This window comes from Oryzias latipes, chromosome 5 (assembly GCF_053564925.1).
Source record: "Oryzias latipes strain Hd-rR chromosome 5, Olatipes_Hd-rR_3.1".
Classification (NCBI taxonomy): Eukaryota; Metazoa; Chordata; class Actinopteri; order Beloniformes; family Adrianichthyidae; genus Oryzias; species Oryzias latipes.
In genome coordinates this window covers 4,813,279-4,885,367 of record NC_136241.1, presented here as the reverse complement: position 1 = coordinate 4,885,367, position 72,089 = coordinate 4,813,279, and the positions used below count along the sequence as shown (strand labels likewise).

Genomic DNA, 72,089 nt, shown 5'->3' with positions numbered 1-72,089 from the left:
GACAAAGACATATTTGCAAGTGTTTTTGCCAATGCCATGCTTTCAATAAACGCAGATTCAGCAAACAGCTGAACACAAAATGAAACAAGCTTCCCATATTAGAAAGAGGAAGAAGCAAACAAGGCAGAAAGGATTGTTTTTCTGAACACAACAAGCTGATTTAAAGGGCCCATATCATGCTATTCTTACGCCTTTCAGAGTCAACAATATCCATATGTACGATAACATTTTGGCACACTAAAGCAGTGTTTTTCAACCTTTTTAGAGCCACGGCACACTTTAACCTTGACAAAAATCCAGCGGCACACCAGCATCCAAAAATTCAAAAAAAAAGGAGAAACTCCAGGGGCCTCATTTATAAACGTTGCGTACGCACAAAAGAAGGCGTACGCCACTCTCTACGCAATAGTTGAGATTTATAAAAAGCAAACTTGACGGGAAAATGTGCGGTCCTCCACGCAAGCTCTGACCCAGGCGTACGCACAAAAACGGTTGAAATGAGAAACGGCGACGCCGTCGGCAGATGGAAGAAACACGTGAAAGTGACAATGACAATCCTGCCTCTCAGAAATAACATGAAGACTTCACAAAGCAAGTCTTACAATTAACAGCTACACAAACACCCGTTTGATCGATCAGCAGTGACACAAATAAAAAAAATCAAACGAAAATTACAACAGAAATTCAAATGAACACTTATTTGCAAAAAGAAAAGTGAAAAATGTTCTGCAATGTTGGCATGTTGTGCAATTCATCCTCATAAATAATATAGTTAACAGAACGAAATAATGTACAAAACTGATATTCTCGTTAATGTGTCCGTCTGGCGGAGCAGATATAGGTGCAATTAGACAGACAGACAGATGAATAGATAGAGAGACAGACAGACAGATGAATAGATAGAGAGACAGACAGACAGACAGACAGACAGACAGACAGACAGACAGACAGACAGACAGACAGACAGACAGATGGATAGATAGAGAGAGATGCATTAATTGTCCACTGGGGAAAGTTGTTTTCATAGTAAAATATTTCTTCATAAGCTATGGAATTATGGTATTCATGCATGTGCCTTTAGTTTGTTTTATTTTTGATAAAACAATCTATGGCGTATGTCTCACCATTCAGAAAGCAACAAGAAATTACATTTGCGCTGATCAATTTCCCATTTCCACGTCGATTATTACCGACATCTGTAGCTTGTCAGATGCAATTAAATGGATGGAAATAAAATGCCCCATCACAATGCGTAATGACGCACAATGGCTGATCTTGGGCTCTTATAAGATGTGGCAAATGGAAGAATTCGGAGTGACGCATCTTTAGACAAGAAGACTTGCTGGCAAACGAGGACGAGTGGCTTATGAGCCGGTTCCAACTTCCTCTGCGGGCTTTTGGGGGGGTGTCCCCCGGTGCATCTGGCGCATCGGCGCCCCCCTGCGCCTCAGTCACCACTCCACTAAGGGATTCCCCAATTATTGCCGCCAGTCTGTCATCAAGAGGGGTCAGCTCCGGTGTCCCCCCCCCGTGGCAGGCACACTCTGGCTATGCAGCACCAGACGTTTTTTTGCCTCGACTTTGATGTCCGACCATTTCTTTTTTATTTAACCACGGTCCGAGGTTGTGAGGCTACAGCATTAATGGCGTCTGCCGCCGTTTGCCACTCACGTGCCTTTTTGGCATTAGTAATGCCCACACTGTGCCCTCCAAACAACACTTTTCTCCTCTTTTCCACCTCACCAACGATAACTTCTACTTCACATTGAGTGAAGTTACTTTTTTTTGATTTCCTCTCGGTGTGTGCCATGGTTCAATGAATCAATGAATATTCATTTGTGGGCGTTTCACGGACTATTTATGGGCAACTATGGGCGTGTCATAAAGCCGCAAAAGCTGCGCTGCATTTAGAATTGGTTGTGATTTATTAAGGGAAAGATGCGTAGGACGTGCGTGCGCACAGTTTTATAAATCCGAATATTTCTGTGCGTACGCACGTCCTATGTTTCATCCATACGCCACTTCTGACGCAAATCCTACGCAAAGTTTTATAAATGAGGCCCCTGGTCTGTATTGATCTTCAGCCCCTCTGCAGTCTCACATGCATTTTTGTGATAATTGTGGCAGAAAAAGCTGGAAGCTGCAGCTGTTTTTTTATAAAAGATTTAATAAAAGTTAAGTTAAAAGATTTAAAAACTGTTTGATGTGTGTTTGTTGTGGTTTCAAGACGTTTAACAAAGAAGACTAATTGTGCGCTGAGATCCTCGCACTTTAACCCAATGCATCATGGGATATATAGTGCAAACAGACGCCGAACGCAGACAGACTGGCGTCTCTGAGCTTCATTGTTTTGTTCACTTGTTTCACGGTCTGATACCGGATTCTGTGGAAAGCTAAACCGCTAAAGACGAGCTTTAGCTGGTATTTTTGTTGGAACTGAGAGACTTTTTGAGCAGAATCGGAACAAGGAAGTGAAGACTTTAACCACTTCTGATTGGTCAGACTGATGACGTGTGATTAAGACTCCAAGAATGATTGGTGGAGATATTTAAAGGGGCGGGACTTTTCTTAAAACAGAGCTGAAGCTGCGGCTAAATCGCGTCATTCTTATCAAAATGTCTTTAATAGAATCCAATAAACACAAAGAAAAAAGTATTTTATGATCTTTCATATTCCTAAATATGCAGTGTTTTATCAGTGCCTGTTTGGATGAACAAAGAGCTGATATCCTGGAGATGGAAAATGTTTTTAGATCAGTTAAAATGGGTAATTTCACACGGCACACCTGACCATCTCCCACAGCGCACTAATGTGCCGCAACACATCAGTTGAAATACACTGCACTAAAGAACGATTTTTAATAAAACATAAGGTTTTTTTTGCTAGCTTATTTTCCTACTAAGGAGTAAGATGATTTGATCTCTGAGGCTGCGCCTTTCTCTCCATGTGGGTGCAGCTGATTTCGTGACATCAACCTAAAGTCGGCCTTGGCAGTGTGTCTGCGTTTCACCTACTTTTCGTGTCTGTGTTCAGCCGATCACCACTAGCTCCGCGTCGAGGATGCGGCGTGGACACAAATGCAGGACGCAGGATTTCCCAAAGAGATGTCCAAATTTAATCGACAGACTTGCTCAGAAGACACGAAGGCTCGTCATTCTGTGAACCGAAAACAGAAAACAATCTGGCAACAAGTGCAGGGGAGACGCAGACGGTAACCATGAGGACAGATAAAACAATTACAAACAGGTGCGCATATCAGGGAGGGCAGATGAACATGCTGTGGCAGAATTGACACTGGAGGGAAGGTCAAGACATCTGCAATGAGAGGACATATGAGAAACAGGAAGTACCAAAATAAAAGCAGAACAACAACCGCCCTGGCCCCAACACCTCACACTCCGTAGAGAAAGTGGGTGTGTGTTAGTCTGGGGGCGGAGCTGGCAGGGCAGACTCCTCCTAGAAGGGGCGGCTCCTCACTTATCTATGTCACAATGTGAGAACCCGCCTGTTTGTGGATCAGGAGGAGCTGGTGCTCAGAGGAATACTCAAAGATGCATGAAGGGATCAAAACACCACTTTGGGGTTGCTGGTTTTTTTTCGTGAGAATGAACATTAAAATACACTTAAAAGCTCAGTAAAGTAGCTTTTGCATGACATTGGTCCTTTAAGGTATTTAGGCTATGAAACATGTGACTGTTTTAAGTTGACCTGCCCTTTCGTTCCCTGTTTCAGATGCGTGAATCGCTTGTGCTGCCCAGAGTGAACATGGCCACGCCCACAGGGTACTTGAAAAGATACTGTGTGCCAAAAACTGACCAACAACACCCACTAAAATTACCCTTATTAAATAACCTTGGTTGATTTTCAATGTGAAATGGTTCAAGAGGGTGAATTTGGCACAGTCCATTTTCCAGAGACACCACAGTATGATTCAATTGCTTCTAGTTTAACAAATATCAACTGTGTTGAGTGATTTTAAATGATTTTGGCCTATGAATAGTACTTTTATGATGAAATAAAACAGACAAATATAAATGAAAGAGAACAATGAGCTTGTTAGTTTCCTGCTAAACTAACAATATTCTGTGTTTTGAAGCTTCAATAAGTATAAAATGTCAAAGGAAAAGTATGAATTATGTGTTTCATCCAAGAAAGCAACAACACAAAAACAGGTTTAAGTGAGGTACATACCTGCAGATGTCTGTCCTTTAGTGAGTCATATCTGCAGCTCTGCCTCTGCAGCAGCTGTACACAAAGTGCTGTTTTGAACTAATTTGAAAGTGCTGACTCAAAATCAAGCCCTGTTCCTTTCTGCAGCACAAAGCCGCAATTTTTTTCCTAAATAAATTAGACTTCAAACGTGAGTGAGAGGTAAGTACAACCTGGCCTCGTTAATGAGGGAATTGTCTAAAAATGTTGCACCACATCGAGTGTTGGCAGTCCACGCATCTCCAACTCACGTGGCCAGTCTCCAGCATTAAAACTGCAAGCCAGTCAAAGAACTGCTGATCAATAACACATTTGGCCTGTTTCAATCAATCTGCATGGGACACATCATTATTGACTGACCTGTTCCACTGACGCCCATCACACTGCTTTTCTAAATGTGACATTGCGGTCAAGGTTATTTTGAGTGAGATGATTGGGCTTAAGGGCACAAAAAAACTAACAACAAACAAGCAAAAAGAGTACAATCCCACAACTCTGGTAGTTATTTGAAAGGAGCAAGAAGCCAAAAGTAGAAGAGACTAACATTAGATGTGGGAGCAGAGAGATTTAAATGTTGTGAAGAATAAAGAGGTTTTAGTTCTGCACTCGTTCAGAGCCGTGTGGATCAGATCCAAGCACAAGGCTGGACTCCAAGGGGGATTTTTCTGTGGAGCACGAAACTCATGACACAAATAGTAGTTCTAGACTATGTTTTATTTCTTTGACAAATGATTTGTTTTAGTGTTTGTGTGTGTCACTAGAAGTAAATCTTGTTCAGAATAACAACTTTTAGCCTTGATACAGTTTTGTACAGTCACATTTTACAAAAATGCAAGCTTTCCTGATGTTTACCTATTGTCAGCCTCCTGTTTCATGGTATTTATGTGGTTTATAAGCAATGCGTACATTTTTTTTTTCCAGGTCGTGTGATATTTGAAGCATAATTCTGTCAAGATGACTGCAGTCATCTGGATTATTCTCCTCTGCCTCTAAATCCTCCTCCCCCTCTGTCTGTTTGATCACAGTGTTCATGCATCGCTGTCTTTCTCCAATGACATTGAAAAAAAATTCCACTCCTCTTTGGAGCTCTTTCTTTCCTCATCATCTGCATCCTTATTGCACCTGCTTCTGGCTCTCCACCGCCGCCGCCGCCACCGCCACCCGTCTGCTCGCTGCAGCATGGAATTTTCCGAGCACAGCCAGTGCTGCAGTGCTGGACCTCACAGTGATGCTGTAGAGGGGAATGAGCAGGGAGGAGGCAGGCACCGCACGGCTTAACACGCAGCTTTTTTCCCTTTTAAGAAATGATCTCTCCATCTCACCCACTCGATTCAACTGAGTGGAAAAATACCTGACAGACGAACAAAGCGGGCTGGAACACGAAGCATCCAGAAAACCCAGAAATAACTGAACTTGCTGATTTCTTTAGAAGTGATTGATCTGGAAAGAAACTGGAAGGATAAGCTATTAAATGTATGAAGCTTTGTGGTATTTATTGGTGTTACAAACAGCATTTGGGACTTAATAAAGCTTGATATGTATTATTTTTTTGATAAAGGAAAAGAAAAATTAAACATGTTAAATACAACTAATCTATATGATTCATTCAGATGTAATTAAAGCAAGAAATTAAGAGTTTTATTTTATTTATTGTTTTATCCAAACATCAAAATGTTTTGTTTCAACATTTAGAATTACTGTTTAACTAGTACCATCAATGTTTCATTCTTTATGTCATACTATGCTCTTTGCTTTCTTTAATTTAAATTGACATCTAAATATTTTCCAGAAAAATATGCTTCATTTTTTGAATTTTTTTACGAGTGACAACAGTCAATGAAGCTCTGACAGTGTTCCCAAAGGCTGTGGTCTCTCTTCTGTAACATTCCTCTGATAATGTGTGTCTGTTTGTGCAGAGTCTGTGGATCCTCAGGAACACAGAGTGGTGGTTGAGGAGCTGATGGGTGTCTGAAACAGTCGGAAGTGTCTCTGGTGTGAAAGTGGGGGAGGTGTTTCTGATGACATTCAGTGTGTGGCGTCTATGCAGGACTGAGGCTTTGTGGTTATTGCTCCTATGAGGCCGTTTGGTGGACCAGCGTTTGGGGCAGGTCGTTAGGCGGCGTGTTTCCGATCGTGACGTCAAAGGAAAAGGTGGGAAGGTGAACCGCTGTGTGTGAGTTGTTACACTTTGGGTGGTTCTCTGCGTCAACAGTGATGTGTGGAGCGGGACAGGGACTTAAGGAGGAGTGTGCTGAAAGCCAAGACAGGTGAGAACAGCGAGGTGATTAAACGCTGGTTCACAAACTAACAGAGCCATGACGGACTGAGGTTTGGTGGAAAATTTCAGTTTTCATAGTTGTGCATTCCTCATGCCTTCTGTTACGTTCACACTGGCCTCAGCAACATGCGTTCAAACGGCCACTTCCAGTGAACCTAAGCACTAATTTCCAGCTTCGGCTTTCAAACCTCTCGGGTTCGCGGATCGCTACGCAAATTTGCGCTTTACAATCGGCAATTGAAGACGCATTAAAAGTTAAAGCAGTGGAGCTTTAACCAATCAGGGTCTTACATTTGGTGGTGACGTATGGGTGGCGTTTAATTCGCAGAAGTGGTAACCATTTGGAAATTGATCATGAGGGAGAAATGAATAATAACGGTTTGCGTCGGGCCTGAATTATATGACAACAAGTCTTTCATAGATTGCAATGGAGCTGTGAAAAAAAAAGAAAAAACCTGGAGCACGATTCTCAAGATTTGCACTGCTTTCACATTTTGCACCAAGCCTCTTCCAACTGTAAATACAAGCACTAGTATCAGGTAGCGATTGTCTAGTGTGAACACCAAATGCTAATAGCGTGCGGTCTTGAAGGTGCGTCACATGCCCGGTGTGGATGTGGCAGCCGTACAGGGGTGGACCCGTAGGCTATGGGTGCTGTGGGTTTTTGGGTCGTCCAGGCCTGTGGAGGGTTGTAGAGCGCAGCGGCCGCATCTTAAAGGGAGTGCAGGTGTATCTAGCAGTTTTCTTGAAACCACCATGAGAATGGAACATACCATTGTCATGGGTGTGGTAAGTGTATCATGATGTATTTGTAAGGAAAATATAAGTTCCATGCACTTTTGACCCATGGGTGATGCTGTCATGCGATTCCCTCATGTTGCAATCTAGTCATTATTGAGGTCTCCGCACTGGCTCCTTTCTGACCACGCCCACGTTTTCTAATGTCTAACAGTCAGGCTGGAAGCAAGGGGCATGCAACGGGCCCACAAGGAGCTCAGACTTATTACTTAAACAGCACCAATGAGCTCCTTGAGCAGGTTTTGAGAGGGGCTGCAAAAGGAAAAATCTATACCACATGCCTGCGTCTCACCTATTTTAGCCTTACTTTCCTTACGTGTTCACTAGGACCTATGAAAAAATGTAGCTGAACATTTTCTCACTACGGGCTCACCAAGCGGTCTATGATCTGGATATTTTGTACGGGCTCCAAAGCGGTTAACCCGCAGACAGCCCGTATCCACCCCTAAGGACAGCTGTGACAAGGGCAATGAAGGCATTAGAGCTTGTTTGAGGTCGGCATCTTGTGTTTTCTCCTTTAAAATATCAAATCTGGCAATCAGCTTTGACATAAAGACAAGTACATGCCTCCATATCTGCTCAAAAAATCAAACACCATTCAAGCAAATCTACAGTCGGGTAGATTACAGTGGGTTGTAAGAGGAAGTTATAGTTTCAGGGTTCAGATATAACTTAATTATTACATTTGTTATCAAGGGCATGTTTAAATGAGGCCTATGACCAGGAGTTCGGGATATTATGTTCTTCTCTAATTGTTTTTTCGTTTTGAGGAAACCCTGTTTTTAACACAATCAGCAAAAAAATAAAAAATAATAATAATAAATGTCCGCACCATCAGCCTTTGAAATAAAACCAACTCAGTGATTGCTGGGTTCGGTCTAAAGCCGAAAGCCGCAGGAGCGTGTGTGTGGTGTGCGTGGCTCCAGCAACCTTATCCTGAATCATTGACTGCTCTTCTTATGTCACATTTGGATGCCAAGGGAAACTAGATCTTTCGAGAGGCTTGGGACCCGAGCCAAAGTAGGTCACCTCTGCTCATCCCAGTCATTTGTCCTGACATGAACAAAGTCTGGACACCATCAAAGCAATCAGGCAACACAATGAAAAAGAGTCCATAAAAATCAAGCTCACTAACTACAAAAAAACCTCTTCTGATGCACAATTTGCATTTGTATGCCTTGAATGTAGAAGGATATGCGATTTATTTACCTAAACAACTCCATAGCAGTCAGAACCTCTCTGTGGTTTCAGCCTGTCTGACTCGATTTGTCCTGTGGAATAATCCTAAGGTTGCATAACCCTGTCCACCGAACCCTTAACCGCAGTAAATCCCAGAGATCAAAACTGGATCAGACAAAACGGGGACAGAAGAACAAAGAAGAGAGGTAATGGAATGGAAGGAGCGGGAAATGTGAGGCCGTTTAACCGGCAGAAGCATTGGACTTTTGGCCTTCTCTGGGAACACCGGTCTTGTCAGCACATTGACACTGCACACAAAGGTCACAGCCAAAAAAAAGAGCTTTCTGCTGTGGCACCAAATCCCAACACAAACTCCATGAGCCGTCAGGAACATTGTGATGGCAGGGCTGCTGATGGTGGCCAAGACCAGCAGCACTGCTGGAATACACTGAAACGCTTCTTATGCTTTACAGAACTGGAATTCATGTCTTTTAGAAGTGAATGCTAATTCTGAAAAAGAATACAAAAAACATTTTCTTTTATCGTTCTGGTTCTCACAAATACAGACGGCATTGATTGTTAGTGTGACGGCAGCATACACTGCCACACCCACAAACAAAATGGCGGTAATCTCCTCCCAGCATTGCACATGTCTTTTTAAGTTTAGTATTTCAAATTCTCCATTCTTAAATAAATGCACACATTTCTTTGAGTTAAAATATACATTTATTCTGTTTTCAGTATTTATTTGTAGCAAATACATCTACATATGTTTAGTTTACTCATTTTGGTTTGTTTGATTCATTGAGTTGTGCTACTGGTCCCTATGGGTCTGGCTGAGGTTCTGCTCCTGGAGCTGTGCTGTGAGGCCTGGCAAAAGAGGAAGTAAAGTCTTCACAGCCTTTAAATGCTGCAGTCAGACAATTGGGCAGGCGCCATCTACAGAAACCTCCAAGGGGAGAAACCAATGGACTTATTTAATGTTTATTTGTTTTGCTTCTGTTGGTTATTATTCATTTTGTTCTACTTTTGATGTTTTTTCTTTTCCACTAGAGGCCAGGTTTTGTGTTTAGTCTTGTCTTTATATTCTATGTTAATGTCTGTGTAGTTTTTGTTAAATGTTAGTTCCCCCCATGTTTCTCAGGTGGTCTGATCAGCCACTATACACGTTCCCCTGTTGTGTCTTTGGGTAGGTCCGTTCGTTTCTGTTACTTGGTCTGTTCAGTTGGTTAAGTTGAAGTTAAGTTTGTCGTTGAGTTAATTCTGTTTCTGTTGACCTCTTTTAAGAGCCCAGTTTGTTCATCTTTTTACATTTTTTGAGAAAAATTTAAACTTTCATTTTTTGATAAATTTCTGTTTTCCTCTCTGGCTGCTCGATCCCTCACAGTTAGTTTGGTTGCTTTTTGTGCAACAAACAAAGTGTCAAAAATGGTTAAAAACAGGATCCTCCTCACCAGTGTTGAAGCCTCCTCAGAACAGTTGCAGTGGGATCTCCCAGGCTTCTTTGCCTTGATTGGGGGGGAACTCTTTTTCTCTTTCGCATCTTATACATAAATCACTGCATGCTTCATTGTGAGGATTGTGTTGCTGGATTTGTTTTTGTCAGTTATGTTTCTTCTGGTTTGAGTTGTTCCCCAGTCAGTCACACCAAGTTAAGGTTGATGATCATTCATAGGTCTCTATTTCTGTTCGAGGCCCTCAGTGCATTTTGGGTTGTGACGAAATTCCCTCACTAGTCCCTAACTAGCCTACTATAAGTTCCACAGCACAGGACTATCCAGTGCCATGGACTTTAAAAGCAATTCTCTCACATGCTCGCTATTTTTTTTGACTGCAGTGGCAAAGGAAAGAGATATATGTACGGGTTAATGGCCGACGAAGTGTGCATTATGTTGGAGTAAAACATGCAAGTGATGATTCAACAAAAATAATGAATCTGTTTTAAAGGAAATCTGACTCTGACTAAGTTGTTGCTGCCTCTGTTTCTTTTCGTATGACGGAGGTTTAGGGCAACCAAAAATATAAAAGTCATAAATTTACAACTTTATTCTCATACTTTTTTCTCATAAATTAAGGACTTTAAAGTAATCATTTAAAAAAAGAAAAAAATCGTTACACTCAGGGATTTGTTTCTGGATTTCTGACCCTTGCCTTTCTTTTTGTACTCTGCTTTTTGTCAAGGCCACACCAGTAAAGTTTTATTTTCAGACACATTCCTGTGTTTTAAATTTCTCATTTGTTTAATTTGCCTCTTTCATGAGTTTAATACCTGGCCGTGTCTTTTGTTTGGAAGTTTCTCCATTCATTTACTCAGCATGGAAGTAAATCTCTTCCCTCAAGTGTCAGTTACAATAAGTACGTTTCCAGAAAATAAGGAGGCACGATAAAGTAACACTTGTTAATTACAATGGTGGAGGGAAGACAAATAAATTACAGCCTTCAAAGACCCACTTGGCTATATGTCTAGTCAGAGAACAAAGAGATAGAAGATAGAGTTAAAATTTTGCAATAGCTTTGTCTCCCTGAACCATTTTTCCAACCCTCACAAATGCTTTAAAGTCCTCCAATGAAAATCCAATTTTTTTGAGTTTTTGACATGTATGTGTGGCATTTTTCTTATGAAAGAGAACAAATGTGACAAAAAATAATTTCATTTTTGCATTTCTGAGTTTGTCCTTTTAAATAGCTGTCAATCACACTGTTTTAAAGATGCTCGGTTTGAATGAATGAACTTTTGTGATGTCACAACGGCCCTGGAGCGCATCCGCATTGCACAAGTTCCCTGATCTGCCCCTGTCCAGCGTGCACAGGCTCAGGTGCAGGAGAAGAGAAGATGGTACGTTGCTGTATTGCTCGTGCATATTTTAAGTGCATCCAAGGCTGGATTTCATCGTTGGCCGCACGTTTTTAAGATTAAAGGTAATGTCCCAAATGTGTTTTCCGCATTTGTGTTCTTGCTCTGACCAAGTTTGAAGGCTTACTGTCCCGCCTTAACCAGAGAGGGTAAAGATAAAAAACAAGAATAACATCAGGGGATCTTTTTTATTATTGCCTGGATGAAAATAAGAAATATATCAGTGTATAATATATAAGTGTAGGATGCCCAAACAGGCTGGCCTTCATGTTGTCAGTCTGCACATTGTTCAAAAAGGTTTGATTTGGAACCACAAACATGTCACTTTTCACCGTTTCTTTAACTCTAAAGAGAAACTTTGGAGAATAGAGACTGTCAGTCGGTATAGTTTGTGCCCCCCACTTGTGTCAAGCTCTACACTAATGCAAGACACAGCTATCGTCATCAGAAAGGGGCAAATAAGGTTGGGGCTACTCAGATTTTGGAAACAGAGGCTTCAGATAAACATGAACTTTTTAAAACGTGCAGGTTGTGGGATTTTGGTAAAAACTATATAATCATAATTAAAACACCACTGGGAAAATTGAAAAAAAAATTGCTATCGGAGTAAGTAAGTTAGCCTTAAACATGCAGAACATTCTGGTGGAAATTATCATTGCAGGACAATAAAACCACTTAATAAAGCAAATAATCTTGTCAAATATAAACTGATAAAATCATGTGTAACAAAATGTGTCATTTGTATCTATGCAGGCAAACCTGACAGGCACAAAACCACAGAAAATGTTACTTCTTGTAAACATGTTGACCTCAACCAAACAAATGGGTCTTCCTCATCGACATACTCTTCCTCTCTGTTTGTATAATTCAAAACTCATTTGTTTAATTTTTTTAGTAGTAATTAACAGAAAAACTTATTGCTGAAACATTTTAGATTCTTAGCCAAAGGACTGTGTAGGAGTGAATGACAGTTGGTCATTGCTCCTCCACGTCCGGTGTGTCAGCAGAACTAAGCAGACTCGGGCTGAAACAGAAGGAAGCTCCACCAAACGGTGTCAATGTGAGCAGAAGGCAAGGGTCAGTGACTGTTCTAACATGTGGGACCCAGAGATCATTGGCTTACGTGTGTTTGAGGAAGTATCAGGGGTTTACCCAGAAAAAACGCTGATTGTTCAGAGACTTGGAAAAGAAAGAGCTTAGTGGAAGTGGATCAGTTATATTTATTCATTTTTTCTCTTGAGGATTGTAACGGGTTTGGAGAAAAGACTGTGTCTTAAACGAACAAATGAAGCCCAATTTACAAAAGGTTGTTAAACAAAAAAAAAACAACAAAAAATCATAATGATGGGATTTGTTTTAAATTTTTATTTGGTTGTATATTTAAGAGGCTTATCTCATCTCATCTCATCTCATCTTACATCTCATCTCATCTCATCTTTATTTATTGTTATTTTAAGTTTGACCTGTCTAGCAAATGAAAGCTGTGTATTTTGGCTCATCTTCACTCTGTTCTCAATATTTGTTTTTTATTTTAAACTTATTTTGGGCCGCAGCCACACAAAATAAACATATTCTTTAGCATAGTGATTTTGGAAGTTTTTGGTATTTTTAAATCAAATTAAATAAACTAAGAAGTTGCGATTAAAACCCTAACTGGTGTTCTCCAAGCATTCATTTTTTTTAAAGTTGTTATTCACAGATGATGTTTTCACTGATAGTTATATTACTTTTAAAAACACCTAAGACAGGATAAACAAAATACATTAGAAATATAAAGATTAAAGTGTGATTTTTTTTAAAACATTATTGAGCAAATTATCACAAGACAAAGTCAGTAAAAGCAGTAAAAAGCTCTTAGTGAAGGGAGATTGAAGGAAGAAGATCTTGTTGGATGTGGGATTCTTCGCTCTCCTCTCGCCTTCTTTACTCAGATTAAATTTCTGATTGATTGCTGGGATCAAAACGATGCCACATCCTTCGACCATCTTTACAGAAACATGTGCACAGAGAACAAACAGACAAACAGAAGCGAGGGGGAGGTCGGACGCGTTTCACTGGCTTTGTTTTCAGGTTCAAGCACTACAATTCACAAAGATTTCTGCAGAATTCAACAAGATTTTTATACACACAGGAAAATCCATCAAAATGTTAAAACATGACAATAAAATATCAGAAAATTGTCTCAGTTTTTCCATGCATGGAAAACAATTGTATCTCTTTTTTGATCACAGTGGGCTTTTCTGAGATACAGAATAAAGGATTCGTAGGCCGGGTCTGAATACTTCCCCCATCCCTTCGGCGTCTCCGTACCCCTCCAACTGTAGGGGCATTTGGAGGGGTAGGGGTGTCCGAAGCAGCTTTTTTGAATAGGAAACCTTCGCGGCGGAGGGCTCTGTATCCCTCTACTCAATCAATCAAACTTTATTTATAGAATAGCGCTTCTCATGTAGTTGCGCAGCTTGAAGCGCTTTAACATCAAAAACAGAAAACACACAATATTACAGTAAAAACCCAACGCACCCTTCCCCCCTTCAGCGAGGGTTTTCTGCATCGCGCTGAGGAGAATCACCTTTCTTCACGTAGGTGTGCTCTACATGTAAATGTGAGTAATGACTTTTTGTTTTAGCAGGACTTTTTAAAGTTATAAAACCATCGTTGTCCTGTATTTTCCAAGCACTCGCTAAGGTGGATGATTGGCTATTATACCCCTACAAATACCTCAACAATAAGAGGGGTAGGGAGAAGCCTTAGGGGTAGAAAAGATTTTTGGATTCAGCCTCAGACATCAATCTGTTTGGTGGAGTTAACAATAACGGAGATTAGCAAGCAGCAGAAAGAAAAAGGGTCATTCTTAATGCTTCACCAGAGTAATGAAGGCAGTTGAATCAAAGCTACACATCTGATCATGTTTGACATTGTTTCTGTTTTTCTAAAAAGCCAGATCTGTTTATAATTTATCTAAAATGACAAACATTAAACATTCATTTTGGATTTTGAAGCCACACGTGCCACTGAACACAACATGTGACTGGGATTTGGACGCGTGTCTGACAGCGAGTGAAAAATAGAAAGAGTTCAGGGAAATAATTATACCGACCCAGGAGACTGTTGGGATCCTCTTGAGAGTAAGAACAGAGTAAAATGATCCGGCCCCTGTGATGTGACAGCACGTGCAGGACAGGACAAGCCCTAAAGGCTTCACTATTACGCTGCTAATTGGGACAACATTGCTGATCATTTGAAAAATACATTTTGACCTAAAATTTAAACAGCAGATCCATTTAGAAGTCACCTTTGCAAGAGCTCAAAGTTCATGTTTTTTCTTAAAACTCATTTCAGGACTTACAGTTTTATGAACTAAAGTTCTGATCAAAATGTATTTCGTCTGTTGCATCATTTCGGGTTGTGCGAGACAATCCCTCATATCCCCTTAGCAAATGAAGGCAAATGCTGTTAAGAAGAGGTGTGGAGCAGAGTTTCCCCATCGCTGCTCTTCATGTTTACCTGCTTTGTTTAACCCTTGTGCTATCTTAGATGACCCCACCCTTGCATTGACGTGTTCTCCCTACCATGACAAAGGTGGATAAAGATGGAAAGATTTCATGTAATCCATGGACACCAGTGAAGATCACAAATCATTGAAGAAAAAAGGTTCAGATGACCCAACTCCCAATGTTAACGTGCCTAGGATAGCACCAGGGTTACCACAGCTTCTTCCGATAAACGACTAGCTTTCAGGTTTCTGCAGAGCTGAAGCAAGAGTGTACACCAGAGAAAAGGCTAAAGCATTCAGGGTTAGGGCAAAACAACCAAATGTGAGGCAAATGAACATGAACTGCAGGAAGAACCTGAAACAAGGAAGACCAAAGGAGAAAAAGAAGCCAGAACCCCAAGAAAAGAAACCGAAACTGATTCTTAAATTGAAACAGCTGTGGAGGATTGACAAATGAAACCTGGTGTGACCGACTGAAGGAAAAGCAAAACCTAACTTGAACACAAAACTAACAAAGAAAACTAAAATGAAAATGCACCAACCCTCACAAAACACCTATCAGTTTGTGCTTCTTTCACTCCCTATTACTCCACTGACGACTCTGTGCTCTGCTCAGTCTGAAGTCTGTGTAAGCAGCAAGCCAAGCCTGCAAATGTGACTGACTGTAAGTCCTCCAGCAGCGGGAGGATGGTTGCTGGATTGGCAGAAAAGGTGCTGAGTTTTTCTTGAGTCCCCACAGAACCCATCTGCTAAGCTTCCTTTGACCTCAATGGAAAGGGGGATGCAAACAGCTACCCGACCCAACAGCCACACATGTTAGAAAGAAGACACGCCTTCGGTGATGAATACCTGGAGCATCACCGGGTTGTGGTTAGACCAGGTTCCCTATCATCAGGAGACTTAAACTGTTTATCTGTGTGCTGCCAGATGATAGGCAGCCCTGTGAGGGCTTTGGGTAAGGAGCTTTTTGCTGGAGTCAGGGCTGAGTAAGGCTCTTCCTGACTATGTGTCAAAGAGAACACCCTCTTTATGTGCTCTGAAAACCCTGCAAAGTTACAAAAGTCAATGCATGCCAATTATATATAGGGTCATATAACTCTGCATCTGTAATAAATGATGTAAGACAATCAGAAATACAAACAAACAAGTTCCTGTAATTCTGCTCAGTCTGAAAGGTGTGTGAAGTTCCAAAAATACTACCAACAATGATTTTTATTTTGTTCGTTTTTCTTCTAGTTTTATTTTGCCAAAATGACAAAACCATGAAGACAGGGATTTCACATCCAAGAGATCCCTAAAAGCACAACTTTTTGCTTTGTTTTTCACTGGAGACATTTGGTCAAGAATATAATCTACATCACCGCTGAGAATCTTTGTGATCCAAAAATACTAATAATATCAACCTGAATTTTAACTGCGAGATACAATTTTTTGTCAAAAACAAGATCATTATATACCCCCCCCCCCAAAAAAAAAGCTGCACTATGAAGGGTATGCAAGGTTTCGCTGGATAAAGCCTAAATGGTTTCATTTTCCTCTCTTCTTCATCATAAAAAACTGGGAAAGTGAGACTGGTGCATTTGTTCATTCCTGCTCTACTGTCCTGGCAGGAAAGGGCTTTGGGAATGTCTGCGTGATTCTCTACCGTCTCATGGAACAAAGCAGGAACTGGAAAAAAAAACCTGTTTACATCTGCATTTCAACAAAGGTCTAAATCTTACCTCTGTAGACGTTTCCCAGTGGAATCTGATCTTATGGTGTCATTGGATTTGCCTAAACAAATGTCACCAGATTTGTGTTCAAACAAGCCACATGCTGTTGGAAAAGCTGGAGACAAACCAAATATTTTTTTGCCACAAATATCAAATGTTGAAGGAGGTGAAAGGTGACTTTTCCTCAAACATCAGTGACTCAAACTCTTTGACTTTCTGGCAACATTGAAAATGTTAACAGACATTACATTATACTTAAAAAATTGTTAAAGAAACACAAGAGTATGTACGACGTTGTGTTGGTCGCACAATAATATTAAGCAAAAGTCTTTTTTAGTCTTGTCAGCTTTTATGTATCATAAATTGTAATCACATCATGTCTGAATGTTGGAGTTTAGACCAGGGGGCTGCAACCTCTACTGCTAAAACAGTCATTTGGCCCAGTTGATTTCAGAGCGAAACCCAGCCAGAGCCACAAAGTCTAATGTGTTCCTGTGACCATTAAGCCATTCACTGTTAGCACATCGCCTTTAAATATGTACAATAATTGAATTATAAGAGTGCTGTCTTTTTCAATAATAAATTTAACTTCTTTTACTTTTGAAAGCATCACGTATAGGGTCCTGTCAAAATAAAATCCAGCCGTTGTCATTTCAGATCCTATTGCTGCTGCAGATGTACTTCATATAATAATAAAAAAGGGTTTGGATTGTTGTGATGTTCTTTTCTTTTGGTTTTTGTCTTGTCATGTTTTCCCTGTCAGTCTCACCGGGTTCAGGTTGATCATCCACAGCTGTCTTCTGTGTATTTAAGGGTCTAGTTATCAGTTTGTCATTGTCCGGTCATCTGTTTTGTCACATTTTTGTGTCTCCATGGGTTTTGTCACATTTACGTTTATTTCTTAATTATTTTAGTTTCTGCCACCCAGCCTGGTCTCCTGCATATTGGGTCTTACATGCCGAGTTCCTGACACAACGTCGATCATGGCGTTTTCTGTTATTGTAACTTTGACTTTAACCTTCATCATTTTTCTCCTCTTATGATCAAACATCTAAACATGACAACATTTAGAATTTCTTTTTCTATCTAAACATGTGCGCCAACAGGCCCAAACCCATTGATGGGCAAATTCACACACTAAAAACTCAAAGATAACAGAATTTTTATAGAAAATATACCAAATAAACATAATAAAACAAAACAGAGAAATTCATTAATTCACATTTTCACAAGCCTTGGATGTGTGTTAAAAGACCAGATTTAAAAGTGCAGTAAAAAAGTAAGCTGAGGACAGGAAGAGATAAAAGTATTTGCCAAGGTACATATTTAAAAAAAATGTGGCAAATTTCACAATTAAAACACGAGCAAAAGGAGCAAAAGGAAACCCCCCCCCCCAAACCAAATCCATACATGTAAAGACAACTATACTCTGTAAGAACTCTGCTTCTCAACAGCAGAAGATAACTCAACTAACATATCATTTATTCTCATTAATTGTATTTTTCTTCATGGACAAAGAGTCATAATGAAGGGATAAAAAAGGACATAGACCGTAAAAAAGCAAAAAAAAAAAAAAAAAAATCCCCAAACTGCTCTTTTGTCAAAGAGTTTCAGTAAAGTTTTAAGTAAAATCAAATAAATTTTTCCCAAACTAAGTTCTGTTCAGCATTTAGCTTCATTATGCTTCTCTCTTTCTCATGAATTGCTGCTGTTCCTGTTCCATAAGCTGAATGTGTGGATTTTGGTTTAAAGACAGAAGAAAACAATCTAAAAACAAACATAATTGAAAGATTATAGACTCCTAAATGTTTGTGCAAACTAGGCAGAAAAAGCTCGCACCAGCCTTTTATCCCGACTGTCTGTTATGATAGTGATGATGTCTATATTTGACATCCTGCCACACCGAGAATTATTGTTTGCTGACCGAGGTTGGAGCGGAGACTAACAACATTTGAAGGGGTTATATGTTCAGAACTCCAAATTACCTTATAAATCCCCCAATATAGGTCCAAAAATGTTTTTTTTAATCAAATTTTGTTTTATCTTTTGCATCTTATCTCATCTCCGGACAGGAATCGTAGAATCCACCCATAATTATTCTTCCATTTCCCACTAATTTACTGCTGTATCTGTAATATAGAAATAGATAGGAAATGCAAAACATGCTCAAAACAGGCGCTTATTGCTCAAAACTGCAGGACTTTGCATTTAGTCTTTAGTGGTTGCTTAGTAAGCAGGTTTCATTGTGATTCCACCTCCCAGAGCTTCCTATCTTCATGAGAATCCAACATAAAAATAAAAATGCATTTAATTTGTTTCCGTATCTCTTATCAGGATTTCCCTCTGATTTGAAATATCTCCCAAGTGAGTTAAAATATGGTTCATAAAAGAAAGAAAGTTATCAAAAACTGTACCACAGCTGACTTTTTTATTATTTTTTTTACATGTCCTCATCCTTGACTTCTGTTGTGGTGTTACTTCCATCGGTTGTCTTCTTTGTCGCTCAGCTTAAGGATCGACTGTGTTCCTTTGAGATGAGCTTGTTCCTAAAAAGGAAGCCCACTTGGGAGTCGGCTGGGTAAATACAGGAAGTGGGCCTGTTCTGAGTGTCTGCCCTGAACAGACGGTGCATCCTGTCCTCTGCACAATGCTGACACGCTGCAAACTTCACCTACATGCTGATTCAAATGGTTCCCACAACACTTGACCCATATTAGAAATTTCTTTGACAGAAACACGTACCTTGAATCAGAAATCTTGACAACCAAAACTTAAACTTTTAATTTTTTAGCCCAACATTAATCGCAGATGATCAATAGGATGCAGTTTTGGCCAAACATCACATTTCCATGCAGCATTTATGACCCAAAAAAGGCCTTCTAAGACTCTATCCCCAAACTGTTTGTGGGATTTGACTGCATGTGTGGTGGCGGGTCACTCTTTAGATGCTGCTTGTGAGGTAAGTCCTGTCTTGGTAAAGAGAAATAATGTAATCCTACAATGATTCACACAATTTAACCCTTGTTCTATCCTATGACCCCACCCTTACATTGACGTGTTCTTCCTACCATGACAAAGGTGGATAAAGGTGGAAAGATTTCATGTAATCCATGGACACCAGTGAAGATCACAAATCATTGAAGAAAAAAGGTTCAGAGCACTGTCTAGTGGGTCTAGATGACCCAACTCCCAATGTTAAAGTGCCTAGAATAGCACAAGGGTTAAGTAAAAAAAATGTATTCTTCATTACCTGCAGCCATGGCCAGGAGTCACCGGGTTGAGCAATCATCTGCCAACCTCTTGGTCAGTGGTTCAAATCCCAGTCTTGATATTGTTATTATGTCAGTGGCTCAGACACTTCACCACATCGCCCTAAACGTTAAGAAACCTGTAAATTGCGTTGGATTAGAGCACCAGGTTATTGACATTTTCAAAGTAGAACTAAAACATCTAGAGATCACAGGAACCCCTGTGGGCAGAACACACCTGAAAAACACGAGACGACATGAAAAATGAGTTCATAGGTTTAAAGCAAAAGCAGGTTCAGCTACATCATATACATACAAGCCAACAAGCCAGGTGAGTGGAGTCTGAATGAACAGGTTTTTGGCACGACAGACGTGGATGTTTGAAAAACAAGCAGGACGGTTCATCCACTGAACATGAACTGCTAAGCAGCTGAAATCTGATGAAGAGAAACATTGTTCTTTATTTGCCGTAAAACAACACAGTCAAAACCCTGTTTATGCATTTGCACAATTAATACATTTTTTTAAGACAAATATAATGATGTTCGTTGATTCCAGACTTTTTGGATGTTTACTTCTTGAAATGCTTTAAAATAAACTTTTTATTTATTAAATATACAATATAATAAATATTTTGACTATTCATTAAAATAGGTCCGCTACTGTGATGGACAAGCAAGTTGTACAAACTGGTTTCATTATTATTTTAAGTCATTAATATACAAAATGAGGTGACATTCAAATGGAAAAAAAGTTGTTGTTTTTTCCAGATTTTGTTCTTACAAGCACTGACAGGAGCCAAAAATTAAAAAAAAACTGTTTCGTCTCTCCTGTTGTCTTCAGAGTGCACTGGGTTCAGTCCTCTCAGGAAGAGGTGCAGAAGTGCAAATCACAAAATCTCAACGTGCATTCAAGCCCGGGAGGTTCCAAAATAAACGGACAGGTTTTATTTCACACATGTACAAAGGTCAAAACACATGAATATGTGTGGCAGTGCGAAGGATCGGGGTCCTTGACTCTGGATTATGGGAAACCTTTTAATCGGGTTCAGGTTGCAGAATGAGAAGCAGGGGTCCCATAGCTGCTGCTGACGAATGCATCACAAAAGAAATGCAAGTCCGTTTCCAGATATGATGATGTTTATGTAACAAGGGTTCGGCTTGTTTTTATGTCAAGCTGAGCTGCAGTGGTATAAAAACACTGTTGTGCCCCTTTGCAACGCTAAAAAAAACACACCTGCAAACTGTTAATGCAAAATGAATCACTTCTAATGTACATTTTTTAAAATAAACAATTTCATTTACAAAAATTGAATTAAAGAACGTTTTTTGAACTTATCAAAGTGTTGTTGACACAAATACCTGAGCAGATAGGCGGTGATAGTACATTTATTAGATGCTAGAGGTTCATTTAAAGCTGTTCTATAAAGTAGATAAGAAATGACTGTTTACCACATCAGAAGTCTCAACAATTTTCTGTCTTTATTTAAGAAAAAACATTGTATTCTGGTTGTTTTGATAAACTGGTTCTACTTTTTTTTTTCAATTGAGTTTATATTACAGTAAACATAAAACACAGAAGATGCCTTGACTTTTATCACATGACATTAAAACACGCAAACAGCCGTTTTCACGTTGATGTCCTGGGGGGTCAGAGGAACGCATTGGTCTAACATATTTGCAGCTTTCACTCAAGTGCTCCATTGAAATTCCATCTTCATTTAATCAATTTTGTGCAAGCTTGGTTTTACTCCATATACCAGCTACCAGGATTTAGGCAATTCTCATGTTTCTAACTGCTTTTAGTGTGTCCGGTCCAGGAAGGTCAGAGACCTCTCCTGCATTTACCTCACCTCTTGTTTGGTGGGGATTGGGATGGGCGCCAACCGTTGGCTGGATATACAGTCAATGGGTCCAACTTTGAAGGTTGTATGAAGATGCATGAAACAAAAACAACTCCACTGTGAAAATGTTGTTTGTGCAAGATTGCCCTCATGTGGTCATGTGTCACAGGAGTCCTCCTCTGCGTTGACAAACAGAGTTAAATTCTTGTTTGAAGAAAATAATCTCTTAACCCTTGTGCTATCCTAGGCACTTTAACATTGGGAGTTGGGTCATCTAGACCCACTAGACAGTGCTCTGAACCTGTTTTCTTCAATGATTTGTGATCTTCACTGGTGTCCATGGATTACATGAAATCTTTCCACCTTTATCCACCTTTGTCAAGGTAGGGAGAACACGTCAATGTAAGGGGGGGGTCATCTAAGATAGCACAAGGGTTAAAGGCTTACAGGCTTGTCCCAGGAAGTGCAGGTACATGAACTACACGTTAGATGCCATTTAATTGTCTAATCTTTAATCCTTCTGCTATCTTAGATGACCCCACCCTTACATTGACGTGTTCTCCCTACCATGACAAAGGTGGATAAAGGTGGAAAGATTTCATGTAATCCATGGACACCAGTGAAGATCACAAATCATTGAAGAAAAAAGGTTCAGAGCACTGTCTAGTGGGTCTAGATGACCCAACTCCCAATGAATCGAACTGCTTAAAAGTTTTTAGTGGTAAAAATGATCAATAAATATGATATGTCAACTTACTAGCTCTAAAAAGCTTTAAAAGTCTTTGATCATTTGAGCTCAAACTATTATGACAAGTTTGTTGAAAAACAATGATTTAGAGCTTGCATTAAAAAACGACCACATCAGTTGGTCTACCAAAAGGTGGTTAGATTCATGTTGCATAAACTATGTAACAAACTCGGAAAAATGTTAATCTTTATTATGCAAAACGCAAAAAACGTAGGTGGTTCCATCTTAAGTTTTCCTTTTTTTGTTCCTTTTCGGAAGAACAAAAAACAAATGTAGGGACTGCCAAAGCCCAGAATCGACTCGGTAAAAAAACTAAAATATAAAACAACATTTTTGAATTTAATGCAAATACGGTAATTAAAAATAACATAAAACTTCTATTTATAAAGCATGATGTCTATCTTAAGTATTTGAAATAAGAAGAAAAAACATATATTGCTGCCCAGCTGACTGCCGAAACCCGGGATCGAACCAGGGACCTTTAGATCTTCAGTCTAACGCTCTCCCAACTGAGCTATTTCGGCTGCAAACAATCATCGTCGACAAACAGCTAATCTATTACCATTTCATAACACTTCTGCGTATGACGTCGGAGAAGTGCCTGACTTCAATAATTTTAAAACGTTGTGTCTACAATTGTACATTGAATTTTACCAGTCCCCCTCTTTTGTCATTATTGTTTTCTTTGCTAATCCCATTTGCCCCTACCAAGTTTGAACGGACGATGGCGCCATTGTCTGAAAAAAACAACACTACTGCGTCTTAATATGTCAGCATGTAGAAAAAAATGTTAAATGAAAAAGAAAACCTCTCTAAAAGCTTAAACTGCCATTTACGCTATTAGGTTGGGCTTTTACATCCATCATTTAAATGCAGCAAGGCATATGAAAGGGTTGCATAATACTTAAGATAATGAGAAATTATTTGCATAACAGTTTTATTTTTGTATGAGTAACTTTTGATTTTTTTCAGTTACTTCCTGGTAGGTTCAAATCAAACATGTTTGCATCTTTATTTGAATCTGTTGTTCTTTCACAGAAGAATCATGCATACATTAGCTGTCCTTTTTATAGCAAATATGTTAGTTTTTTTCAATAAAGCAGACAGTTTCTTAAAATGGCAGACACTTTTACAGGTACTCCACGTTTACTTTTACCTGTTTTCACGGTGCTCGGAATTAGAGAATTTATGGCAGAAAAATAATTTTTGGCGAGCTGCTCTTTTATTATTAGTAACAAATATTTCTTTATTGCCAGTAGCTGTGCTTTCCTCTTTTAATTTTCGTACCACTTATACAGGTTTGTTCAACTGTCATCCCCCAAGGTGACTTTCCTTCCTTCAGACACTGCAGCTGTTCACTGCTTTTGTTCTGGAAGGCCTGAGAGTGGATAAGAGATGAGAGAGATGCAGACCAACAGTTAAGAAAAAAGAGAGGGAGAACCGACTGGGGGAAAAAGGAGTGTGAGAAAAGGGAGGGAGCTGATGAGATTAACATGCCAGGATGAAGAAATCTGCAGTTCTGGCCAACCAGGCGAATGCGAGACACAGCCAGCATTCACCTCTCCAGCACAAACATGTGAGAGCATCCTTTACTTCAGGAGCTGCCAACACACGTTTACCTCATTAGCATGTTTCAATTTCATTAGGAGCACTGATGAGAACAATTGTCACATTCTAGAGAGAAAGTGAGGGGTTGCTACAGTCGGCAGCAAAATATCTGGGACAAAGTTTCTAAGTTTAGGGATCAGAGAAACGGGAAAATGGAACACAAAACATACGACAACCATGGACAGCTGTAAAAAAGAAAAGAGTTTCAACTATCAGATCCATGTCTTGAAGTTAAAACGTTTCAAGGAAGAAGTCCAGTTGCCATAACGCAACTTTAAGACAACGTCACCCGGACGATTGAGATCCGTCTCCTGATCAAAATCCTAATACCAGTTAGGAAAATGCAAGAATCAGCATTTATCACAGCTGGACCTTAACAGTGTTGTAAACTGAGCTTCAAAATGCAAAATGAAGAAAAAAGGACTAAGAGAAGAAATACTTTTACTTGGCATTTTAATAAAAATAAAGATTTAAACGAAAATGGCCTGTTCATCAGCTGATCAAAAGTTTAAACCAAAGCCCTTCTAAGCAAGAGTTTGCAGAAAGATTCAACATTCAGTGGTATTTCCTAATTAGCAATCATCCTGTCCGTGTCTCTTGATGGCAGTAAATCTCAATTTCTTTGAATGTGGTAGGATAGGTGAGCTGCATAAGCAGTGCCTCTCACAACGCGCCATCACAGTAAAACATCACTTTAGAATTTTTATAAAGATCCTGATGGTTACGGAACAAAAAAGTCAAGAGGCAGACCCTAAAAAAATGATACCAGCACTGAGCCGGAAGATCAAAAGATGAGCGTATTGGGACTGTAACCCTTGTGCTATCCTAGGCACTTTAACGTTGGGAGTTGGGTCATCTAGACCCACTAGACAGTGCTCTGAACCTTTTTTCTTCAATGATTTGTGATCTTCACTGGTGTCCATGGATTACATGAAATCTTTCCACCTTTATCCACCTTTGTCATGGTAGGGAGAACACGTCAAAGTAAGGGGGGGTCATCTAAGATAGCACAAACACTCACATCACGGATGGCAGCACAAGAATGGTGGAGTGTTTTGTTTGGACCCTTTAGTTTCAGTTTTAGGGACGTAACAGAGATTTTTTTTTGTCTTTAGCCTTTGATCAGCTGATAAACAGACCATTTCAGTGAAATTGTTGCTTTTATTAAATCGTCCGCTCACAATTTTTGGCCACCGGTTCCCGTTTATTAATTTTACATTTTGAAGCTCTACTTAGAACTTTGTTTGAATCCAGCCGTGTAAAATGCAAATTCCTGAACTTTTTAAACAGATCTTCAGATTTTGATCAGGAGTGTATGCGGTCCATAAAATAAAAAATAAAAAATGTTGGACCTACATGAAATAAAAAACTGAAAACTTGTAGGAAACAAGTATTTTAGATACATTCAAGGCATCTTTTGATCGATTAAAAACCATTTTCTTCTATTTAAAGTGTATGAACTGACACAGTGAACTGAGATATTTTAATACAGACTCTGTTCTCTTCTATACAATAACACATATTATAAATCTTGTACAATACTAATATTTTGATATTCACATGGTCATAAATGTAAGGTACAGTGTACACAGATAGAGCATTAACACACTTTAAAACACATATATGTATCTCTTCTTTACACTGTCTCTCTTCTGTAATTTTCTGTCCCTCCGGCAGATGATTGTGGCCAAAACAAAAAGGTTTCTGACAAAAACCCTAAACCCAGTCACGTAATTACAACATTTACAATCCCTGAAAAATGTACATGAACACATTAGAATTATTCTCATCTCTCTGTCTCACAAATAGTGTAAAAGGGGTGAGAGGGAAAGAAGTTCTAGCCCAAAGCCCAAGGGGCTTTCAGAGTATTGCGTCCATACAAAGTTACAAAGTGTCTGGATCTACTCGGTGACATAAACAGCAGTTTACTCTAAACCCCATAACACAACGGCTGATTGAGGGCTGGCTTCTTGATTCAGATTGATGTATTTTCTGTTGTTTTTTTTGCTTTCAGCAAGTTTAGAAATGACATGAAGCCCTGAGGAAAAAAGAAAGTCTTTGATAAGGTGGAACATGTCCGAGTCTTAGTCCAGAGGCAGGCCGTGTCTGAAAAGACTGCCAGCCGCCCAGCTTACAACAGAAGATGCAACATGTCAATAGTTTTTTATTCATGTTAAAATTCACCAAGTCTCTGAAGCTAGATAACCTGCAGTGGCTTCATAGACAGTTTTAATAAACTTTTTCTCAAATATTGCCCTTTAATTTCCTCATTAAAGCTGCAGTGATGTTGGATTACGGTGGCCCCATGATATACACATAAATACAAATGCTGGGTACTTCTGCTCCATCCTTCCTCTGTCCACAAGTCTTCCTCAGAAGCTGGACTCTCGCCCTTCTTGTCATGGAAATCGTACAACACACAGAAATCCAGCTCACATTCTCTTTCTTCACATCTTAGGGAACAATGCTTTGCTAATGATTTATTGCACATTTTCCTAGACACACAATTTTTCCTAGATAGTTTAACATTTTCTGCACACTTGTGTGCAAACACACAAACACAATCACATGTTCCTCAACAACAGGACTACTGAGGTCAACAAAAGCAACAACAAAAAAAAGAGTTTTCGCAGGACCCTGCATGGATTCTCCTCCCAAAAAATAAAGATGATGCTAAGTAGAAGTTCAAATTAAAGAGGATTCATTTTTTTCCGCCTTTCTTAATTTTTGGTGAGTTCATGTGAACCTGTAAACTTTAAATTTGAATGTTTGCAATCATCCACCACTGTCATACCGTTTACAGTAAGTGCAATTAGTTTCACTCTGTGTAAATGTTGTAAACATACATCCTGACATTCAGCACCATGAGAAGATACTAATAACTCAATTAAGGCATGGAAAATTGGGGAAAGAAAGAAAACTTTTTAATTTCTTTAGTTTTTTTTCTTCACTGAGAATATATGTGCAGGTAGATATTGGTGTGCTTTCATAGACAGTAGCTATACATGAAACATGTGTATCGAGTGATTGTGTATGCGTGCAATTGTGCACATGTGCATGCACATGCAAGTTAAAAGTGCACGCAGGAGCCGTATCGTATGTATGTGTCTGCGACTATCTATCCCGTTATGCTACATGTGGGATGCACACTAGTATTTTCAGTGGTCATGGCTAGCTTTTCATAACCTGTGGCATGTGTTGCCATGGAGACACATTGGCAGTCAGAGGTGGACCAGCCTACAGTATGTAAGAAGGGGAGAAACAGGTTTAGATAGAAGCTTAAAGCTCACCTGTTGTCCGTTCTGCTGGGAGCCAGAGGCCGTGAGATTTGTCTTGACCGTTGTAAACTAACCGCCTCTCGTTTTTTTCAACAACACACACTTATTTATCCCAGCACACACATGCGCGCGTGCACACGCACCCGTATCCATCTCTGTCAGTTTGGAGAGACAAATGCAGCTCTTCAAACTAAAACTCAAACTTTCAAGCCTTATTCCCTCACTGTATCCGTGAGGCACCGATCAGTGCCGTCACTGGCTTCTACCCGTGACTTGCGACCCTTTCTCTGGCCACCGCCCTCCACCCAAGAGTTATGAATAATGGTCCCCCCGCTGGGAGCTGGGTCTACCTGCAACAGCGACACAACTCTTTTTTTGACACGTGTTTTCAGAGCACGCCTCAGTTTCTGCCTGGTAAAAGCATAGAGTAGAGGATGGAAAATGGTCGTTCCATAGGCCATTGCTAAGAAGCACAGGCGAAGCCTCACCAGACTGTCGCTGGGGCCCATGCACAGGATCAAAACGTTGACTGCAGACAGAGGAGCCCAGCAGCCCAAGAAGGTAGATATGATGATCAGGGACATTTTTAGAACTCGGCGCTGACGCTCTCTTCGGTCCCTGTGCCTGCGCACCGCCCGCCTCAGAGCTATTATTGCAGAAACGGAGGCCTGCACACCCATGGAGGATGCAGGCAGAGGGGTGGAGGCGCGGGTCTGAGCTGAAGCTGAAGCTGGGGTTGGAGAAGCAGGGGTTGCTGGTGTAGTTGCAATGGGGGTTGTTGCAGCAGTACTGACGGTAGTCACTGTTGCCCCACTGTCAGAAATTCCTGGAGGGATAGAGGAGAGCGGTGGAGGAGATGTTGGTGTCGGAGTCGCGGAAGGAATTAGAGGAGTCTGGTTCTGGTTTGGGTTCTGGTTGGAGGACGCTGCTTCCGTTGGCAGGCTCAAGTCCTTCCTTTTCCGCCTCCTGCAGCGTATCCTGCAGGTGGAGTCCTTTGCACGTGTACTCCTCATCATGTGGGAGCCGATACGGATGTTGAGCGCCTGTAAGATCCTGGAGTAGGTGAAAAGCATCACTGCCACGGCAATGAAGAAGCAGGGCACTTGGAGTAACAAGTGATAATACATGGCCAGGCCTGTGTAATACCCCTGCCCTCCAACACACAGCAAAGTCCTGTTCTGCCATACTGGAGGCAGATGGTGCGAAAGGGAGGGTGGTTGAGTAGACGGTGAAACGGAAGGAGGGAAGGATGAATAAATGGGAGTCAGTCCGGTGGTGAGCTCTGAGTCATTGCTGTGCCTTTCCAGCTCTTCGTCCTCATCCTCTTCAGTGGCTGAAGAGAAAAAGTCGCCTTCAAGGAAGGGCAGGAAGAAGACCGCCAGAGATACGGCCCACACTGCTGCCAGGAGAAGTGCGGCACGCCTTGGGGTCAGCAGACGACTGGCCGGACGCACCGAGATGTCGTATCGGTCCAAGCTGATGACCAGCACGTTGACGGCTGTGGCCACACTGGTGAATGTGACGCAGGCCTCATGAAAGCAGCAAAGTGTGGCCAAGCTACCAACTCCATTTTCATTAGCAGGCAGCAGGATGACAGCCACCGTTAACGGTAGACACAGCAAGCAGACCAGAATGTCAAGCACATGGAGGTTGACTGTCACCAGGTTGCTGACTGAATCCACCAGGTTTGATTGAGCACAGTAGAGCACGAGCACGGTCAGGTTGCTGCTGAAGCCCAACACAAGTTCAAGCATCAGCACAGTGGTCAACGAAACCTGGAAGCTGAGAGGGTACGGCTCACTCCACCCTTCCTCCACACCCACCTCGCTCCCTCCATCCAGCAGGCCCACCCCCTGACCATCGCTGGTCTCTAGGAGGTCACGATACCCTTCAGTCTCCATTGACGCCACAGCAAATCTTTACACATAGCAACAGCCGCCTCCACACCAGACCATGGTCTTTGTTTCCTTTTCCTCTGGGTCACAAGTGATGGTGATGACGAGGGCCAGCTCTGTGGTTGTGTCTGTGAATAAAAAAACAACACACAGAAGCCCATAAAAGGGTGGTGAGAAAAAATAACAGTAAAAGGACAGAGAATGATACAGTAACAGTCAGTTGCCTCACATTTTTAAAAATACTACTACTGGTACAAGTCAAGCACATCAGTTTTCACAAGTTGACACAGAAGGTAAAAGTGATTTTGGCACTTGTTTGGAGTCATGGTGTGCAGTTCAAGCTGCTGTCATGACCTGTGATGTCTCACTAGGCTCAGCACTCAGACACAGAGACGGTGGTAATAGCTCTGAGAGGATCTGGAGCAGCAGATCTCCTGAGGGAAGCTTACAAGTGTGATCGCTTAAGCTGAGTTTGCAAGAATCCCAGACCCATCAGTTCAGCAAAAGCAAATACAAATAAAAAGGTGGATTTTAAAGTTTTTGCTCAAAGCTAAGGTGCTGTACAACATGGCCTTCATCCTTTTTCTGGCCACGTTTACTGTCAGACAATATTTTCACGGACCAGCCTGTACACAGCTAAAGTGGGTGTCTAATTTCTTTTTTGTTTGTTTGTTTCCAGTTTCCACTCAATTTCGAGGGTAAAGTTTATCGTCAGCCTCTGAAAAATATCTGAAGTTGCTTTATGCTAAAACTTTATGTGTACACTAAATTACAGTTTTCCTTTAAAGTACCTATTCCATGCTAAATCAATTCTTTGAGCTTTTAAGTGTACTGTAATGTTTCTTTCTCACTATAAATAACCCCAAAGCGGTATTTTGATCCATTCACGCATTTCTGAGTATTCCTCTTAAACCTGCTCTCTGAGCACCAGCCCCTCCCAAAAATGAACAGGTTCTCATGAGCTGACATAGACCAGTGAGGAACCGCCCCTTCCAGGAAGTGTCTGCACTGCCCCCAGGCTAACACACACACCCTCTTTCACCACAGATTTAGTGGTAATCAGCTAAAGGCTTTCATTTTATATGAACAACATGCTCATCCATCTTTGCAAAAGTGTGGATGTTTTTTGCTTTCATGGGTGAAACGCAAATACGCTGCCGAGGTCGGCTCCTGGTTGACGTCATGAAATGGGCGGCACCCACACGGAGTGAAAGGCGGAGCCTCAGAGATGGAGTTGTCTTACTTTTGGGTAGGAAAAGAGTTCACAAAAATAAATAATATTTAAAAAAAAAACATTGTTTTGTGTCAAAGGTAATATTTAAGCATATATATGGATATTATTACTACGATACTGTATTAATACTATAAAAGGCTAAAAAAAAAGCATGGAATAAGCCCTTTAACCCATAATTGACAAAGTGGAAGCTAAAAATTCAGAAACCAACTTTAACCTCATACGACTTTTAAGGTGCGACGGATAAATGGAAAAAAAAGGTCACTCAAACTGGTACTTCCTTAATATAATGGTATCCATTAATGCACTGTTAAGCAGCTTTATTAGAAGCACCCTCGGAACATTAGACAGCAAGTTGGTGAATATTACGCATTATTATTATGGTGTGGGGGAAACAACTGTAAAAACAAATCCATAATTGGAGTAAACACTCCTAGTTTTTGTCTTTTAAATGCAGCTTTCTTTTTTTTTAATCTGAGGTTCTTCTTCTTTTTGCACTCTGGGTCTCTTCTGCTAACATAAACTTTTCAAATATGTTTTTTTTTAAACTTTGCTACTTTCAATTTAATGCAGGCACTTTAAAAAAAGTAGAGGATGGATTTTTGACACGTAACCAAGTGACTTGACATGTGACAAGAATGACTTGGATGTGGTGGAGAGAATCCAGTAGTTTAAAAAAAATAAAACTTCCTTCAGAACCAGATAATAAATAAAACTGTAGGTCTGGATTATTGGATGCAGATAAAATGCTGGTCATTTCAGCACAGAGAGTAGAAAAATAGATACCAGAAGCTACAAATTTTCTCAAAAAAGACATAATGAAGACAAGCTTATCAACTGTTTACAGAAAACACCACATACACAAAGCAATAAAAGAAAATTCCTTTGCCCACTCCTCTTTCTATCTACTATGTCCTAAACAACTCGTCCTGCTCTGCTTCAGGTCTGTTTTACTGTTTGGGACATGCTGTTTGTTGGTGTAGAATTTAATACCAAAAGTCTTTATATAAGAAGTCTTTAGAAAACATCTTCTAGGTCAAATCCGAATTGCTTCCCACCCCCTCTGGCTCCTCCCTGTTGCTCCAGTTGAAGGGGCATTTGGAGCTGTAGTGGCGTCCAAAAGTTTTATTCAAAGAGGAGTCGTAGGGACTTGGGGCTGACAATCCCGCCGCTGGTAGGATGAGCCGTGTCGCACTGTGGAGGATAAATGCGTGTCTTCATGTGTGTGGTCTCTGAAGCACTGACGTTTACTTTTATATGCAAGTATTTCATTGATCAATGTAAAACTTTCATTAGTTTTTGCTTTTGCGTGACTTTTTAAAGTTATTATACCAATGTTGTTATGTAATTTTCAAGCGCTGGCTGCTACGTGCTAACGGAGATGACTGGTGAGTATTGATGACTTCCTCGAGCGATAGTAACGTCCAAACTTGAAGACACTTGGAGGGATAAATGTAGGGATTGGGAGAAGCCCAATGGGTGGAAAAGCAATTCAAATTCAGGCGTAGATACAAGTAGCAAATAAAACTGCTCACTTAAAGTCTCCATAAAATAACAACAGGCCTTAACTTGACCCAATCCTTTCACACCTTCCTGCTTGCTCTGTTCATTTTCTTTTATATCACAGTTTCTCTTGCAATATATCATGTAGAAAGGACCTACAGGCAGAGCAGAAGTCGGCGTGGAACACTGGCCCGTCTTAATTCACTAATGGGTTTCATGGGGTTTGCAGTGGTGCTGGAACATTGATTTAAAGCATCATCGATCGTCCAATTGAACGAGCCTGAGGAGAAGGAGCACGTAAACACACTGCCTTCCTCTCTTACTCAGAGCTGTGCAAAAATTGTTCCGAGTTCATTTGTTCACTTTTTTGCTAACGATTGCTCCAATAAAATAATTCATAAATTTCATCTCTACTGTTCAGCATATTTCGTGAAAAAACGAATCGCTAATGTCCTGACAGAGAAAAAAAACTTTATGAAGTATTAATGGGACTTGGACTTTCATGTCAATAGTCTGATGTTAAAGAGGATCATGGAGCAAAAACTGGCAAATTTAATGTTGGAGAGTCACAGAAGAAACACACCAATCAATAGGACTTTAATGTTCAGCAGCTTTGTGGTGTTTGGGGCACTGTGGCTGATAAAGGCCTGGATTAAAGGACTGCCTACTGTCAGTTGCTTGACAAGGTAAAAACAGATTAATCTTTTGCAGGAGAGATGAAAAAACCAAGGGATTACTGACCTAGACTTTGGCTGCTTTCACGCAAGAATAGTCACACATACTTGGTTCAAATTGGGCAAAGAATGCTAATGTCATACCTTTGTCTGTTTTTTTATTTGTTTTGCATCCATTCACAGAAGTGAAGCAAAGATTGAAGTGGATCTAACTGCATGAAAAATTTGTTTCAAGCACTGATCATTTGTGGTCCCTTGCTGTACCGTGGTTTTTGCACTCTCGCTTTTGTGGATTTTTTTCAGCGCAATTTTGCATACTTTTCCTTTTTTATAGTTATTTTCGTTTACAGCACTGTGTTCTGTGTCTTGATTGGCTATTGACCCTGTCAATCAATCTCCTCTCTCCTGTGTCTCCTCTAGAAAATGCATTCAATTTGCCAAAGTCATATTAATCTGCAAACGCAACCAGATCCTTGTTTTCCTTCTATAACACTGGATTTATTTTTCTATGAAGGTTTGAACTTTTAGACTTTAAACATGAGAGAAAAGTGTGAAAATATTCATTTCTGTTTGCAAAAAGTGAAGAAAGTGTGTAATTGGGAGTTTTACAGCCTTCAAACAACTGTAATCCCACTTAGTGGATTTCATCTATTAGAATTTAATCCCCCCGATAAACAAGGAACGACTGTATTGCAAAACTAAAAACATGAAAATATAAATAAGCAATTGGCTAATTATCATTTAACGGTAAGTCTCTGAACATCCTCAGTACAATTCATTTTCCCTGCGAGACATGTTCCACCTTTTTGCTCCAGTTTCATGTTCTGTTTTTTTATAACTCTTAATACACAGTATTAACCCTTTAATAACCCTTTGACATTCTTTTGACTATCATAACTAGTTTACACAATTAATGTAATTCCAGCAAAATCTGAAACGGAGAAAAGCAGCCTTGCACTGATATACAACACTTTGTAAAGCATTGTATATATCTGTGCAAAGCGGATATGAAAAGCCACTTTTCTTCTTGCCAGAATCGGCTGATTCACGTTAACCCTTGTGCTTTCCTAGGCACTTTACCATTGGGAGTTGGGTCATCTAGACCCACTAGACAGTGCGCTGAACCTTTTTTCTTCAATGATTTGTGATCTTCACTGGTGTCCATGGATTACATGACATCTTTCCACCTTTATCCACCTTTGTCATGGTAGGGAGAACACGTCAATGGAAGGGGGGGGTCATCTAAGATAGCACTAGGGTTAATCACATTAACAGTCACTAGTTGCGTTTAGATGGACAAAAGTAATCGGGACAAAAGCCTGATCAGACTAAAAATGTGTCATGTAAACGCATCATTCTGAATACTGTGACCCAATCAGACTCATTTGAAACAAAATGTACCTTCTGATCGAGATGGGTGGGTTATGCAGATTGTTAATCCGATGCATGTAAACAATTTATTTAGATTGTGGGTCATTACTGCGCTGGTTTTTATGTCATGCGTAGACGTTATGTGCTTTGGAGGAGTCTTCAGAGCGCAAGCAGGTCCGGCCGGGTGCTCTGTGAAAATGAACCGTGTCTCTGAGCAGAGCAGCTGGACTGACTGCGCAGCTTCGTGTCTGCAAGCAGGGGGGGGGGGGGGGGGGGGGGGGCTTTGTCACAGTGTTCGCTCCGGAGGAGGCTTAGGATGTCGAAGTCTGGCCGGCTGTTCTGCGCCAGAAAATGTGACTCCGAGCAGTCCCTTGAAGAGTGTGCTAACAATCATGTGAATCTGTGTTACCAGTCGTATCCAGTAAAAAATCCAAATTCCCCCCGTATTTTCGGGGTCAGGACCAAAGACACCCGCAAATACGGAGAACCGTCCCCACTCCCATCCCTCCGGTGAAAAAATGTCCTTCACTGTTGGGGTCACCCTCACACACCTGCCTGAGGATCGGGTCCCACGCACCTGTTCTCCATCTAATCAGACAGCCTTTATCCATCCGTCCATCAGTCTGCTTCTCAATGGAAGATTACACTGATCTCTGCTGGTTGAAACCAAGCAAAGCCGAGCCAAGCCACTTCAAGCTCCAGTAAGCCAAGCCTCAGCGAGCCACATCAAGCCAAACCCCATCCAAGCCGCATTAAGCCAAGTCACCTGGAGTCAGGCCAAATCTACTCAAGTCTCATCAAGCCAAGCCAAGCCAGGTCAGTTCCTTCTGGATTCATCCCCTCTATCCCATGAAAGAACTACTCTGGACCTACTGCCCATCTTCCAGTTGCCTCTTCACCGGATCTTCCATCCACATTTTCTACTTTTAATGAACTGCACTACTTCTAACCTAATCCCTGTCTGCTTTTGGGTCCATCTTATTCAAACCCTGACAAAAAAAAAATCCTTCGGAAACATTTTCGATGCTTTGTGAAACATTTATTAAACAACATTGTAATATTGCTCAACATTTAGAGTTTTTTTTCCAGAGAAATAGACTGTACTGTAGCGTACTTTATAACCCACATTAGGAGTGTCACTCTATCTCTCTGTGCCTTAATACCCGGAGCCTGTCCTTACTCCTTCATCAGTTAAGTGTGAGAGGTCCTGCGATTCGATGTGAGCGTTGGGCATGGCACGTCATTCATGCAGCAGTGTGTTTTGAGCATCGCTTCTTCAAGAGAAGGCCAGTTTTATTCAACAGTCATGATCATTATTCTTATCTTCCTCAGTGCATCAGGATATTTTCCGACCACTTCTGAGTCAGCTGATGCAATTTCTCCATGCAGGGGGACGAACTCTAGCAGTTCATGAACCAGTGGGACCAGCTGTTGCTCGCTGTGAAATATACTTTAGTAGCCGGCAGGGAAGCTGACAGGCCGGTGTGCTCTTCATCTCTGCTCCCCTCCTCAGAAATTCGAGCGGCACCTCCCTGGGATGCAAAACATGCGTCATTTGTCTGAGATTTTGTGATAAACCGGAGGACTCATGTGACAAAAAAAGAAATCTGCAAACACGTGAAACTGCAAATGTGTAAAGCCGAAATAAGCGGGGGAACACTGTCAAGGCTGATCCTATTCACACATATTTTAAGCGCGTCAAAAATAACCCTTCCTCCAGGTCCATGCAGCCAAGAAAAGAGTTCAGTACTGGCCACACATTTAGAAAATTATGCGCGAATAGTGACTTTAAAAAATATATACTAATAATAATAAAAGCACACTCCGAAGATCATCTTGCTACATGCAAGCAGCAGCCATGTTTTTTTTATAACAGAACTCTGCTATTTCTTCTTCCGTTATGGATTATTTTGAACATGTGTAAATGTTTGTAATAATTGGATACATTTTTTGGGCCCATATACACAATTTAATTTTAATCCGATCTCAGATTAAAAACACTTTGCAAATGTAACTGCAGCTGTTGAGTTACAATATGTCAAAGAGCGTATGTTATTTATGCAAAAGGGTTAAGTTAACCTCTCCTTTGATTCACTTCCTCTCTCAGGTGAGCCAGTACCCTCACTTCCTAATAGAAATTTGTTTAAACCAGTTTGGTTGAGATTTCCCACTTGGAAAAACACAGCGGACCACCCAAGGAAACAAACCCTGGTGTGACTCAAACCTGTAAATGTGTCCTTGGACACTATCTTCAGCTGAAGACAACTAGGATGGGCTCCAGCAGACCCCTATAACCACGATAAAGATGAAAGTGTCAGGGTGCTCGGTTCAGTCTTCTCCCCTCCCCTCCAGCTTCTCCACTCCAAATCACCACCAGCTGTCGTCACTCATCCTCATCAGCTCTGCAGTTCAAAAAGAGACTCCTTCTCATCATTCAACGCCAGTTCGTTACCCCTTATGGCGACTAAGCCTGGTCTCACGTCATGTTATGTCATGCTCTAAGTCTCGGCTCTCGCTCCAAACTAACGTTGTTCTCCTGCTCCAGGAAACCCTCGCCACGAGTGACGTCAGTTGATTCGCTTCTCGGAAATTCTCCGGTCCTCTCGACCTACGCTGACCGCGTTTGCACCTCCAGCCTCGCCACTAGCCACAACCGCATCTGGATCCACGCCAACCAACTTGACCATCCCGGAGAAAATAAAATCATTCTTACCTGCCACTTACCTGTCTCGTTCTCTGAGTTCCAGCATCTGGGTCCGCCACGCTAGGAAGATCATGACAAAACGAACTGGCCAAACCCCGGACCCAGCTGACCCAGAGAAGCTCCGCTACGCCGTAAGCCTTCAAGGCATCGCCCTGGGCCGTCAAGCTGGCGCACTATCCCAAATCGCTTCCGCCCAGGAGGAGCTTTTTCGACGGCTAGATGGACTAACGCAAACCTTAATTGACGCTACAGGACAGATAGCTTCCCCGGCTACCACGGCAACACTTCCTGCCTCTAGCAACATCGTCACTTCCGCTTCCGCCTCATCCCCGGAAAACTTCTGCCTACAGCCAGAGCCGTTCTTCGGCGACGTGGAAGCCTGCGGCAGTTTTCTACTCCAGTGCCATCTTCTTTTCCAACAAGCCCCAAGGTACTATCATTCTGACCATAGCAAATTAACGCTTATAATTAATTCTCTTCGCAACAAGGCTTTACAGTGGGCTCAGGCTTTTCTGGCGGTCAACACCATCTCCCATCTCACCTTTGAACATTTCATTGGGGAATTCCAGCTGGCCTTTGACCAACCCATAAAGCAAGAGGAAGCCACACGTAAGCTCATAGCTTTTAAACAACGCATGGTTCGTGACCGTGTCATTGATTTCAGGATTCTGGTGGTGGAAGCTGGGTGGTCAGACCCTGCACTTCAAGGGGTGTTCTACCAGTCCCTTAACGAGAACATTAAAGACCATCTGTGTACTCAACCTGAGACCAACACGTTTGAGGAGCTCATCACGGCCGACCTCCGTTCCGACACCCGTCTGAATGAACGGCAACGTGAAAGACCGTTCCAATCCCGCAAAAGTCCCGTTAGGTCTACGCAAGATGCTGCACAGCACTCCTCTCCTGGTCCCAGCTCATCACAGTCAAATGGATAAACCAATGCAGATTGGACACTCCAAGCTCACCCCGGAGGAACGACAGAGACGCCGGGTGGAAGGTGCGTGTTTCTATTGTGGCAAAACCGCACACCAGGTTAACCAATACAATGTGCGGTTAAGCTCCAGAGCCCCCCTGCTAGGAGACAGGCCGCGAGTGGGTGATGTTCTTCCTGCTACCAAAGTTTTCCTCTACGTTCCTGTCAAAATAGTTCACGTTTCTGAAATTATGGAGCTGCAGGCCTTAATCGACTCAGGAGCAGAGCACAGTCTTATTGATCACAGCATAGTATCTCGTTTGTCTTTACCCACAGAAAGACTTCAGGCCCCAGTTACAGCTGCCGGTTTGGGAGGTCAACATCTGTCCGTCATCACGCACTGCACCGAACCCGTCCTGCTTATTACTTCGGGTAATCATAGAGAACACATCCGGTTTTTTGTTACCCACTCCCCACAAAATCCCGTCATGTTGGGGTTTTCCTGGCTCCAACATCACAACCCCCAATTCGATTGGAGTCGCCTCAGTCTCTCTAATTGGAGTGATTACTGTTTCGCTGTCTTCAGTCCGCCGTGCACACCGTTAGTAACCTCTCTGTTATCGAACCTGAGGAGATTGACTTATCCAACGTGCCTGAATGCTACCATGACTTACGTACGGTCTTTAGTAAAGCTAAAGCTAGCTCTCTGCCACATCACAGCCCGTATGACTGCTCCATCAATCTGTTGGAGGGTGCTTCGCTCCCCAAGGGTAGACTGTTTAACCTCTCTGGTCCTGAGAAAGCAGCTATGGAGAGTTACTTCCATGAGGCACTTTCTTCGGGACACATTCGGCCTTCATCTTCCCCCGTCGGGGCCGGTTTCTTTTTCCTGCAAAAGAAAGATAAAACTCTACGTCTCTGTATCGACTACCGCGAACTTAACCAAATCACCATCAAGGACCAGTACTCCCTTCCTCTAATCTCTTCTGTATTCAATTCCATTCAAGAAGCCCGTATTTTCTCCAAGCCCGATTTACGTAATGCTTATCATTTCGTCAGGGTGAAGGAAAGAGATGAATGGAAAACCGCTTTCAACACCCCCTTAGGTCACTACTAGTACCTTGTCATGCACTTTGGGCTAACCAACGCCCCAGCAGTTTTTCAGCGTCTCATAAATGACGTACTCCGGGATTTCATTAACCGCTTTGTGTTCGTTTATCTCGTCGACATCGTTATTTACTCCAAAGATCCGGTTCAACACCAGGAACAGGTCTGTCAGGTACTTCAGAGACTATCCGAAAATCAGTTATTTGTCAAGGCCGAGAAATGCCAATTTCACACCTCCGTAATCCCTTTTCTCGGGTATATTTTCGAGGCAGGCTGTATTCATCCCGATCCCGCTAAGATCAAGGCCGTGTCTTCGTGGGAGCCTCCCACCACATGTAAAAAGCTCCAGCAGTTTCTTGGGTTCGCTAATTTTTATCGGAGGTTTATCAGAAACTATAGTGCCATTGCCACTCCGCTCACCCAACTCACATCCACTACCAGGTCCTACCTATGGAATGACGCTGCTCAGAACGCTTTTGACACCCTTAAGAAACTGTTTATATCGGCTCCCATCCTCATACAACCCGATCCCGCCAGGCAGTTCGTGGTCGAAGTGGAAGCTTTGGATTCCGGCGTTGGGGCCGTCCTCTCGCAGCGCGAGGATAAAACTGGAAAACTTAAACCTTGTGCTTTCTTTTCGAAAAAACTCACTCCTGCTGAGCGCAATTATCTCGCATACTTACGTTCAGCCAAGAGACTAAATTCTCGCCAGGCTCGTTGGTGTCTGTTCTTCGACCGATTTAACTTTATCATAACATACAGACCAGGTAGTCGCAACGTCAAGCCGGACGCTCTCTCCAGGATGTACTCCTCCACTGACGATCAAGACGCCGCCAATACCAACATCATCCCAGACACCTGCATCATCGGTAACCTAACTTGGGACATTGAAACCAAGGTCATACAGGCCCAAAGTGAGGAACCCAACCATCCTAATCCTTCCGCTGGTACCCTGTATGTGCCTGCATCCCTTAGGTCCGAAGCCATAACCTGTGCCCACGCATCACGTATCGCCTGCCATGGAGGAGTGGCTAGAACCCTTAACTTCCTCTGCCGGCGCTTTTTCTGGCCCTCCATGGGCAAGGACGTAACGGAGTATGTAGCTGCCTGTTCCACCTGCGCTCGCTCCAAGTCCTCCAATTCTCCGCCCTCTGGTCTGCTCCATCCATTGTCCACTCCTAGCCGTCCTTGGTCACACATTGCCGTCGACTTCGTCACCGGACTTCCTCTCTCCCAGGGTAATTCAGTCATACTCAGCGTCATCAATCGCTTCACTAAGTTTGTACACTTCATCCCCCTGCCTCAGCTTCCCTCCGCCTCTGAAACCGCTGAGGTCCTGGTCCAGTTTGTCTTCTGCCATCATGGGATCCCTTCCGACATCGTTTTTGACCGGGGCCCTCAGTTCGTGTCACAAGTATGGAAGGCCTTCTGTTCCGCCCTGGGTGCCACGGTCAGCCTCACATCTGGGTACCACCCGCAATCCAACGGGCAGGCAGAGAGGGCCAATCAAGAGCTGGAGACCTCTCTTCGTTGCCTGGCTGATCGTAATTCAACGGACTGATCCAAATATCTGGTTGCTAAAAAAACTATTTTATTAAATTGGAAAAACAAGAAAAATATAAATATAAGTCAATACAGAAATCTGCTGTTTGATCATATCAGCTTGGAAAAAATGTCATCAAAAATATATATATCTGGTGTGAGCTGAATCTGCACATAACATCCCCCATCTGCCACAGGTTTATCTCCGTTCGAGGCTGCCCTTGGGTACCCACCACCCTTGTTTCCATCCCAAGAACTGGATCTGGCTGTGCCCTCCATGCAGGACCATCTCCGGAGGTGCCAGGACATTTGGCAGCAAACCAAGGCTTCGCTACCACCTATCAACCAGGTCAGAGGGTTTGGTTGTCCTCACGGAATATTCCCTATTCCGGCAACTTCTCGAAAACTCGCTCCCCGTTACATTGGTACATACACCATTGATAAATCATTAACCCCACCTGTGTCTGTCTCCGGCTCCCGGCTGCCCTCAAGGTCCACCCTTCATTCCACATCTCACAGATCAAGCCAGTTCTGGACAGCGCGCTTTGCCCGCCTTCCGCCTTCCCTCCACCCGCCCGGCTCATCGACAGCGCCCCCGCCTACATGGTCAGTCGTGTTCTGGACGTCCGACGCCGGGGTCGTGGCCATCAGTTTTTGGTGGATTGGGAGGGTTACGGTCCAGAGGAGCGCTCCTGGGTCTCCCGCTCCCTCATTCTGGACCGTACCGTCATTGATGACTTCTATCTCGACCACCCGGATCGGTGTCCTGGACCGCCTGGAAGCAGTCGTTGACGGGGGGTACTGTCATGATGCTCGGTTCAGTCTCCTCCCCTCCCCTCCAGCTTCTCCACTCCAAATCACCACCAGCTGTCGTCACTCAACCTCATCAGCTCTGCAGTTCAAAAGGAGACTCCTTCTCATCATTCAACGCCAGTTCGTTACCCCTTATGGTGACTAAGCCTGGTCTCACGTCATGTTATGTCATGCTCTAAGTCTCGGCTCTCGCTCCAAACTAACGTTGTTCTCCTGCTCCAGGAAACCCTCGCCACGAGTGACGTGAGTGTGACTCTTGATTCGCTTCTCGGAAATTCTCCGGTCCTCTCAACCTACGCTGACCTCCAGCCGCTGCTCCTCCAGCCTCGCCACTAGCAACAACCGCTTCTGGATCCACGCCAACCAACTTGACCACCCTGGAGAAAATAAAATCATTCTTACCTGCCACTTACCTGTCTCGTTCTCTGGGTTCCAGCATCTGGGTCCGCCACGCTAGGAAGATCATGACAGAAAGAGGTACAAAAAATTGATAGATGCTGATAAACTGCTTGGTTTCATCAGACATGAGGTCATCGCATCATTGGGGATGCCAGGATAGAGCTTTCAGATCATTTCAGTGACTTAGAACAAACCATCATGTCTGTTGAAACCCAACCATGTCCCTAAAAACATTTTCATTCAATTGAGCTGATAATTTTAAAATCCTTTCACCAGTTTAACCAACAATGTTAATTTATCACATCTTAAAGTCCCACTTTAATCCTATTTTGATTGTAAAAGCATTTCCAGTGGTCTTTTATTTATGATTATGCCGTTTTAGCCAAAATCTATCGCGTTCAAGGACACAGCTGCAGAGCAGCAGTAGTTCATTAGTACAAAAACATTTTCTGACTTTTGTGTACGTCTGTTTCATTCGAAGGCCCAGTGTTTGATGGTAAAAGTCTTCTGTAAAATAGTAAAACAATGCTAACAAAGAGTACAGAGAGTCTGTTAGCTGTTAGTTGCTCCCAGCACTCCATCCAATCATTTTCTAGGCCCACACACGAGTGGGGTGTGGTGGCGTGCAGGATGAGAGGCGGAGTGCGTGATTGCTTCCAGCAAAACTGGATATAGATGCCCCTTCATGTGAGCAGCTGTGACTCTGACCAGAAGCAGTTAAAGCAGCAGTATTGTAGATTGTACAAGGATGGAGGGAGGAACTCACTAAAAATGTTCTGACAAGGTGGTGAACTTGTGGTAGATTTTGTGTTAGAGCTGTTGGAGCCTTTGACCGAGAATTATAAATAATTAGGTTTGATTTATTTCGCAGCCCAAAAAATATAATCTGTATCTCAAAGAAAGAGGAAAGCTGCCCCAAAGTTTTTGCTCCGCATTTGACACTTTCTTAACAAGTTTGTTGTGTTATTACATTGTGTTTCTTTGCAATCACACTGTGTTTGTCTTTGATTGCAGACTGGTGCGCTCCTAAGTGAGCTGTGGCAACCGAAAATTGCTGCAAAAAAAGTCAAACTCTTGACACTGTAAATTACATCCTGCCTGCCACCATTAGGTCAGAAAGGAGGAACAAAGGCAGGGAAGGTGCAAACAAAAAATTAACTTAACAAACAGACGTTTTAAATTGAAAAACTATTTTTTGTTTTTTAAGTGGTAGCACCGCTATACCAGCATTTTTCTTTCTGTAACATAAGACTCACATTTGTTTTTGTAACCCTGTGGATCCCCTCTTCACCTGTCAGAACAGCAGAAATTGCAGTTATGCGTTAAAAGCTAAATAATATAATTGGCTGGTTCAGTGCACAAGTCAATAAATAACTGTCATCCAGACATTTTATTTGGGTTTGGCAGATGTTTTCATTATGACTGGTGCCTCAGTCACGTCGGTGATCTGCTCCAAAACAACAAACTGACAGGTTTCAGCACCCTGCTGTCAGGGTTGTTATAGGAGTCAGGGAGGAGATGAGTGTCGGTCACAGCTCTTTTCACAATGTCACACCAGCAAATACTACAGCAACTACTGCGGCCATGTTTCTGTCTTTCTCTGTCTGCTTTGCTGTCTCACATCCACAATCCCTGAAGACTTTCTGCCAGAAACCCAATCAAGTCTTAAAAATGACAACAACAACAAAAGGCCGAAAAGTAATGTAGCATCCAATTTATAAGATTTTTGTCTTTGTTTTTAAAAACTTTTCCAAATGTCTTGCTCTAAGCATTCATTGAAATAAAATGTTTGCCACGCCCCAAAAATTTGTCTTACAAGATAATAAAGAAAATGGAAAAAAGACACAAATGCCCCCCACCACCCTTCTCACAAACACATCAGTAAAATGTGCAGCAACATACAGCTGCAGTTCTAATGCAGAGCTGCATGGTACAAGCTGCAGGACTTTAGCGTGCGGTGGAACCTCAAAAAAAGACAAGTGCAAAGCCAACACCGAGTGACAAGCCTCCTACCTTCAATCAGAAGCTGCAATATAATGTCATAGCACTCTTGATAAATGACACACGCTTTCATTCACAGAGGAAATGAGGCACAGAGAGCTTATTAAATCTGGGCCTCAGTTTCCTAGCCTCTGCCCGTTGCGCTGAAGCTGCATGTTAGGGTCTCAACTTGCTGCTTTTTAAAAGTGCTGCACTTTTCCGGAAGAGGCCTGATCAATCCAGATATAGCTTCATACACTTATTTTATCATTTACTTCAGACATTTTTGACACCCAAACGCTGATTTTAACATAGCAAATTTCGTATTTCAGTGTTTTTTAACAAACATATTATTCAATTTTTATGGGGGCCTTTTCTTGTAAGACAGAAATCCAAGAAATCTGAAAGGGTTAGGTATTATGTTAAAGAAGTAAGAGGCTCCTGAGCCAAAAAAAAGACAGATGTTAACCAATTAAGATATGTTTAAGTTTTGCTGAAGAAATAGTTGAATCTCATCTGTACAAAAGCCCCAAACATTCACTACAAAGATAAAAGAAGGCTGTCAAAGACATATCAAGATCACACTCTTCTGTAAAGTAATTCCTCTGAAAAAAAGCTGGTGTGAGAGTTAGAAAAGACTGAAATGTAATTCTTTCATTTAGGTCATGTTCAGCAGAAATCTGTGTTTTACTTTAATTTTCTGAACCATAGCGGCACATTTTACTTTTTTTAGCCATGTATTTAGTTTTTGTCTTATGTACAGTTTACATGCATAATTTCTGGTCTGCAGTTAAGAAAGAACAGTATTGAAGGGTCTATCTCATGCAAAATCCACTTTTTTGAGCTTTTAAATGTATTATAATGTTAATTCTTTACAAAAAAAACAACCCCAAAGCGTTTTTTTGCTCCATTTAGGCATCTCTGAGAATTCCTCTAAAACCCTGCACTCTGAGCACCAGCCCCTCCCAACCAGGGCTCGACATAGCCATTTGTCCGCTGGCCCGGTCCTGTTTTTCGAGCAGTACGGACCACAAGACTTTATTTTTTACTTGTCCGCTCGGGCCACTAAAATATCTAACAATTAATACATTTTTCACCTTTTACAATAAAGTATATTTTGCGAAAACGTGTAGATTTACCTCGTCTTTATAATTCACTTTTTCTGCTAGTCCTGTGTTCAGACTTCAAGGGTTTCTATGGGAAACCTTTGATCACTTCTCCTTCTCTCCCGCCTGCGCGCGCGGCTGTCACTGCCGAGCACCACGCGGCACGCGCTCACTCAATTTTTTTTCAAACTTTATTGAATGTAACAATTCAATACTAAACAATGTTAAACAGCAACAACGAAGGAACAAGCCAGTGGGTTATTATTACATTTTAGGCAGATATATTTAAACTGACACACATATCAGCGCGCCCCCTGGTGGTTTTTCACCGCGATGATCATAAATCCAACACCGTCACTGAAGAGAGACTGAAGCATGTCAGAGATGTGGAAGACATGGCAGGAATAGATAGGAATATGTTAGATGGAGTGACGGGTGGAATTAGTACTATGGACAGCAAGATATTTAATGAATGCATTGAAGATGAAACTGTATGCACTAAGCTTTAAGCTGAATGTCAAAGAATCAAAGGCAACTCAAAATACCTGAATCTCAGACTCAAATGGAGTATAAGGTCAAACTACTTAATTTTGTTTTTCTTTACAACACTGTAAGCAGTAAGTATTTCTAGTTAGCTGAATGATCTCAGTAATTTAATTGTATTTAATTTTTCAATTATTTAATTTAATTAGGTAACTAAAGTAACTAAAAAGTAAATGTAACTTTGCAACAGTAACAAAAAGCAGAACCTTAAGGGCAAAAAAGTCAATAAAACTTCTTAACTATTGATTAGGAACAAATGTGAAATAGCAGTGATTAGAAGCAGCATGAAAACTTCTTAACTAGTGTTAACTACTACACTGCAGCGCTCTCTTCAAAACATCTGAAACAGACTAGAGCAGATTTAAGTTTGATATGCTCTATTTTTAGTCATTGAAAAGTGTATAAATAAGTGCTAGATGTCACCAGAATGCACCAAATTGCACCATATTAAAATTTTCCGGGGGGGCATGCCCCCGGACCCCCCTAAAGTTGCAAGCACCTGCGGAGCGGCGGGTCTCGCTGTGCGCGGTGTCGGGCCAGTAACTTTCAAAAACTACTGGCCCTGTGGGCCAGTGCAAATTTCTGGGCTATGTCAACCCCTGCCAACCCACGAAAATAAGCGCCTTCTCACATTGTGACATCACAAAGTGAGGAGCAGTCCTTCCAGGAAGAATCTGCGCTGCCAGCCCCGCCCCCCCGGGCTAACACACACACACACACACCGTCTCCACGGAGCTAGCGGTGATCGGCTAAACACTTTCATTTTATATGCACAATATGAACGTCCATCTTTGCATAAAGTTCGGATGTTTTTTATTTTTGTGGGAGAAACAGACATGCAGCCATCTAAATTGACGTCATTAAATGGGCGGCACAAATTGGGAAAGGCGGAGCCTTAGAGATCGAGTCGTTTTACTTTTAGGTTGGAAAATGAGCACCGTAAATAACTCATATGTCATTTAAAATTATTTCTTTAGTGATTCCACGGAATCATTTATTATTTTATATATCCATACAGTTTACTCTGAAAGGTTTAAGAATAGCATGATATAGGCCCTTAAATAAACGATTTAATTTAAGAATGTAGATGGCAAAAGGGTAAAAGAAATATGTAGTAAAAACCAACAAGCCACCAACAAGATTACTAAAATAAGTTGTTACCGTGGTTATAAATGAAAAACAGAAAAAAATCAAATTTACTATAGACATTCAACTATTTATTTAGGGGTTTAGCCAGTCTCATAACAAACAATAATAACTTCTTTTCAAAAGAAAATCATAGTTTAGAGGAGAAAGGTGGATGGAGCAATGATTTTTCTTACTTTAATCACTTCTCTTTGTATCTCAAGAACTTTGTGATTTCTTAGAAAAAATGATGTTTCATTTGGCAAGTCTTGTCTTTTAAAACAATATATGACCTTGATTAGTCTGTTTTTGCCTCCATTCTCTGCAGAACAAACAAAGGCACTTTAAGGCTCCAGAAATAAATAATTTTCAGCCGGGAAGCTATAAATGCTTTTAAAATATTCTTGTAAAAAAACATACCTTCCTGAGTTTTCGGGCTTAAAAAACAAAAGTCCACATGACTTCATTGGCTGAAGTCAAATTTGACCAAATAAAACTAAAATCTTGATTTAGGGAGGAAATGCGTCATCCCCATGTGTGGCAATGGTGCTTTATATTCTCACATCTATAGACGCAATTGTCTCTTGTGGAACTGTGAAATGTCAGAGAAAAGTGGAAACAAAACTTTGATACATAAAACTGTCACCTGAAGCTGACATTTAAGGAAGAAAGGGACTTTAAAAAGGACAGTGGACAGAAGAGTCCTGAGCGAGATAAAGAGAGAAAGAAAAGAAAATGATGGTGCATCTTGCCCGCTGACTCATGGCTGTCTTAGGTATTCCTAATGTCCGCAGTGAGACAATCGATCACAGGCTTAATTTTCTCACTCAATTCATCTAGCAGCACTAACAGCAAGGAGCCACCAGCTGGGCAGCAGCATCCCTGGCAGGCGTCCAGCAAATCAGCCTGAACAGGCAAGCAACACAACCAGCTCAGTAAGAGCAACAACATGCTGACCTGATGCAGCAGCTTCAGCAGCAAGACTGCCTGAAAACGTGAGAAAACAATCCATAATTTAAAACCGACTCATCATCGGAGGCCGAGCCACTCTTTGACGCTGTGAAATTTTAACAAACAGAAAAGCTGCCAACGATATCCAAGCAGGTTTTACAGTTGACTTTGCTGCTGCAAACCGCCACACACCCACACAACCACCCACGACCAGCCCATGCCTCTGCACCCCTCCCCGTCCAAGTGCCCCCTGCAGATTAGACATAAGATGGACAGTTTGTGATGTACTTAAGCTCCCGAATCCCAACCACACTGATCCCCCACACAACGGATGGAGGTGACAGGAGGGAAGACGAGAAAAAAAGCAGGTAGCAGGGAGAAAGAGGGAGAAGCTTCAGGGTTTGCAGATGGATGCAGGGCAGCAAGCGTGCTGTAGGGGGTAGGGGGGTATATTTTTTCCTTACATACTACTATCAATCTGTTTTTTTGAGCGGCCTTACTTATTATGCTGTTTCTTTCTTTTTTTCCATCCATGTAGAAACCAGCATTATGTCTCTTAGCTTTTATACTGTACAATACCCCCCAACCCGCAGAGTGCCCGAGGAGAGCGTTTTTTTTTAATGTTTTTTTTTTTATTAAATGAGTACTTGTTAATGCATCGGTGCATACAGACCATCAGGAATTATTGCAGACATACATGTTCAGTCACTTTCTGAGCTGAGTTTGAGCTTTGCAAGAGAGAGAAAAAAAGGAGCATAGTCCCTAAACAAGTTTGGAGCACAGAGAGTGAGGCATCATTAGCACCTGACAGCATGCTCGATGGGTTTCATTTTGCTCTGCCATTTGTTGGAGACACATTCCGTCTCCCCCATCCAGCTGTGCCTCCCAAAGCCCATGATTTTGCTATTACATGCAACTCCCATCAATACTCACTCATCAAGGCTGTCGTGCAATCACGGCTCTTTAAGACAAAAAGGAATCAAAGAGTGAAAGCTTGCAAAATAAGATAAATTGAGTCTTAACAAGTGGAGACTTTAACTTGTTTCAAAACTGTGGGAGGCTTTCTCACCGCATGGCTACACAGAATAGCAATGATTAGCAAATGATGAAAGACAAAAGGAGCAAGACTATGCAGAGAGATGAAGCAGCACTCGTTATATTTCTTTTAAAGCAGTAATTACACCTCTAATCCATAATGCGCTCTGAAGTGATTGTTTGTGATTAGCAGTGTCTTGCTCCATCTCCTTATTTTAAAGCTCCATATAAGCTGCACCCTTAATAAAGTCTGACGTGCATCGAAAAGGAATAGCAGATAATAAACATGTTTGGATCCAGCTTTTATAAACCGAAGTGACCTCTGTTTGGATTTTTCTGCTGATAGGGGGTTGTAAATAAAAAGTCACAGGCCTTCTCTGGCTTTGACCTGATCACATGACTTTATTGCAGCAGAGCAGGCAGAGCAAAACTGCAGATTTTACCCCATCAGGAGGGAAAATCCCCAGACGGGGGACTTTAATCTGACTTTTTTTTTTTGATAAAAAAAAGGAACCCCCAAAAATAACTTTGTGCGTGGAGTGATTTTAACCTTCACAGCCCTCCAAGTTTAAACATATATGCTGCAGTCAAGTTAATTGCAGTTGGTTCAGAAGAAGCGGACCTTTGGGGTCTAATTCCTTTGGGAAAACTTTCTGCTGCTTCCTGTCTTTTCTACTTTCTCCTACGATAAAAACTGTAATACTAAATTCTTAGACTCTCGTTTAATCGCCAGGATTTCCCTTCGGGGAGCATAGATTGATCGATAAACCTATTTGATTTGCATATACATTTTTCCACATGGAAACATAAATGTCACACGAGTCTAAGAGCTTTAAAGTGTTAAATAAAAGGGATGGAAATGACAACAATCAACAGTACTGCATTAAAAACAGCTAATTTACCTGCCTTCAGTCAGAGTTCAAAGAATTAACGACTGTTTCTGGTTTCATTACTGTCCTTGTTTTTTAACTTGTTTTCTGATTTTAGCTTCATTTTTTGGTTATTTTCTGCTCTGTGGATAACTATTCACTTTTCTTTGAGCCAATAATTCCATGCTTTTAGTTGTTCCATGTTAGATATTTTCTTTCTAACCTTTCCTCATCTTTTATTTATGGGTCAATCTGCTCAAGTTTGGGTTGTGTCATGTTTCAGTATTCAGTTTGCTTCTCTAGTTTAGTTATTTTACTTTCAGTTATGTTTTAAGGAATTACTTAAGATTTCCCAGCATGCTGCTCATGTAAACCTGTACTTGTGTCCTCAAACATGACAGAAGAACCTGACCATAAAACTATGGACTTAAAATGCACAAGTGATCATCGACCAAACAGAAACAGATATGGTGACTGGTAACAAAAACTTGGGGAGAATAGAATTGACCTTGTGAATCAGTTAAAATTTCTTTTTATAGGTTAACAATTTAAAGAGCCTACATCATCCTTTTTTTTTAGCGTTTCAGAGTAAACTATATCACTTTAATATCATATATCACCCTTGGCACACGAGAGAATGATTTTTTTCATGAAAAATTAGTTATTTTCTCAGCTCATTTTTCTACCCAAAAGTTTGATGACTCGATCTCCGAGGCTCCGCCTTTCGTTCCCTGTGGGTGCCGCCCATTTCATGAAGTCAACCTAGAGTCGGCCTCGGCAGCGTTTTCCCACAAAGAAAAAAAAAAAAACATCATCCAAACTTTTACAAAGACGGATGTCAACATTGTGGATACAAAATGAAAGCATTCAGCCGATTGCTCCACAGAGAAAGTGCGTGTGTTTTAGCTTGGTGGGCGGAGCTGGCAGTGCAGACTCTTCCTGGAAGGGGCTGTTCCTCACTTTGTGATGTCATTATGTGAAGACCCACTCGTTTTCATGGTGCTCAGAGGGCAGGTTTTTAGAAGAATACTCAGAGATGCTGAATGGATCAAAATACCACTTTGGGGTTGTTTGTTGTGAAGAATTAACATTATATTACACTTTAAAGCTCAAAAAGGCTGATTTTCCATGACATAGGCCCATTAATTACACTTCAGATTTTCCTCCATTACATTAAATATCCTTTTTTTTTTCATCCTAAAACAATTATGTTTGTCTTTGACTATGTCAAACATATTTTACATAACTATTAATTAAAACAGAAAAATTGGGAGTCCTTATAGTGAACAGTATTTTCCACACTATGAACAGATTATAAGGTGCACCATCAATATACTGTATGGTCTACTTTTGAGCTCATGAACTCATGTCATATGAAGAGCATCGAACTATACCAAACAATATGTAACTTCAGCCAAAATAGCGTATTTACAATACCTGTGACTCTCTACCCTGCTAGTAACACGTAAAAAAACACAATCTGACACCGCTACACGTTAGCCGCGCAACCGTATTTACAATAACACGCAACCTTGTTTGCAACTCATAAAAAACAGAATGACATTGTTGCAGAGCCCAGCGTCCCTCTAAAAATTTCTTCAACATCAGTGAGAACAACCAGAATTCATCTATATACAAGGCGCTCTGGATTATAAGGCGATGACGATATAACTTGCGGTATTTGAACAAATATCAAAACAACCAAAAACATATTTTCCATTTCACTGCAACAGTTTAAAAATTATACTCCAAATGACCCTCATCTACATAGGTAGGAGGTGAACATCTAACATAAAAGAGCTCCATCCGATTTAGTCAACAACATGAAGGGTTCCATCTGATTGGTCAAATGCATAAGGGGATTTATTTGATTTGTTAAATACTTCAAACGACCATAAGATTGTTTTAGCACATTTAAGGAAACCATTTATTGCAATTTTTGCCGTCTTTTGCGATATGCACATTGCACAGCTTGATGTCGCCATAATGATACATTTGTGATATATTGTGCAGGCCTAGCGCACTGTCTGTTTCTTTTTTAAGTAAAGGCTTTAAAGTTTGTCTTATAGTTCTGAAAAAAAGTTAAACAAAAAGATGAATCCCTACAATAAAAATTACTGGAAACGCTGTTTTGTTACGTGAAAGAATTACAAGAAATTGCTTGAAAAGAAAAGGAATTCATAGATTTGAAGAATCCGTTTTGCTTTCTCTTGGTAAAGATTGATTGGATTTTGATCAATGGATTTTTTTAACCAAACATTGTGGTTGAATATGAGTAGTCATTAAAGAAAACTCAAAACATAACTGAACATAATAAAGATGAAATAAATAAATACAAATAAAATATTGCAGTTTCTTAAAAGCTTCCTCCACAAACTATAATTTAAGAGATTTACATGCATTTTGTAAAGTAGAAAACATATTTGCCTTGTAAAATAACTATTCCCAAGGAAAATAACTTTTTTGCACATGAATTGAGCAGTGTGAGACCATTTGCATGCATGAAAATGCAGTCACAGCACTCTAATGAAAATGTTATTTTTCTGATAATAGAGGAGCTATATCTAGATAATTAAGCTCAAATGAGTATTTCTTTATTCAAATCGTTGTGAATCTGAAGCAGACGAAAAAATGTTTGAAAATGAGCATATTTGGGATGTAAAATATGCTATAAGCTCTCAGCAACCACGAGGGGAAGGGGGGCGGGGATCCTCTGTGCCGATAGTTCTGCTAAAAACTCAGAGATCAATTTCTAATGAACTCCTGCCGCTCTGCAGAAACTATGTCCTAGAAAACGACCTGTATTCTATTTTTTTTTATATTGGCTAAAAACGGCATAATTGTAATTAAAATGCCACTGGAAACATTTAATGGATCAAAACATGATTACAGTGGGTCTTTAGGAATTTTTACTTTGGAAGTTACCTGGTGAATGCTAAAGAGAGGCTGGCAGAAAAGGGATTCAAAAATACCACCTTTTTATAGAAATAAACTTCCATAATACTCACCTGAGTTTAAAATTTAATTAGGCTTAGCTTCAAAGACTATTCAGAACCTACTTCAAGTGTCAAAGTTTTAGCCAATGTGCATGAAAATCAGAGGTTAAGAGAGCACTGTGACCACAGCAGAGTAGACAAAAAGCACACCTCTGCAAACAAATAAATAACCTTTGAAGGCCAGTAAGGAAAAAAAGTTCAAGGAAAATCATCTTGTGGGAAAAAAAAGCAAAGAAAAAGTGCCAAAGCAGTCGGCAGGTTGTAATGATGAAGCTATTTCAGTCAGGAAGGCAATTAGATGTCAATTAACAACATTTATCTCCTGCAGATAGGACATCATTGGCCAAGAGAGGAGAGTTTCACTGCAGGAATCTGCAGTCATCATGTCACGATGACACACAGAGGTCTAATCACACCAGGAAGATCTACACACACCAAGTATGTCACAACACAAAAACAAGACGGAGGGAAGTCATTTCCTTTGTCAGCATAAAGAGCTTTTGCATAAAAATCTCCAAATTGGATTTCAAACACACACCAAAAATGTTGCAGCAGGTGTGGGACCAGCATGAGTCTGTATGTGTAATTTAGTTAAAACCACATCTCATATACAGGCAGGAAGGTGGATGTGACGCTGTTCTACCGCTGGGTAACAGATGCAGGTTTTTTTAGAGCGTCATCTTGCTCCATACTACCTCTGTCTCCCGTCTCCAAGTCTATTTACTCATGAACACCCCATTATTCTGCGTCTGCAGTGATCTATTGTTCTGTACACTCGCTCTATTTGCTCTCTCCTTGTGCTGCTTTCACTGTCACCCCCACCCCTTTTTATTTTTTAAAACATTTTCATCTGACTCAGACTATACTGTTCCCCTGCAGCCACACACTGCCCTAAGAAATGTGCTGTTTAATTAGATTAAGTTGAATATTTCAGTGATTTTGGAATGAAAGCTATGACACTTCAGAGGATACAGCCATTAATACAGATGCACTGAAGGAACATGACGCAACAGTTTTTTTCAGATAAGTAAGAAAATGCATATGTGTTACAAACTAAACTGAAATTTAAAGCAAAAGCTTTCAGGTTTCAAAAGACAACTTAAATAAAGCAGAATGCTAAACTGTTTGATCAGTTCCAGTTTAAAAACAAAACATTCATTCTACAAAAAAATGCCAAAGTTTTCAAGTTATAAAGAACAAACATAAAATTAGCAAACATTTTGGTCAACATCCCATGAATAAGCTAGAGACTAAAAGCAAATTGTCAGAATGTCTTCTGCTAGTTTGGACTGTGCAGGTCTGACCTTTGTTGTTTTTGCTGGAGAATCAACGTTTGTTTCAGTCAGATTGAGCATCCTTGGTGGCTCTGCTTCAGCTGATAAAAAGGGTTTGTGGTATTTGCAGTTTTAGAAGGAACATGGCTTCTGCACAATTTGCAGTACTCTGTTTTTACTTAATCTGTTTTTGTCAGACTTTGAATAATGGAAATAACTCAACACAGGGGCCGAAATTCCCCTGTGTTGAGGTAAAAATCTACCGGCCAAATCATAACACTATTTTACACGAAAATGCCTTGGGCCTTTAGTTTCTGAACTTTGTTCTGATTTCTTTAAGAAAATAAAATTGCATAAAAGTAATTCATAAATGGTATGAACATGTTTTTAGTGTCGTCTAACTATAAACTCAAATTCAAACATGCTGAGAAAATAAGAGATTTATGATAGATTTTCGAATTCTTCCTCCACGTGATCACATTTTATGTAAAATCATAACAAAAAACAGCCTGTAAACAGTTGAATGTTTTGGGTTATTGATATTATATATCATTGACATTGAAGCTGTGGTGCTCTCACGAAGGAAGGGGGCAGGAGGATTCAGCACATCTGACAGGTTGGTGTAACGGCTATGTAATGCTACATAGACGCTGCTAAAACACAATAGATTCAATTCTGTTACTGTATTTATAAAATACAATTTTTATAAATGGCCTATGAATTAATTTTGTTGTATTTATCCGCCACGTCCTAAAGTCTGACTTTAATCCGGTCCGTGATGACATTTAGATGACACACGAAACAGCTCATTAGCGTCATAGCTTCAGTGTGTAACTACACAGCTGGCCAACTCTACACTTTTTATTGAACTTTGTGTTGCTGCTGCATATCCAGAAGCTTTATCCTCCAGTTCTTTCTGGATCCTGTTAAAGATCGCCAAATGGCCTGCTGCTTTATCAGCCAAAGCTAAACGCTACAGGGTAGTGAAGTGACCGCGGGGTTGGGGGATGTGTCACGTGCGTTTTTTTTACCTCACATGCAGACGGTAGACGCTTTGTACAACTTCAGATTTTTAAAATCAATAAACTAGATTTTAAAGTACTTTAAAGTTGCATAAAGAAGAATTTGATATCTTGGAGAAGCCCTTATATAATTTTCTCTGACTAATAATTCTCTGATGTTTTTTTTCCTCAATGTTGATGTCTCATAATACCCTCTCCAACTGAGTTATATAAAAAGTTAAGAAGACTGATATTATATACTGAAACTAAATATGACTGTTTTCCCTCAACAGTTTCAATCTGAAGAGTGACGTGTGCGGCCCCATCAAAGTCTTGCTATAATCATATTCCTAGACACCAACATGGAATGACCCATTTACAGAGCAGAAAGCTCAAGCTGCCACTCTGATGCTGAACTGAAACAGGAAAACCCTAAACCATCTGTCCGTGTGGGATTCTCACCTGTAAAGGAGAGAAAATGCTTTGGTTTTTTGTTTATTCATCAGGTGTATGAATGTAAAACATGGGAGTGAACTAAATATTGAACCTGAGTTTTCCCCTGTGTTCCTGAAGCAGACCTTCAGTTTAGTTTTGTTTTAACCCTCAGATTAACTGAGGATAAATAATAAGACAAAAGAAAGCACAATCAGTTCCCATCTACATTCAGAGTTAATCTTCAACTGATGATGGACCCTAAGTCCATTTCATTCTGATCAATGAAAATAGAGTACACCAAAACGTTCATATGGAGCAAAAAATACTTTAAGGGTGTAATCAGACTGGAAAAGTCCATCGATCTGGACCGACAATGCTTAATTTGGTCCGTGTCGAGTCATGAACCTTATGTTTGTTCTGTATTCAGACTGCCTTCAATTGCCTTCAAAATCAAAGATAGTAAACAAAACCATGCGACTTTGGCCAGGAATTACAAGGGCGGGACAAAGCAACGAGAGAAAGATGAATGAAGTCCTGTGCTTTGCAGTTCTTGTGGGGATAGTTCACTTATTCATACTTTATATTTCGATGACCAATTTTGAACGTCTGTATCGACGTCAAGCACAACACTTTTTACTTGTTACTTTGGTCCAGCGGAGGAATGCTGCAAGGCAGTTACTGAGGCGACGGCGACTGAGAAGATACGCTGACAAATGTTTATGACATATAGATTGTTGGGGAAACAGTGTGAGAAGCTATGTGTATCACATTAAAAGTTGTTTTAATGAGCCTGCATTTATCAAATCACCACCCAAATATCAATGAGTTGGTGTGTCCTATTGTCATAGTTGCTAACTTCCTATTCTGTTTACATCCTGTAACACCTGGCTATGGTGGCAGTTATGAGCGGAACAACTAGAGAGAATCTGAGCTCAGTCTGATTGGAAACTAACTGAGACCACCTCAAAAGATGGGTCCCAGAGGGCGTCCTGGTCCTGGACCAGTGTCCATTTGGTTGCATTCAGACTAAACATTTGTTCCAGTTTATTGGGGGAAACAAACTCTGGTTTAGTTTAAGAAAACCAAATCTTGGTTCATTTCCAATCAGACTGAGCTTTGGTTCGCTCTGAGATTTCTTAGACTGAATAGGCTCTGTGCTCGCTGCGGAACAACTGGATCAAAATGGCCATCGTTGCCGGTCATTACGATGTAAACAGAGAGCCGCAGAGAAACATGAAGCAACGATGACACACAGCAACTCATTGAAATGTGGTTGGATGAATGCAGGCTCTTTTAGCCTTTAACGTGATACACATAGCTTCTCACATTGTTTTTTCTGACAACCTAAACATCATGAACACTTACGAGCATACCTTCTCAGCTGTCGTCTGCTCGGTAACCGCCAGTAACCGCTCAATAACCGCCTTGCAGTGCCTCAGCCATGCCAAAGTAACAAGTAAAAAGTGTTGTACCTAACGCTGATACAGCTGACAAAATTGGCAAGCGAAATATAACGTTTGAATTAATGAAGCACAGATTTTCCATTATTCTCTCTAGTTGCTCTGCCCCGCCCTCACAATTCCTGGCCAATGACTGAAGAGATCTACAGTCACTTGCTTTTGTTTACAAGCTTTAGTTTGAAACAGGAAATTCCGCTTGTCCCCTGTCTGAAAACAAACCAAATGCAAGGTTCAAGACTCGATCAGTGCCAGATTAATCGTACTCAGTCTGAACTAAATGACTTTTCCAGACTGAATACACCCTAATACAACTTCAAGTATGCAGCTTTCTGTAAAACTGCTTCCTTTAGTTTGGGAACTCTATTTTTTATTCTGTTTTAATCAGATGTAAAATAAATGACCTTCATTTTAACGATGCAACTCACATCATGCAATAATAAACAAGCTGAAGGCTGACTTTAAATGAATTTACAACTTTCACTGGAATGTGTTGTGTGGGGTCCGGATCTTCTCCTAACCCCATTAACAGGAGGAGGAGGCTGCTGCTCATGGTTGCTCTCATTTCACATCAGAAAACACTCTGTTCCACATTGGAACACATGCAGAAAACAAACATGCAGCTATTCAGCAAACAGTCAAAAGCAAAGAACTGTCTGTAGACAGTCTGTAACCACAGTGTCACTCTATCTAAATAGAGGAGGAGGCTTAATGGACACACAATTGAAGTTGAGGTCTCCTGTGGTTGTGACGTCCAAAGACAAACTAATGAGACGTGGGATCGTTTTTATTAAATGAGAAGACAAGAAAAACATCAACATATGACTTTCACTTTGCTGTTTGTGCCGTTTCTCATAGATGATCAAAGAAGCTGCGTCCATGTCACGCGTGGCGCATGCATGTGACTGAAGCATACTAAGTCACAGCCAAATGGAACACTTGGAGAATAGAAATGACTCAGGAAAGCCATTATTGTGTAACCCCCGTTTCCCCGCTCGAAGCATCAAATCTGGATTGCAGTACTAGTAGTTCACAGTCCCAACAGATAACCAGATTATTTTGATTCACTGGTAAAAACGCAAACTGCCACCAGGACCATTTGATGTCTAAAAAAGGAAAGCAGTGTTGCCGCTTATTATTACAGCGTTAAATGATCCAATCCAGCAGAAAGAGACAACTGTTTTGGTCAAACTGCGGAGCAAAAGCGTCAGACAGCCCCAATCTGTCAGATTGCATTAGTTGTGTCAATCCGAATGTCCAATCCACATTTGTGCATTAAAAAGCCTGTCAGGAGAGGAAGCTGCCACGACAAGTTGAACTTACCAGTTTGGTTGGTGGGAATTCCCTTTACATTGTACTGCAGGTGTCGGTGCGCTGCGCCTCCTCCAGCACCGGACCGCGCTCCACTCCAGCGCGCTCCAGGACAGCCGGCTGTCAGCCAGAAACGTGACCGGAATATTTTGACTCCGTTTTGTCATAAATATTACAGCGGGAGGGGGGAAACCCTCCTCGGCTGCAGATGCGGGCTGATGCAGTCAGTCAGTGCTGCATGCATGCCCACAAATCTTTCACTCAGTCTTTGCAGGTTTCGTCTTTGAATTCCCGCACTCCAGGCGCTGCGCCGCTCCGCTCCGCCGCGGACTCGCACAGCATCCCACACACGGACCAGCCAAACGCATGATCATGCGCTAACCGGCTGTATCAAAGACGCTCCATCCCAGCCACCACTACGGTGATCTGCGAGCGGGGGAGGGAGGGAGGAGCGGGGGAGGATTGAAGGGGTAATGCTGGAAAGGGGAGGAGATAGCGAGGAGGAAGGAGGAATGGGGGGCTGCGCGTGTGTGTGATGTGGGTAGCCTCTCACAAGGACGACCTGAAATTACTCAAGGGTGAATGCCCCTCTGTAGTCATTCTATGAGATTTCCAAATGCGCTACCGTCCCTTTCTCCTCCTCTCTCCAAACATATTACGTACACTTGACTTGATCTCCATCAAAGGGAAATGAATGGATATATGATGGTATATAGATAATACCTACCCCCTCGCATTGCAGATGAGGATTTAAAAGTACGCTATTCTATCTCCACTGCAACCCAGTGATGAGGAACTTGAAATCGGAAGCCATAAACTCAACAACAAACAGCATCGTCCATCTGCAGAACATTCAGCCAAGGGCTGCACGCAGGGATCAGCCTAATTGATTGGTAAATTTGTGACCTTGTAGGACAATAAATAGAAGGTCCTTGTCAGAGCAGCTCTTACCCTGATTCACGGACGGGTGTTTTTAGCAACAGACATAAATACTGTGCAAGTGAATGTATGAGATAATGTGCAGGAGGGGATTAAGATAAAAGGTGTGAACAGCTGTCTCTGTGGAGAGCTGGGGAAGCTGACTCACTGTTCAAAAACTCCCTGAAAGAAAATCAAATTATAATAAAATTACCATTAACTTCTCCCAAATGGGAGAAAACCTCTGAAGTTTACATTCATTTGTCATTAAACCTTTTGTATTAAGTGAATGAAGTTATTATGCCAGCGTGCAACGATTCATTTAACAACGATTTGATTCACAACATAATTTTTGATTTACAATACAATTCATAGTCGATATTAGTTCATTTTGAATGATCCGATTCTCTGACCTAAAATGAATCCATGACATCTTTAGCCAAAACTTCAACCAGTGTGACTCAGAGAGAAATTCCTACTACTGAACAGTAAAGTTTTCCAGATTTTTTGGATTTCTTCCAGATCATCAAGTGGAAATGAAATATGTGTCCAAACAAACAAGTAAACAAGAATGAACGTCAAATCCATTTACATTTTAGTTTCCTAAAGTTTAGTCCACTGTTGTTTTTCCACACCCAAAGAATCCAAAGAGAACATTCTTAGAACATTCTAGCACACTGGATGGTCACATGACTTTACTAAATTCAAAGTGTTTCCACACATTAGACTGGAATGATGGACTGATCACATGTGTGTTGTCCGCTGTGATGCACTTGATTGTTTTTATATCATAGTAAAGTAAGCCTGCCGTATCTCAATCCAAATGGTATTTTCCAATATCAATATATTCAATGTATTTAATTTTGAAACAATAATATAGGTTTATTTGAATAATTGGAATGTAGGAGTTTAAATTGAATAATTGATTAAGTCGATTAATCATTACACCCTTACTTGATTAAGAAAAACAGGAGAACCAACTATTCTGCTGATAATAATATCTAATAATATGTCTTGTTGACCTGTAAACCTACAAAGTGCATTAATTTTTGTTTGAAGAACGATGTGCATTATTCTCAGACTCACTTTCTGCTCTGTTCCTGCATATCTGCTGCTTTGCTAATCTAGCTTCTCTCAGCCACAGTGTTTTCCCTGTAGCTAACCTTTTTTTTCCTTTTCAGTGCACCACATATTTTACAGGACACCAAAGACACCCTGTGGGTCCACAGCTGCATCTTTTTTCTCTCCAATAAACATGGAAACACAGAATCGCCCTTGCTACCGATCTGAATCTCTTGTGAAAACGGTCACATACAAATGCAAACCTAGCCAGTGATTAGGAGCATCTGCCAAACACCCACATACCATATGTCTGTGTCTCCTAACCGAGGAGAAACAGGAAAGCAAATCAAAACATGGAAACATGACACATAAAAGAAATAAAAAATATCCAAATGTATTAAGTAGGTCTTTATTATTCTAACATCTTAACCTATAGATTCCCTATATTTACCTCTGCAAGAACGTAAGCTGGAGTTATTTACCTTACTGCATGGAAAAGATGGTTAAGAAGATCACCGCTTAAGGTTTTAATATTGAGAAGCTCAAACCTGTCATGTGACTGAGTCAACATGTAGTGTATCTTCTTCACCTGCACAGAATTGCCTCTTAAACAGGATCTGAAATGTCAGCTTAAACAGATAAGTCTAAAGAAAAAAAACTTTTAAAGGATAATATCAAACTTTGACATTCATCTAATCAGATTCTGAAATACGTTTTCTGTCAAAATTCGCCGGAACAAACCTGAAATTATCTTAATGTTTTCTCCATTCAAAAAAAGTCTATGTTTCTGTCCTGTCATTTACCTAAAGCTTGTCGACTGACTTCAATGGTAATTGTAGACCATGTGATGTAGTGTGTTCTTTGTGAGTGCATTGGGGATCAACAGACCTTATCCTGGTCTGTTTATGCATATTAAAAGATAAAAACACAACATGGGTAAACCTGGTCCCAACCTAGGATCTCATCCTCAACACTTGAAAAATTTTAATGGATTTTTGCTGATTGTCGGGTCTGATATTTTCAAACAAGTGTTGGTGACCAACTTCTATGCCTTAATTTTCCATTTTGAAGTTAAAACAATGAAATGCTGCTTGGATTCTGGTGTAGAACGTGACATTTGACCAATTCTGAAACCCAAATAATGAACTCACCTGGGGTATTCCAGGAAGCATGTTTAACCTAGCCTGACTTTAACCCTGAACTCTGGCTGAAATCCGCCTGAACTTGCTTACTCTGGGTATGTCGGTTCCAAAAGACCGGATATGAGTTAGCGTAATTATGCTTGACTTGGTAACCCTGGGTTAATGCACGTGCACATCAAGTACATAAAGACATTCTCAATGGATCGCCGATTCCCGGAGTCACCATGGAAACGCGTGGAGAAAAAAAGAGAGCGCTATACTTAAGTGAGACGAAGTCTGAGATTTTAATGACGGCGTATGAAGATTATCTGTCCATCAAAAAGTAATACGGCTGCATAAGCAAAAGAAAGAGTTTCTGCTTGGAGAAAAAGAACGGACAAAGCAAACGAACGAGTTTCTGATCTTATTTCTATTTTCATTGCAACTCATATATATATAACTTCTCCAACTTAAATGAAAGACTTCAATTGGTAACAAGTTATTGAGTTAAATTTATTCAACCTAATTTTTTACATCTGCCCAACTCAATATTTTTTTATAACTCAAGTTTACATATTTATCTAACTAAATGTCATATTACTCCAATTCAATTAAATATTTTTCCATCTTAATTTATTGTACTTCTTGAACTCTCATATGTCTAAGTTTGAGCCTGCAGATATTCTCATTTTTATAACAATAAAATAACAGGAATAAAATGGATACATATGATGAATAACATCGTCAATTACCATTTCTTGGACTTTAACATTTCATCACTGAGCAATAGGGGTTCTAAATAACCTCATCATCGTCTCCGTCCCTCTCACTCATGGTGCAAAAATAAATAAATGTAGCAGGAAAAAATAACTAGACAATACACAGTAAAACAGCTAAACAACTAAACACATTTGGTCAAAAACCCACACTTAAACCCAAATCCGTCCAGACAGGTAAAGGGAATGGTATCCCACAATTCCTTGCGGTGCCAATCTAACTGCAGCACCAAAGTTACACCTACTTAATTGAATTAATGTAAATGAAAGTAAAATAAATGTCAAGTACGTGTTATTTTTAAGCTGACTGAACTTTAAAAAAGGGTTTATCTTAACTGAAGCAAATAATTAAGTTAGATCAAAGTAAAAAGGTTTATCTCTCCAACATCCAAACGTGGTCTTATCACCCTCTCATGGTGGAAAAAGTATTATCTGAGCTTCTTCATCCACTAAATCATCTTTAAATGGACACGCCATGCTGCTTCACCTCTCTGAAAACAAACTAACCTTCAACTAAACCTGCTCCAGACCAGGTTGTGTTCAGAGTACAAGTTGCTATGGCAACTTGACATACCCTGAAACATACCTCTGTTTCTGGAACTGAAAGCTGAGGTTATCCGCGAACTTACCGTGGTAACTAGCATAACCTGCTTCCTGGTATACCCCCCAGTGCTCAGATGTATTTTCGTTTCTGTTTATGTGAGTCAAGCCCCATGCAGGTTTGTAATTTCACCTTTTTTGTCTCCGAAGCCGCTGTGGAAAACGGTCTTGTGGTGTCTCACACACAAAGTTTTATGTGAAATCAGTGATGAACATCTTTTTTCACTGATTTTTTCTTTAAAAGTAGGTCTACTAATGTTTGAATCATGCACATATTCACATGCTCTATGCAGCTTTTGGGGGTTAGAGGCGTTTATACCATGAATGATGTCCCAAGTTTTACTTTTTTTTAAAAAGTATTTTGTATAAACCTGGTGTTTTGTACTCAACCATCCATCACTGCTAATTTATAATAAAACTGTAAGTTTGCATTTTGTCAAAAGTTTTTTAAATATTGTTGGCGGTCAGCTGATGACTTCATTGTCCTTTCAAGTCAAAGATGAATTTGATTTAAAGGCAGTAATCTTACTAATTGTTATCTAACACTTTCACTATACAGTAAACCCTTGTTTTTCGCGGGGGTTACGTTCCAAAAACAAAAAAACTCTGTACTGTACTGTCAAATAATAATTTGAATCATCAATGTGAACAGAAGGCTTTAAATTGCGGAGATTAGCCCCGCCCACCGCGACCCGAGTCATTGGATTAAACGGGAGAAAATTTAAAATGATTTTGAAAAAAATACGAATTACAGTCGGACAAATAGTGACTCAGGTGTATTTCACTGCTCTTCAGACTGAGCCGCTGCATTCTGACTACGCTCTGCAGTGTTTTCTCCTTTTAAAGCCCGCGGTGCAGCTGTGTTTGTTCAGGAGAAGAACATAGCGAAAGGCAGTTGTTGTCGGTGCAGGTGTGTTTGTTCGGGACAAGAACATAGTGAAAGGCAGTTGTTGTTGCTCTTTTTTCTATGGGTTTTAGAGAAACTCAAATTGCTAGAGAATTTGCACGTATGTAATCTAAATTTGGCAAGCTGATTTACGTACCTTTACATATTAAACTGCAACGTTATTGACGCACAGGTAGAGAAGAAGCGGAGTGACTTTTTAGCCAATCAGAATGCAGAACACAATGCACGATGCAAATCTGTGAAGTAGCGAAACCGTGAAAAGTAAACTGCGTTATAGCGAGGGATCACTGTATAATAAAAACTAGAAATCTAATTGGGAGACACTAATGATTACTAGAACAATCCTTATATCTGTGCTTCTCTAGAGACATTATAAACAAAAAAGAATTACTTGACAAATGCAAGTCTAGTCTCAAGTAAAAGTATAATACACTAGAATTACTCTGAAGAGTACAATCTTCACATTAGATTAATTGATGTAACTTGTTAGTATCCACATCCCCTTAAAACCAATACAAATCTTCAATAAAAATGTAACATCTGAAACCACAAAGTCTAATTTTCTTCAAATAAAAAAGTGTATAATTACTTTCAAAAAATTCTTCTGTTTAAGCACTGATGCAGCCGAAACTAAGTACTGCAGATGTTAGGACATCCACAGAAAAAAACACAGAAGAAGTTTTTTGTTAATTAATTAATGAAATTTGTTTGGTTTGTGCCAGCTGGCAAAAGAAGAAAAAAATGTAAAAGAGCATGAATCCTTTTTTTAGGCTTTGAACATTAGGAACAGTAGAAGAAAAATGTTCTTATGCAACCTGTTTCTTCTACACAAAAACAAACCAACAACATTACATTTTTTCAATTTTCAAGGATGGATGTGTTAAAAACGTCCTCCTTACAATACGCCAACAAATGGTGCAATGTGGTTTGGGTGGCAGTCGATGGCGGGTGCCTCGGCGGCCCAAACCCTGGTCATGGAACTTGGATTTTGTGACATAGAACGTCACCTCTCTAGGAGGGCAGGAGCCTGAGCTGGTGCGAGAGGTTGAGAGATACTATCTAGATATAGTCGGGCTTACCTCCACACATAGCCTAAAACTCAGTCCTTAAAAAGGGGTTGGACTCTCTACCACTCTGGAGTTGCTCAAGGTGAGAGGCGGCGGGCTGGTGTGGGCTTACTCGTGAGCCCCCAGCTCAGCCACCAAGTGTTCATCCCAGTGGAAGAGAAGGTCATGTCCCTCCGCCTCTGGGTGGGGGACAGGTCTCTAACTGTGGTTTCGGCTTACAAGCCGAACAGCAGTTTGGAGTACCAGACCTTCTTGGTGTCTCTCGAAGGGGTACTGGAAAGTGCCCCAACGGGGGACTTCATTGTCCTCCTCGGGGACTTCAATGCCCATGTGGGCAATGACAGTGGCACCTGGAGGGGCGTGATTGTCAGGAATGCCCCCCTGATCTGAACCCGAGTGGTGTTTTGTTTATTGGACTTCTGTGCTCGTCATAGTTTGTCCATAACGAACACCATGTTCGAGCACAAGGGTGTCCATCAATACACCTGGCATCAGGACACCCTAGGCAGGAGGTCAATGATCAACTTTGTGGTTGTTTCAGGCGACCTTCAGCCTTGTGTCTTGTACACTCGGTTGAAGAGTGGGGCAGAGCTTTCCACCGATCACTACCTGGTGCTGAGTTGGATTTGCTGGCGGGGAAGACCTAAACGTACTGTGAGGGTCTGCTGGGAACATCTTGCCGAGCCCTCCGTTAGGGAAGTCTTTAACTCCCACATCCGGGAGAACTTCAAACAGGTACCGAGGGAGGTTGGGGACACTGAGTCCGAGTGGACCATGTTTTCCACTTCCATTGACTCTGCTGTTGCTCGGAGCTGTGGTCGCAAGGTCTCTGGTGCCTGTCGCGGCGGTAACCCCTGAACCCGTTGGTGGACACCGGAAGTAAGGGATGCCACCAAGCTGAAGAAAGAGTCCTACCAGGCCTTGCTGGCTTGCAGGACTCCAGAGGCAGCTGACAGGTATCGGCAGTCTAAGGGAACTACGGCCTGGACTGTTGCGGAGGCAAAAACTCGGTCCTGGGAGGAGCTCGGTGAGGCCATGGAGAAGGACTATCGGTTGGCCTCGAAGAAATTCTGGAAAACCATTCGGCGCCTCAGGAGGGGAAAGCAGTTCTCCACAGGTCTTTTCAGTGCAGGTGGAGGGCTGTTGACTTCGACTGGGGACATTGTCTGGTGGTGGAAGGAATACTTCGAGGATCTCCTCAACCCCACTGACAGGCCTTCCTTTGAAAAAGCAGAGAACGAGGACTTTGGGGTGAGGCTTTCTATTACCCAAGCTGAAGTCACTGAGGTAGTCAATGAGCTCCTAAGTGGCAATGGTCCGGGAGTGGATGAAGTCCGCACTGAGTACCTCAAGTCTCTGGATGTTGTGGTAGTGTCTTGGCTGACACGTCTCTGCAGCATCGCGTGGCAGTTGGGAACTGTACCACTGGACTGGCAGACAGGGGTGGTGGTTCCCCTCTTTAATAAGGGGTAACGGAGGGTTTGTTCCAACTACAGGGGAATTACACTCCTCAGCCTCCCTGGGAAAGTCTATGCCAGGGTACTGGAGAGGAGAGTCCGTCCGATAGTCGAACCTCAGATTCAGGAACAACAATGCGGTTTCCGTCCTGGTCGAGGAACGGTGGACCAGCTTTACACCCTCTCTGGGGTGCTGGAGGGATTGTGGGAGTTCGTTTATTCAGTCCATATGTGTTTTGTGGATTTCGAGAAGGCCGTGGTATCCTGTGGAGGGTGCTCTGGGAGTATGGGGTCCGGGGAGCCTTACTGAGGGCTGTCCGGTCTCTGTATGACCGGAGTAGGAGCTTGGTTCGCATAGCCGGCAGTCAGTCAGACCTGTTCCCGGTCCACCTTTGATAAAGGGGCTGCCCTTTATCACCAGTTCTGTTCATAGTTTTTATGGACAGAATTTCTAGGCAGAGCCAGAGGCTGGAGGGGGTCTGGTTTGGGTACCACAGGATTTCCTCTCTGCTTTTTGCAGATGATGTTGTCATGTTAGCTTCATCGAGCCAGGACCTCCAGTATGGATTGGGGCGGTTTACGGCCGAGTGTGAAGCGGCTGGGATGAGGGTCAGCACCGCTAAATCTGAGGCCATGGTTCTCTACCGGAGAAAGGTAGTTTGCCATCTCTCGGTGGGTGGAGTGTCCCTGTCCCAGGTGGAGGAGTTTAAATACCTTGGGGTCTTGTTCACGGGTGAGAGAAGACCGGTGCGTGAGATTGACAGGTGGATCAGCGTCCATAGTTATGCGGTCACTGTATTGGTCCGTTGTGGTGAAGAGAGAGCTGAGCAAAAAATCAAAGCTCTCAATTTACCGGTCGATCTTCGTTCCAATACTCACCTATGGTCATGAGCTTTAGATCATGACCGAAAGAACGAGGTCCCGTATACAAGCGGCTGAAATGAGCTTCCTCTGCAGGGTGGCTGGGCGCTCCCTTAGAGATAGGGTGAGAAGCTCGGTCACCCGAGAGCTCGGAATAGAACCGCTTCTCCTCCACATCGAAAGGAGCCAGTTGAGGTGGCTCGGGCATCTAGTCCGGATGCCTCCTGGACGCCTCCCTCGAGAGGTGTTCCGTTTATGTGCCACTGGGCGGAGGCCCAGTGGCACATGCCCAGACGTCCTGCGATGGTGGTCTGGGCATCTCTGCTTAGACTGCTGCCCCTGCGACCTGGTCCCAGAGAAGTGTAGGAAGATGGATGGAACCCTCCCCCTAACAACAAACCACTATAAGTATGTCAATATATTAAAAAAAAAAACATACTACCGCTGTACTAAAGACTTCTCAATTACTCTGCATTTAGTTTCAAAATGTGGAATTTCCCTGTTGTACAGATGATCAAGCCTCCAAAATGTATGAATAAAGTTTTGAAAATCCATAAAAACTACACTTTTTCATTTCTGCATCTCAGCAAGCATGACTTTGTTCAAAAAGTTAATTACACCCATCTGCTGTTTTAGTAACAGTTGAGTAATTTTCATCTCTTCTTGTGGCTTTGTTCTTGGCTCTGCTAGTCCTGCATGCAAACATGAAGGGAGCAATATCAATGAAAACGGACATGACATTGATTAAGTCGGACACAGTTTGAAAAAGTTTTGGCAAGTCGGAGGTGGGCTGCAAAGCAGCATGCAGAGGAAAGAAGGCAGAGCGCAAAAGAAGGCAGGTCTGAGCATGTTTAACAGAACACAGTTTTAGATTGAATGTAGAAACGAATCGGCTAAAACAACATGAGCGCTAAGATTGAGTTTGTGCTCTGATTGAAACAGCACTGTCCTCAGTTTACTTTTTTTTGGAACAACCTTTATGGACATTTGAAAATGTGCATCGATTTATTTGTTTTAAAGAACTGCACAGACTGCATGTCTCTATGAAATCCTTCAGAAATCAGTCAGAGAGGCAATTCCCCGCACTTTGGCGGGAGAAAGCCACTGTTCCTTCTAGAACCAGTGGGAGGGGCTTTTATAGCCGTAGGAGACACAGTGAAAGAATGAAAAGTCGTAAAGTCTAACATCCACTGATTTTTCAAGATGCAATTTCTCAAAGCTCATTTGTTTATATGGGCATCTTTGAAATAAAGGAATATCTTGAGTTCAAAGAGCTCATTAATGATATGAAAATACATTTTGTCTGAGTATATATTTTGAAGTACTTTATATATGTGCTTTATTAAATCCATTTTTGAAGCTTTAAAAAATAGTAATTGCAGACTTTTATTTTGTTTTCTTTCCATTCTACTGATCCAAAAAATGAACCGAACCGTGACTCTAAAACCGTGACACGATCTGAACCATGAGTTTTCTGATCCGTGGCACCCCTAATTGCTAGATAGCCTGACAATACACCTGTCTAAATAGCAATATTTTAAGCCTAACTTTGAATGTAGAAACTGTGTCTGCCTCTCTTCCGTGAGCTGGGAGCTTATTCCATAAGGCAGGGGCTTGGTGGCTAAAGACCAAAAAGACCAAAAGACCATCACAGTCCGGGCAAATCATAAGCCGTGGCTAACAGGAGAGGTCTACAGACTCCTGAAGGTTCGTAATGCTGCCTTCAGAGCTGGAGATGAGGTGGCATTGAGGGCAGCTTGGGATAACCTGTCCCGTGGCATCAGGGAAACTCAAAGCCCTCCCTCCAGGACATCTACAGCACCCGTCTCATCCGCAAAGCCCTTTGCATTGCAGAGGACCCGACCCACCCATCCCACAGCTTTGTTTCAGTCTGCTGCAATCCGGGAGTAGACTACGTCTTCACTAACAAGCTAAATACTTTTTAAAGAACTCTTAGGACACGCTGTTAGCAAAGAGTTACAGTAATCCAGGGAGACTATCTGATCAGACAGAGCATCTCTGAGGATTTTAGGACCCAGGTTTTGATGTCTCTGATGCAGGTATTCAGTTTCTCTATATGGTCATTCTTGTCAGGTTTAATGGATAAATACAACTGCGTATCATCTGCATAAAAGTGAAAATTAATGCTGTTTCCTAAGGGCTGCATGTAAAGCACAAACAGGATGGGTCCAAGAACTGAGCCTTGTGGGACTAACTCGAGTGCAATGAGAGGACTGTCAATTTATGTTTCATTCACAAACTGGTGCCTATCAGATAAATAAGAGTCAAACCACTGGAGCGCAGATCGTCTGATTTTATGTCATGCTCTAATCTATGAAGTAAAATACTGAGGTCAATTGTGTCAATGGCTGCACTTTGGTCCCTGACTAAAAATCTTCAAAGTGGCCAATGTCCTGTAGGTGGGATAAAGCTGCTTAACTACAACTCTTTCTAGGATTTTTGAAGTAAAGGTGAGGTTTGATATCGGTCTATAGTTGGCCAGATTGTAAGGATCTAAACTGGGTTTTTGTTTCAGAAGAGGTTTGACAACTGCATATTTAAAAGACTGTGGTACATAATCTGTTTCTAGAGAGGTATTTATTATAGTTAATATGGTAGCTTAGTGAGGACTGGGTCTAAGAGACAAGTTTTTGGAGGATGGAAGGTTTTGGAGGATGTAATAACTGATGTTATTTCTGCTTGATCCACAGAAGTGAAGCAGTCTAATTTTACAGATGTTTCTATAGATGCCTTCACTTCGACCGCTTCAGCTTCCTCTGGGCTGATAAAAGGAATAACTTGATTCAACTTACAGTATGTCTAATATTTGAGAATTTACTAGCAAAAAAATGTAGGAAATAATCAGAGCTGAGAGAAGCAGGAATATGTGGTTCTACTGAGCTCTGACTGCTGGTTAGCCTGGCTATCGTACTAAAAAGAAATCTTGGATTATTTCTATTCTCTGCAATTCTTCTTGCTCTTTCGGCTTTTCCCATCAGGGGTCGCCACAGTGAAAGCTCTTTTGAGGACGAGTCGCAACCTTACAGAGCTTAAACGAAGGTCGAAGCATCAGCTAGCAGGTGTCAATGACTCGCATATTAAATGTCATTCTGATGATAAAAGACAATAAAATAAAAATAAAAATTCCTCCTAAAAGTATTTATTTGACTGTACTGACACATTTAGGGCACTATTAAATCTTCCATAAGGAACAAAAGCTTGATAAAACAAATCTTAATTTTAATATTATCTTTCTGTTGTCATCAATTTTAGATGTCGCTGTAAATTGACCCATGGGCCTATTTACTCTGTAGATTTATGAATCAACATGATACTAACTACATGATTAAAGTTTCCTGTCACTGATCTAACCTTGTAATATTGAATAGCCTTGGCAGATTAGATACAGGGATATCTTAAATCAATTTAATCACAAAAAGTGAATATCACAGCAACTTCTACATAGTTTAAAGAAAAACACATATTTTTCTTTGCAACTCAATCCGGAATTTTCTGGGAGATCCTGAAAGGTCTGGCTTAAATATCCTGTGCTAATAACTGTTTTATTACAAGCTAACAGACATTTGTGAGATAAGTTGATTTAGATTTATTTCAAGCTAAATCTGGAGAGAGATCAGATGGATTTTTTCCAACAACTAAAAGCTGAAACACACCGCACCAGTTTAGTTTTAGATGATTCATCCTCAATCTCACTTCTGTATTCATTTGTGAATATGAATGGATGCATTATTTGCAATTTAACCATGCGTTCGTATAATCCATCATTGCAATGTTACTCCACACCCCTGGGATCATTACCTGAGCAGACGTCTTCAGTCTCTGCTTATTATCTAACCCGGTGCAATCACTGAAGCTCCCCTGAATAATTGCTCATTGATTTTTTTAAAAACTTTTAATTGGAAAGATTGACAATACAGCAACTCAACTTCCAAACACAGAAAATCATGACCTTGACCGACTGAAATTGTCATCGTGTTGCTGTAGAGGAAGACTGATGGGGTGAGACAGAAGATTATATCCTACTTGTCAGTATAGTTGGATATATGGGTGTTGTCTGAGGGGATGTATCATCTTGGATTACTGGGCTCTGGGGCTTGTCGCTCTTATTCAGCACATTTTATCTGGCAGGATTCAAGTTTTATCCCCTACCTGAATCAAACAGGAACAAAAGCTCTAAAAAATAAGAAAACACTAATGTTTTTGTCACAGTTGTAGCACAAAATAATGCAGGAGCCAATAAGAATTCTATGCATGCAGGTGGTGGACTAGAGTGCCTGATTTTGCTGCTTTTCCTGTACATTCAGTGTGGTTCAGCGTGGGTAGAGGGGAAAAAGGCATGAAGAACAGCTGGGTGGATTTAAGGTTGTGGATGTCAGGTGGCACAAAGAAAGAGGAGTCCAGAAGAAGAGGTCAGGAAAGGAAGGTGTGGAGGCAGAGAGGCGGCTGACGTGACAGGTCAGTGTATGTCTCATCTTTCATCCATCACACAGTCCCTTTGTGGTTCAATCAAACCAGAAATGTCTTCACTAAATTTGACAGCGGAAGCACAAGTGAATGTGTAGCCATGCAGGCACCTGCCAGACAAAAATATCATCCAGTCAAACTAAAGCCTCTTATTAAAGCCATACGTTCACCCAAAGAAGCCCACAGGGCAAGACTATCTTTAAAATGATTTTTGGATAAATGATTTGGAGTAAAAAAATACCTCTCTTTTCCAAAGCCAGCGTTTGTGGAGCTGATAGTCCAAATTTGTTCTGCAGCTATCTTGTGTACAGATAAAACACATTTCACAGGCCATTAAACTTATTTGAAAGACAGCAAACAGACTCACAGTAGGTATACGGCAGAAAGAAAATTATAGTTTACAGAGCCTTGAAATACCAGGTAAAGAGGATTGGCCAGCGCTGGCAGGTCACGCGGTGTTGGTGACACTGTCAATATTACACCCACTGTGCAGGTACAGGGCTACTTCCTGGTTACACTAATAAGGGGGTAAATCATGCTGTCAGTCTACCCCCTCCTGAGCCAAGTCACCGCAAGCTCTTACTGCTGCACTTCAGGGGTGGCATTTAACCTTTTTGTGCTCTGCTTCCTGCTCTTTAACGTTGTGAAAGGCAACTTTGTTTACCTTCATTCATAATGCAGGACGGTAATTGTCCGGACAATGATCAGGACGGAGATTTTCATGGTTTCTTATTCTTTTCGTCTGCCTCACATCACCCGCTGTCATGTGCGGGGGGTGGCTCGAGAGCCGGTAGGACCCAGAATGCAGAGGCGGAGGCACACGGTTCAAGGGCAAGGGGTTTAATGCGAACAAACAAAAGGCGCTGCAGAGCAGGATGACAAAAACAAAACAAAACTCACTGTGGCGTGGCGAGGGACAAGAAACGAGGAACATGGCATGACATGAACACCAGACAGGGATAATGGACCAACCCCGGAGGAAGGCAGAGACAAGACTTATATACAGACAGGGCAGACAAGACACAGGTGAACACGATCAGGACAGATGGGGACCAAAGGAAGTAAAACTCAAGACATGACAAGACAGGAAACCTTTCAAAATAAAACAGGAAACAGAACCAAACAAGACAGGACAAGAACTAAAGCGAAAAACAAGACACAACAAACTGAAACCATGACAGTACCCCCCCCCTCAAGGAACCGCTCCGAGGTTCCAATAGTCACTTGAGGGGGGAATGCCCAGAGGACAAACTTCGACGGGCATAAAAGTCCACAGAGTCCGGCCGGGGGGCCGAGTGCTCCGGCGAAGGAGGTCCGGAGGACGGCCGGGGGGCCGAGCGGTCCGGCGA

At 41.4% G+C, this 72,089-nt stretch overlaps 2 protein-coding genes and 1 non-coding gene across 4 annotated transcripts in view; all 3 read right to left on the bottom strand.

The window, feature by feature from the left end:
* ip6k2b (inositol hexakisphosphate kinase 2b) overlaps nt 1-4,404 on the bottom strand; it is a 23,506-nt gene extending 19,102 nt beyond the window's left edge. The window contains exons 1-2 of the mRNA XM_004068495.5: nt 4,192-4,404; nt 3,015-3,315 (exon numbers count right to left, since the gene is read on the bottom strand). The gene's annotated coding sequence lies outside the window, so the exon portion shown is untranslated. The remainder of the gene's footprint in view (nt 1-3,014; nt 3,316-4,191) is intronic.
* An 18,409-nt stretch (nt 4,405-22,813) lies between these two features.
* On the bottom strand, nt 22,814-22,886 carry trnaf-gaa (transfer RNA phenylalanine (anticodon GAA)). The gene has a single exon. It is a non-coding gene; the product is annotated as a tRNA-Phe (tRNA).
* Nucleotides 22,887-25,439: 2,553 nt separating this feature from the next.
* Nucleotides 25,440-58,435, bottom strand: LOC101170421 (G-protein coupled receptor 22). 2 transcript variants are annotated; one of them, XM_011474658.4, is made up of 2 exons: nt 57,499-58,435; nt 25,440-29,271 (listed from the first exon to the last, which is right to left on the bottom strand). In XM_011474658.4, the coding sequence occupies exon 2, from the start codon at nt 29,147-29,149 to the stop codon at nt 27,461-27,463; it is 1,689 nt and encodes a 562-aa protein (XP_011472960.1). In that variant the 5' UTR covers nt 29,150-29,271; nt 57,499-58,435; the 3' UTR covers nt 25,440-27,460. The 2 variants fall into 2 exon arrangements, with proteins under 2 accessions (XP_011472960.1, XP_078803001.1); XM_078946875.1 differs by having other exon boundaries at nt 58,214-58,362.
* Between the last annotated feature and the right edge of the window lie 13,654 nt (nt 58,436-72,089).

Bases quoted from the DNA above. Each gene is read 5' to 3' on its own strand.
- LOC101170421 (XM_011474658.4), bottom strand. From the start codon at position 29,149: ATGGAGACTGAAGGGTATCGTGACCTCCTAGAGACCAGCGATGGTCAG.